The sequence below is a fragment of the Protopterus annectens genome, chromosome 8.part0 (assembly GCF_019279795.1).
Source record: "Protopterus annectens isolate FY-2018-M chromosome 8.part0, PAN1.0, whole genome shotgun sequence".
Classification (NCBI taxonomy): Eukaryota; Metazoa; Chordata; order Ceratodontiformes; family Protopteridae; genus Protopterus; species Protopterus annectens.
The window spans coordinates 1,321,602,468-1,321,674,556 of NC_056741.1; positions in this window are offsets into that span (position 1 = coordinate 1,321,602,468).

Below are 72,089 nucleotides of genomic sequence, written 5' to 3' on the forward strand. Positions count from 1 at the left end.
TGAACTTGTAGAGATCATTCTCCAGGCTTCGTTTCAGGTCACATACCTTAATATCTGCTTGTTTAGTCGAAACACAGTCAATACCAACATCAATAGCTTGCCCATCCAACAATGGATTCGATTGTCCCATCAAGCAGCTAATCAGATGACTATTTAACAGTCCTCAACCAATATTCTTCTCAGCATAGGTGGTAGATAAACCATTGCCTTCTGCCATACTCATGATGTAACAAGACTGTAAGAAAACTCAACGAAATTGTGAGCAAAACCACGAAGTACAAACACACAAAAAAACCCAGTGCAGAAGGCAATACGAAAACCAGAGGCAGTGCACCAGCAAATCTAAAATACAAGAGCTTTTATTAAAAGGTGAGTGCTTTCGTAGTGAAACCCACTGCTTCTTCAGACAACCAAACAGCACAGCAGTATACATTTAAATACTCAGATACTTCTTTCATTATCCAGTAAAAACAAGCCCTATGCAGGCACATTTAAATAGCTAATTAAAATACCTGTCTTAAAATAAAAACTACAGCAATGCACTCCTGGATATCACTTTAGTTTCTTGGCTTTAAGTGCAGGTTTCAGGGGGACACTGTCATTGAGCCCATACCCGCTATGTGAGCCCAACCACAAAATCCACTGTAGCCCTATATTCTCAGTTTTATTAATAATATCCCCCAACCTTAAGCCAGTTCCCACAACATGCAAAACCTGAACAACAAAAGTGATTGCTCCCTTCCTGAGTCGTATGCTTGGCTAAAGCACTGAAATCAAGCCCCTTCCTGGTGCAATAGAGGTGGTCTCTCATTCTCTCCCTCCACTTATGGTTGGTATATATGTGTAGAGAGAGAGAGAGAGAGAGTGAGAAAGTGTATAATTTCCCATCAAACAGTCACAATGTCAACATCTGTTTCATCAACACCATTTGGATGACAGAAACATATGGTCGACATGTGCAACAGAGTGACAATTCCTGGGTAGGGAAATATTCCCTTTTCCTGAGGATTTTGTGATCTCAGAAATAACATATATATATATATATATATATATATATATATATATATATATACATACATACATACATACATTCACCTGTTTTAAATGTTGTAAACCATAGAAATGGAGACTTACAAGTCAAATGAATAACTCTTTCCAGAAGATAATATATACCCAAACTATGTGGGGGACATATAAGTCTGGGATCGCACTACAGTGGAGAACAGGGCATATACCTTTTTAGATTAAATGATTTTCAATCAAATGAGTTTTCAGTGAAGTGAGCTTTCAGTGAATTGTGCTGTAATGGGTCAGGGTTTACTTTAGTAATTTCCCCTCAAGTGTCTGGCAGAGCCTTGCATAGATACAGGCACCCTGAGCTGATGTTTTTCCTGTAAAAGCACCATTGCAATTTCACCAATACCCACTTGCACACAGGGCAAGTAGTTTGCAGAGACAAGCACTGCCCCCAGAGTTGCAAACCAGATATTCCTGACTTTACTTTATATTCTCACCTCAACCATCTAAACAATAAAGAGGGCCTGTTGCTGTGGATATGAATTTGCCAACTAATTCTGTTACTAACTTGGTGGATATGGGCATCTTCAGGCAATGTAGAAATTGCCTCATATTTATGGACAACTAGCTAATTCTCAAACAAACTGATACCGTATGTGAGATATGTGTTTACACAATGTAACTGGAGGCAAAGCTCTGAATAAAAGCACTCCTAATGTCAATCAGGTTGTCAGTAATACATACACTGCACCCATCACACACACACAGTACGAAGCAGACACATAGAACCACATATGCTTAGCACTTAAATGTAATCTTCCTAAAGCTCATAAAATGCCTAGATGAAGTACATATAGCAAATACCCTCAGCAGTCTCAAACTCACTCTTTTAAAACAACACCCATATCAACACATACAGCCACATCTCATGGAGCCTCTACTTTTAAGTCCATAAGGCAAGTCACCACACAGTCCAACACTCTGGTCATTGGAGACTTCATTAATTGGCACACTAATGTCTGTCTCACCAGGTTAAATAAGGAGAAAGTCATAGTCAGTTACTTATCAAGGGCCAGGACCCACCATATTATGCATGCACTCAGATCCTTGGACCACAAGTACCAGTATGACTTAGTCATACTCTGTAGGTGTAAATGACCTGTGATGTACTGTCCCTAGACCATATGAAGAGAAACATCATGTAGCTCTTGGAATATGTGCCACAGGCTGGTATGAGCCTAGTTTTCAGCAACATTATACCTTCTCCAGGGATGGTGCCACAATACAAACAGACTATGACTGACTTTAATAATTGGCTTAGTTTATGGTATCACTCTAAGGGGGTGCAATATTTGTCAGAATGGAAGGAGATGGTCAACAGACCATGCTGCTTTGCCAGGGATGATTTGTATCTCTCCCTTCTATGCTTTCAAATATGTATTAGCTAAAATATTGTCCTCCCCCAAACAGCTTTTTTAGGCAATGCCAAACTGAAAATACTTCTGATCTAGCAAATCAAAACCTAGAAATCTAAAGATGTTACTGCTCAATGCAAAGAGTCTAATCTACATTCCCTACAAGCTCTCTTCACCTTAGAGAACACTGATGTCTGCACAGTAATTGAGACATGGTTTAAAGCCACTGAGGGCACCCTGGCATTGCTAGCCTATAATGCCTTCTAATCATTTAGCATAGCTACTACACAGGCTGGAAGCAAGGGTAGAGGTGTCTCGATTTACATAAAAAATAATTGTACATCAAGGCTGGTCAGACAGGATGATTCACTTGTTTATTTTATTTTATTTGTATTTGTTTTCTGGGTAGAGCTCTGATCTCCATAGACCTTTTTCAGACTCACCAGGTAGCAGTGTCTGGTTAGGTGACTTGCTCAGAGTCACACAGTTAGGCAATGGAGGGTGAGGGAATCAAACCTTGCACCACTGGACCACATGAAACATCTAATTAACAGCTTCATTACTTGAGAATTACTTGAGCTTCATTACATTCAAATCACCATAGGCAAAGTCCCATACCACTTAACTGCAAGTTACAGGTCTCCCTCTTTGGCCCAGGAAACACAAAATACATATTGAAGCTTACTGGAAACATTCATATTCCAACCCAATATCATACTCATGGGTGACTTTAATTACCCCACTATTAACTGGGAATCATATACAATACAAAACATGCAGGCACAGGGATTCTTGGATTTTTTAAACACAAACTCCCTGAACCAGACTGTCAATATGCTGACCAGGAGTGGGTAAGCACTGCACACCCTCTAGTGTAATGGCTTCTTTGGTAAGGTCAGACCATAAAATGGTCTCCTTTGAAGTAAAACTAAAACCTGGAGTCCTAGCTAATCCTGGAATATTCAGGAACTATGGCTAACTTCCTACTATTAACAGATAATCTGGAAAAATTTCAAGCCCCTCCTAAACCCTGAGAACACAGCTGACTACACAGAACTGTTCACAGAAACCCTATACAAATGTGTCAATAGCTGCATAGAGGCAGCTTTACCCATCAAGAATAAGCACAGAACTAACTCAAAAACAAGCCACCCTGATGCAATTACAACAGCAATTGGTTGTATAACAGATGGGAGAAAATCATGGTAAAAAGTAGGAGTTGCAGCACCCAGCAGGATAAAAGCACTCTCATCAAACTAAACAAACAACCTCAAAGGCATTACACAATTGTGTGCAGAGCTCTTTGTTAATGCAGCCACCTATAATAAGCCAGAAGGTATAGCAAACCTACTGTTAGACAAATTCATCTATAACTTTATCCCTCTCTCCCCCAACCTCCTCTTGGGAAATACCATCACATATAACTTCCCCTACTATCACTAAGGAGCAAGTCCTCAATGTTTTCTCTAAGGCCAAGAACACTGCATCAATGGGCACAGAGAATATCCCAGGCTGCCTTCTAAATAGCATGAAACATGACCTATCAGGGTCTCTGGAATCACTAATTAACTGCCGCCTGTAAACAGGCTTTGTGCCTCACTAATGGAGAACAGCAACCATCATCACGCTGCACACAGGCAGGCCATCTACAGACCCTGGATAATATAGACCAAATAAGCTTCACCAGTCTCATATGCAAAGCCATGGAAAGAATTATCATGGAAATTATCAGTAATGACATAGGAGATCTCTAGACATTGAACCCAACCCATTTTGGTTTCATTATGGGCAGGTCATGCCTATTCAGCTTGGTAGACTTCTTTGAAAAGGTGACCAAAGCAATGGATGAGGAAAAATTGTTCACACTGTCTATCTTGGCATGCCCAAAGCATTTGACACAATACCCAACTCAGGCATTGTTAACAAACTCAAGAGGTTAGATATAAACCCTTATGCCACCTGGTGGATAGCCAAATGACTCACAGACAGGGCTCAGAAAGTTAGAATTGGGGAGATCACCTCTACAAAGAGGCCAGTCACCAGTGGAGTACATCAGGGATCAGTCCTGGGTCCGCTCCTTTTTGGCATCTACTTATCTGAAGTCAAGACCAATGTCAACGGCCTCTGGCTGACCAAATTTATAGATGATGGCAAATTAGGAGCAGTCATAGAATCCCCACCAACACTAGCATTCTCCAGGAAGGGCTGACACAGACAAGCAACTGGTTTTAGGGCAATGGACTAAAAATGCCAATAAATGCATAATAGCATCCTTTGGGAAGACATCTACCCATGGTAACTATCATATTGAAAACAAGCCCCTAAGTCAACCCAGTAGTCAGGGACTTGGGAACACACATAGACAGTAATCTAGCATCTGACCATAATATGTCTACAGCAGTGAGGAAATCATTGGATGTTGTGCAACTTACAAACAAATGTATGGCATCTGGGTCCAAGGAGGTCATTGTTCCATTGTATTTGGCATTCATCAGAGCTATCATTGAGTGCAATGCCCACTTCAGTATGTACCTAACCAGACACATCCAGCAAATGGAATGCTCACAGAGGATCCTCTCTATTGATCTGCACATAATGGTAGCAAGTGTGATTGAGAGACATGCAAATTAGCTGATAATGAGATCATCATAGCCAACATGTCTTTGAATTGCAAAATACCAAACTGTGGCAGGAGTGCCCTGTGCAATTCACTCTAGATGCTTTCAAGAGTCCCTGGGTCAGAGATCCTAAATATACTGTGACAAAAACACATTCTTCTATAACAATGTCCTTTGATTTCTCAGCTATGTCAAAGGAGTCTCTAATATAAGATGGAAAGATTTTACCACTTCACAGGTAATATTTTCCACAAAAATTGCCAGAGATCATATCTTGGTACCACCACTAGCTACAATGGGTCTGGCTGGATCAATTACAATTTATAAATTTCTGATAAACTAAAAATAATACTAAATTGGGATTGCCATGTTTTACATATTCAACATGTCCTATATCAAATAAACACTTAACTAACCAATCTTCTATAAAAATACCAGTCATTCTATAACCTCACTAAATATCATTAAGAGACACTGCCATAGTATCTGCTTTGTACAAAAGCTGTAACATCTGGTTATTATATACTTTGTCCTCTAAAACAACATGACTGACCTATTATTCTTAAGCCATTTAAAAGATTCTGCTCTTGAGTAGATAATTTAGAAAATGTATAAGCTGAGCTTTGTATAACGCATGACAAGTGCCTTTTTGCACACTTAAGAAACTATTTAACCTAGGAAATAAGGGAACATTATATACACTAGAATTAAAAATCACTGTTGTTATAAGTAACTACAATAATTAGTGTTTATACAAACCACATTCAATTTTAGGATATATGCTTTTAAACTGGTAAGCAAGTCTGTAAATTCAACCCTGCAAGAAGGAGCAAAGGTCTAGCCCTTATTCAACAAAAATGTATCTTCAGAAGAAATTAAATGGCACAATGAATTCACAATTCATTAACAGAAGGTATACCTGGATTTAACATTTTTTTCATTATAAAGTAGGTATTCACTTTGTGAATGCTGTGGCTGCAACTTTGAAGCTGGATGGTGGCAACTTCTGTCATGTTGTCGCTTTGCTCATTTGATCTTGTCTCTGGCAGACTTCCACTCAGTTATTCTTTTTCCCCCAACCAACATGTGCTTACAAGGGTCAGTCACTGTTCCAGGAAAGCATGAAACAATCTTTTTTCCTCTACAAGCCTTGGAGTTCTTCTGCAATTCTGCGTACTGTGATCATGAAAAATTGTGTAAGTCTCATCATCATTAATGTTTTCCAAATGCCAGACTCTGAAGGTATAGTAGGATAGGCTTTTTTAAAATTTAATGGTTTTAGAATAAGCATTTCCAGTAACATAATTCTGATAATCCCTTTCAAACTTTTTAAAAATGTATGCTTCTTCACTATTTCATCTTCCTTATTGAATTTATCCTACATTGGGTTCATTTTCACCTCAAAATTTAAAACAAGTGTTTTCCTTTCAAACTGTTAAATGAAGCTTTATTTTTTCTTTTTTTTAAAATCTTTTTATTAGCAATTTTTAATAATGTAATACAAAATGGTAACAGGCAATGCACAACCAAAACAATAAAAGCAATCTTATATACAACGAATAACTATTTACAGATACACCTTATGTCCAACAAAATAGATAAGTTAACAGAGATTAAGCTAGAAGGATATCAAATAAAGTATCTCAATATTCAGTAAAGTGTGTACTAAGTCTTTGGGTGTATTTCAGATTTTTGTGGGCAAGTAAGTGTTTGGTAAGTTGTTTAAATCCATCCCAAGTGAGTAGAGATCTATTCTTCTAGTTAAGGGTGATATAAAGTTTGACAAGGGAAAAGAATGTTATTAAAATATGAGTCTGAAGTTTAGATAATCCTGTAGAGGGGATGTGTAATATTGTGAATTTCTAGGACAAAGTCGTTTTTTCATATGCTTTTTTTTCCAATTGTACCCTAAGGGAACATCAGAGTCTATAAGAGCATTTGCAGCTCCAAAAAATATGGAGCAGGTCAGCATTGTGATTGGTACAATGAGAACAGAGGGGAGAGGAGGAGGGATAGATTTTAGAAAGTATGGCAGGGGTGAGGTATGCATTGTTTAAGATCATAAGTTGGGTATAGTTATGTTTTTAAGAGGATTAAGTTTCAAGGAGAGTTGAATAGCTTGGGAGATTTGGTTAGAGGTAATGGAGGGATCTTGGTCTTTCCAGTAGTTTGAAAACATTTGATCATTTTGGTTCTAATAGAAATAATAAGTTTGTATGCATTAGAAATCATTTTCTTCTTAAGTAAGAGGAGGTTCCATATGGACTTGCAGGCTTTAATATCATTTAGATTTAGAGAGGCATCTTCTAAGGTATTACGACAGAGTTCAAGGATTTGTCTCAAGATGATTGTATAACCTTTGGATAGAGACATGTGTAGTCTTATTAGGGATGATGAATTAATTCTGAGAGGAAAGAGATCTGCTATAGTTAACTCTCTGACAAGGGGGTATTTATCCAAGTTGATCATTTTGTTGTTCAATCTGATGTTGGGGTTGAGGTGGAATGGTTGCAGGGTATTAAAAGGAATGGACGGTTTTAGAGATTTGAAAATCTCCTAAGAATCGTTATTTTATGCTTAAGGGTTGATAGTAATTTGAAGCCTTTAAGGTTTTTTTTGTATTCAGGAAGAGGAGAGTTTGGGGTTAAAGCTGAATGTTTTGATATAGTTATAGTATAATTTTAACCATGTAGGAGACCTGGTAGATGAATTGGTAGCATAATAAGATATTGTTACTATCTTGTTACAATTGATAATATCGTAATAAAGTTTGAAGTCAGGTAGACTTAAAACTACCCTTGTCTTTTGGAGAGTTAGTTTAGTATAGCTAATTCTAATTGATTTGGGGGACCATAGGAATTTGGAGAAAGATGTGTGGAGGCATCTATATGATGCTATCAAATGGACTAAATAGCGAATGCTATTTAGTCGATCCGATACTGTTGAAATGGTAAAATAGCAAAGTCACGGAACATCAAATTTTTTCCCAGGGATTTGGTGGGATGTCTTCGGGACTTTGCCATTTCCTCCACTATGGTGTGATCTCAGAGTTGGTATATTTAAGTAGGGGGGTGCCCCCCACATGGGGGGGTGGTGAAGCTCCCCGCTTAAATTTGCGTTTAAGTTTTTTTTTTTTTTACGGAACACCGCATTTTCTCCCTGGGAAAAAATATGCAGTTTCATTTGTTCGATATTTTGTTTCAATATTATCGGTACGATGAAATAGCGTTCGCTATTTACATAATACGATAATATGATATAGATGCGTGTGGAGAGTTTTAAAGTATTTGTTGTGAATTATTATGTTACATGCATTGAAAACATAAAGTAGAGGAGATAGAATGTTCATTTTGATTATAGCAGCTTTGGCAAGAAGTGAGAGGTGTAATTTTGCCCATCTGTTCAAATCTTGTTGGATGTTAGATCATAGTTTGAAGATATTATTTGAATAGCTTTGGTTGAGGTCTTGGTGAAAGGAAATACAGAGATACTGTAGAGAATCATTAAATTTGATTGGGGGGGGCAGCTAGGTAGTCAGCAAAAAGGGTTCAGGGGAAAAAATGGTTGATTTCTCTAAGTTTAGTTTATAGTTGGAGAAGTCTGAGTATTTATCTTCTGAGTCTCGTATTTTTGGAAGGCCAGAATTGGGGAGGGATTAATAGAGGTTAAGGTCATCAGCAAAGGCTGAGAATGGAATTTTAGTATTGAAGAGGGTGGGAATACAATGAAAGGTTTTTTGGGTGATTAACAGAAAAAGAGGTTCAATATAGAGGTTAAATAGTGTGACAAATTGGACACCCTTGTCTAGCTCCATTTTTAATGTCAATTCGAGAAGAAAGGTTGTTGTTGATTTGTAAGATAGTGTGAGCATTGGAGTACAGAGTTTTAATGAATTGTATGAAAGCAGGAGGAAAGTTGAACCTAGGGAGAATAGATAGGAGGAATTATACATTCAATCTCTCAAAGGCTTTAGCGGTATCAATATCCAGAGTATATATAAGGTTGTGATTAGTGGTAGAAAGGGTTAAGAGGGCATCAAGGAGAAGAGTGTGGTCAAATGTTTGTCTATTCTGAGTGAACCCTGATTGTTCAGTGGAGATAATGGTAGAGACAATAGGTTTAATTCTGTTAGCTAGGACAGAAGCATAGATCTTCATGCTGAGGTTAATAAGAGTGATGAGCCTATAATTCCAAGGGATTTTAAGATCCAAATTGGAATTAGGGATGAAAATCGTTTTGGAGGCGTTTAAGTGTAAATCTTTTATTCCATTATGAATAATGCAGGTAAATAGGTAGAGAAGGAAAATAGATATTTTTGACTAAAAGCTTTGTAGAATTCTGCAGTAGAGCTAACCGGGCCTGAGGTTTTATTGGGCTTAAGCTTGTTGATTGCTGTGACAATTTCTTGTTGGGTAATGGGAAATGATAGGGTGGTTTGTTGTTCAGGGTTAAGTTTAGGGAAAGCTAGTTGGTTCAAGAAAGTTTCTATATCTGATTTATTTGAATGAAAGTCAGAGAAACTATATGAACCTCTATAGATTTGTTCAAAAAGGTAAATTATATCTTAGTTTTTATGGTAGCTCTTATCTTGGCAGGTTATTTCCATCATACTTGAGGAGAGTTTGTTTTGGTTGATTAATCTAGCAAGGAATTTTGAGGGTAGGTGAGACCACTCCGAGTAGTTTGTTAGAGTCCTTATTTCATAAAAAGGTAAGATTTTATTGTTGAGGTCCAAAAGCTTTTTCTGTAGATGGATTAATTGTTTTTCAGATAAAGGATTGAAAGTTGATTGAAGTTGTGTCTCAAGCTTATTAATTTTATTTTTGATAGATGATTCTTAGGAGAAATCTCCTTTTTTATAATAAGATGCTTTACTGATGAGAGTGCCTATGATCATTGATTTAATGGAGGCCCAATAAATGTCAAACGGTAGCTTGTTGTGTTCAACAGAGGTCAAGGCTTGGTCGAGGGTACCTTCAACTTCCTATAGAATCTCTTTGTTGTTTAAAAAGATAGGGTTAAGTGCCCAACTGTGGCCACTATTTTTAATAGATGAGTCTTTGGACCAGTCATTATTTAGAGCAATCTTAGAGTGGTCAAAGAAGAACCTAGGTTCAATATGAAATCGAATGTTATAATTGAGGAGGATATTGGAGACAAGGAAAAAAATCCAACCTGGAACACATCTTATGGCAGTGTGAGTAAAAAGTGAATTTATTATTGGGGGTGTTATTGGACTTAGAGGTACAGGGATCAAATAAATAGAAGTCATTCCTGAGTTCCATTATGGCTAAAGAAGCATGGTTGTTATGCTTGGTTTTAGTGTTTGTTCTGTCAATTAGTGGATCTTGAATAGCATTCCAGTCTCCAGCTAGAATACAGTAGTGGTTAGGGAAGGATGAGAGGATTTTGTAAATAGTCATGATAAATTCATGTTGTTTGGTGCAAGGGGAGTATACGTTTAATAAGAGAATATGTTTGTCTAAGTGTGGACAGCAGAATGTTATGTAACACCATCTGCCTTCAGAGTCTGTGTCATAGCTTTTGATTTCCTGGGGGAAGTTCTCTTTCACTATGATAGCTACCCCTGAGCTATTAATATTCTTGCCAGAGGCTATGATAGACCAAATCCATTTTTTTCTTGAGCGCAGAATTCCATTGTTCTGGTAATAAATGTGCTTCCTGCACTAGAGTTAAGTTGGGTTTAGATTTAAAGACCAAGTGAAAAAATAATTTTCTTTTCTTTTCTATCTGAATCCCCTTAATATTCCATGAATCAATTATCCCCATGGAGCTGGATTATTTTTGGTTACATTAATAAGGAGAAAGGGGGGAAATATGGCAGTAGATACCTTAGTTTGTAGGGACATAGGCATAAGTCTCTTCCTGCAATTACCTTGTGCCTAATCACAAACCTACATAGCCTGGAAGAGATAGGGAATGCAAGTAGTAGAGATCTAACTTTATAAATATTGAGATGGTTAGTGGGCATGCAATCTCTAATAGTATGTAATCCCAAAGTTAAAAAATAATACAGAGTAGAGATAGCATAACTTTCTAAAAATGTAACTGCAAATCCGTAGGTCTTAGTGTGTTAGGTGGGGTAAGGTAGCGAGTAGGGACTGGACGTGATTATGGTGGGTCTTGCATAAGGTGTAATGGATATTTAAGTATGGCACAAAAGATGTCACAACCCATGTTGAATTGTGTGAAAGTAATTTGAGTAAAGACTTCTATTCCATTTAGTTGAGACACTTCTCCATGTATAAACAAGATAAACAGTATAATATAACCATAAAGATTCAACATGAAATTAAACTAAGAAATAGGTATAGTTGTTAACATTTCACAACTGTTAGTATCTGGCAGATCATGCAGAGAAAGACTGTAAACATTTTGCAAATATACCAGAGAAATTACAGATTTATCATCTATTCAGTTCAAATTTCCAATTAATACTAATTATACTATAGAAACTAAGTTAATATCAAGCATCAAGCAGAAAACATATGGAAGGTAATAACAACAGGTATAATTCTGGCAGTGACCCAGTTCATTTAGAGAAGAACTGTTATATGTATCCTTTTAGTGTAAGTGGGTGAGTCTTCATGAACATAGACTGTATGATTGTTCTGCAACATATTCATGGGCCATGCCCAAAAGCAGGAAGGAAACATCATTTTAATAAGATAGGTGTATTATATCTGTGCTTAGCATCTTCTTGCAGTATGAAGGCCCTATGATATGAATATGTTAAGGGCTGTGAGTACGTCTTGCCCATGATATTGTATCCTCTGTATGGAAAAGGTTGAGAGCCACTGATCAACATATAATAATACAAAAGCCATGTGTTTGTAGGAAAGGCAGTGCATTTAACCGTGGACTGCCTTGTGAGTAAAGGTATGAGAACTGACTTAGTTTAACATAAGTGGAATCAGTGGTAACAGTAGTATAAGGATATGTACAAAAACTGAGAGGGTTAAGCCATGTTAAATATAATACAGCAGTATAACTTAACATCCTGGATGTAGCCTGTAAAAGCTACAGAAAACTGGCAACAAACCACATAGTATGTACTTAGCTGTAGGGTTGCATACAGAGTAGGTATGAAGTCCTGTGTATAAGCATCAGCAGTATTGATTCTAAAGCAAGTAAAACAACAGCAATAGTCCAAGGATGCTGGAAAAAAAACACAGAATCAATTATTCTTGAGGAGATTTCCTCACTAAAATCTCATTTGAGGGTGATTCATTAATTAGAAGTGAGGCAGGAGCCAGAAAAAAACTATAGGTTTCATTCCGTAGACCATGTTTTTAAGGCTGGAGCCCTTTAAGAGAGTGTTGCAGACTAGGTAAGGAGGTCAGAGTTTAAACTAAGTGTTTTTGGGCCTACCCAGGGCTGTAGAATTATGGAGATCTAGTATGGAGCAGATCAGCAGTTCCCACATGGAAATAAGCACTTCAGACGTCAATAAAGCTGCTGTTTTGCCATGGTAAGTGCTAGAATATAGCAATAACCCACGCCTGGGTGTGGGTAATGCTAAATTTACCCACGGTTGGCGTGGTTTGGTCCCGAAGCCCGAGGACCAAACAGCCAACCGTGGGTAAATTTAGCATTACCACACCCAGAAGTGGTTATTGCTATTATATGACATTATTTAAGAAAAGAAACTGTTACTTTTCTTAAATAATGGCATAGTATAATGCCTGTTTACTGCCCTTCCGCAGATGTCTGGCATCCGCGGCAGTTCTGATGTACCGGCGCCTGCGCAGTACATCAGAGTTGCGGAGAAAGCAAGATCTCCGTTGCTTTCAGTCTCGCTATGTTAAATGAGTTTAACATAGCGAGACAGTAAAATAAGCAACGGACATCTCCGTTGCTTATTTTAAACTGTCTCGCTATGTTAAACTCATTTAACATAGCGAGCAACGGAGATCTTGCTTTCTCCGTTGCTTTTTAAACACTGCTATGTTAAATGGGTTTAACATGCAGACAGCTAAAATAAGCAACGGAGATCTCCGTTGCTTATTTTAGCTGTCTCGCTATGTTACACCCATTTAACATAGCAGACAGTGTTTAAAAAGAGTTATACTAATGGAAAAGTCCGGCGGACCTTTTCCATTAGTATAACTCGATTTACAACGGGCACGCTGGCCAATCAGCGTGCACGTTTTGGGGGGATCATGGTATAATGAATATTTAAGCATTAAAATCACTGATTATAAAGTCAGAATGCAGTGATTCATGCCTCTGAAATATGTAGGTAACAAGCAGTTATTAAATTCAGCGTTTTGGTGTATTAGCTTCAGGAACAGTTTTAAATATGTTGAGAAAGGTTGACTTAGCTTCTTTTACACTGGAGATTATATATTTGGAGCCTTGGTGTTCAGAGAGAAAGGGTGTAAGGATATTTCATCTGAAACCTGACTTGATTCTGTATCAGATACGCAGAGAAGGGGGATAGTTTCTGCCTTTCTTGTTTAATTTGTAGTGGCAAGTCTTGATTTAAAAAAGCTTTTAGCTCCATTCCAGGTAACTGATTTCTTTCTTTTTGCCAAAGCAAGTATTTTGCTAACATCTTCTTAGTAATTAAAAAGTTTGACATAGACTAGTCATTGTCTGGTAGAATCCAAAGGGGGGCAAAGAGCTCTGTGGGCACTCAATGATTATTTGCCTAGCTTCAGCTGTGCTATCTAGCAGTATGGCAAAAATGTTGAAAATTGTATTTAACAAGCTAGACTGATCCATGTTTTCCGGCAAACCCTTTAAGATAATGTTTTTATGTCTGAATATTGCTTCCAGGTCCAGTATTTTTTGCTGTAGTTCCTGTATGTATTTTGTATTTGAAGAAGATTCTTTCTGTAGTGTTTCAATTTTGATTTCATTGTCCAGTACTTTAGCTTCTGTTTTTTCATCCCTGGTTATAATCTGGTTGATAGATTCTCAGAAGTTTTTTAACTGGTCTGAAAAGTTTTGAACAGCTAGTTGTAAAGGCTGTAGTAGTGCTATATTAAGTTCCTCTAGGTTTGAAAGTTCAGTTTTGTTCTTACTGGGCATTTTACTGGATTCTTGCTGCTTACTCGTTCTGGGTCTTTTGGGTAAAGGGTCTTTTTCTGGTGAAGCAATCAGTGAAAATTTAGTTTTAGAAGTTTATGTGCCCATAGAGTCATCAGTCAGCATTTTTGTCTTCTTATTTTAGGCTGAAGAATGTAGCAGCAGCAAGCACATGGCAGAGAGCATGCAGAGCACATGTGCTGAAGAGCTCGCAGGATCCGAAGTAACCTGCTTATTTTCAAAGTACTACTTCCAATCTCAAGTAGTTGAATAGCTTGCATGCATAGAGTAAGTTATCAAGTTGGTAATTATGAGCTGAAAAATGATTTCTCTACCTTAGAAGTTAGAGATTAATATTAGCTTTGAGAGAGCTTAGAAACAGCAGTGTCTATAGGACGGTGACCTTCTTTCCCCAGGCTTTAATTTTTCTGATGTGACATCTCTAATTAGATGCTTTCATAATATACCAACAAATTTATGCAGGTAAAACATGTCATGTTTAAAATACTTTCATTTTTCTAAGACGCAGTTTGGATAAGCAGAGCCCATTAGTAGCCTAAGGACTCCAGGTTATTGTTTTCCTTTTTTTATGGCAGTTGTTTACAAGCAGTGGGATTTCAATTGAAAATGAAACCTATCAGAAAAGAAACCATTAAAAAATCAGTGACACAGCCTATCCAAAATAGAACCATTGTTAAGCTGGCATTCAGAAGAATGCACATTGTCATCATACATAGAACAGGATATTATAGTCTTCAGTTCCCAGTACCTCACTGTAATCACAGTCTGAGCCTTAACAGGATGAGGAAGTACACAGACTGCAGTCTGTATGCATGTTAATGCCGTGACATCTGCAAAACGTTACTAAAGGTCATGTGCCAAACATCACCTTATATACTTAATTCAGTGTGCAAATAATAACATTTGCAGGTAAAACAATTACATATTTGGGAGCTCATCCTCCCACACTGCCAACCAATTAGCACATAAAACAGTCTCAGTATAACTTAATACTGGAAGGCTCTGTCTTCACACTCTCCAGACCTTACAATGAACATATCGCTTCACAGGAAAACAAACACTGTCAACTACTAAAGCTGAAATTAGTATGGTTTTGACAAATATTTACAAGTCAACAAAATAAGCAGTTGAAAATGTGCAGAGGAAATATATATGCACATACAGCATAAAACAACCTTATTACAAAGGATTTTGCATAAAATGGTAATTCTGCTCTTTATGGTTTGGAAGTTTGGAAGTTTCAAAACATTGCTCCAGTCCTCTTATTACAGACATGCAGTACAAAAGGCAATGTGCAACACACTGCTATGAAAGCACAAAAAGTGTTATCAAGGAGTGCTAACAGTTAATGTTCATTCTTTTACTATTTTCTCTACAAATGCAGACCATGAAAAAGCCTTGCTGAAACTGTCCTTTACCTAAACATGTATTACAGGGGAGCTGCTCATGTGTATTGTCTGAGTACTGGGGAGGGTATTTTCTTTTTTTACTCAGTGTGCAAAAGCTGCTAAGAGAAGTTTGAGTTTAGGAAACTAGACTCGCAAAGAGGGAACAAAGAAGAGAGGAAGTTGAGATAGCAATAAACAAAAAGTAGTAAAAGAGAGTGAAGATACTAATGACAATAGCAGAGGATAGCTGTAAGATAAAGAAAGAGGGAAGGGGCAAAAGCTAACAACCCAAAATTAATACACACACACACACACACACACACACACATATATATATATATATATATATATATATATATATATATATATATATAAGACAGATAGATAGATATAGATGTATAGATATATAGATATAGATATGTAGATATAGATATATGAAGAGTAGAAATATAAATTAGCATTGAGGCAAGTAGAATCATATGTCAGAGGATTATAGTAACAGTAATATTACATTTCAAATACTCCACAGGTTATATATTGTATGCTTGCTATCTTATATCTTGTACTTGTCTTTTTGTGAGTATACATTAGCTGCCAAAAATCTTAGAAAAGTCCCGCTGTAAAGTATAAGATAGTTGCAATAACATTTACCACCCAAACATCAGCATGATCCACAGTAGGCAAACCCTTTACAATAGCACAGAAGTCAAAATCAGTATTTATTTAATAGCAGATCACCCACTGCCACACATCTGGAGAAAGAAGTGAGGGGAGATCAGACATAACTAACAGTGGTGAAGAGGTTATGATAATGTGTGTTTCACACTTATTGTAGAAATACAGTAAAGATAGCCTCCTACTTCCATCATGTATTGCTATTTGCACTATAAAGGACTTGGCAAGTGTAAGCAGTGTGTGTGTGTGTGTGTGTGTGTGTGTGTGTGTGTGTGTGTGTATATATATATATATATATATATATATATATATATATATATAGAGAGAGAGAGAGTGAGTATAAGCAAATTTTCTAGCTATTATATATATATATATATATATATATATATAGAGAGAGAGAGAGAGAGAGGGGGGTATAATTAAATGTTCTAGCTGTTTAACAAGTGTTATCAGAAACATTTAAAACATTGTTTCTGTTTTATTTTAGGGTGATGATGATAGACTTATAATGAAATTAAAATATGTGCTTAAACTATAATGTAGATTGCTCAAGTTTGATACCTACCATCTTCACATAAACATTGTGTGACTCTAACGACTCTTAACTAGATGCATTTTCTAAAGTTACCCCTGAAAGGTGGTCTTTATGCATAGCAGATGACACTTGATTAAAAAAGAAAATATATTTAGATGATTAAGTAATCTGTCTCTTTCTTCATCTTTTATGGTGAAGATGTAAAAGAGCCACCAATAACAGTAAAAGTTTTACTTCAGCTAAGTGAATAAAATGAGTACATTGAAGAAGTGAGGTTAATATAACTGGCAAAAAACGAACAGTCAAGAAAGAAAGTCTGTAGAAATGACTGGTACTTATGTGATAAATAAAACAACTAAGTAAGTCTGGAACATTTCTCCCCAGGCCTCCACTGAAAATGGGCTCTGTCCCAAATAAGTATAAATTTGAAAAATAGTAACATATTTTAATAACCATGATTCAAATGCAAGAAGTATTTAAGAATATTTCAAATTTAGCACTTGCCTTTGTTGTTTTATTTATTGTTACAGTTCTGTCTTTGGCCATTTATGCATGCATATATGTGTAGGTGTTTGTATGGGTTTCAATGCATGTTATAGTCTTGCACAAGTGGAATCGGTTTTACTCGTCAAAATAATTTTTTGTTGCATTATTGTAAATATTTATAATCAAAATCCATCCAGTTTATACTGACAGCAGTATGGGGATCAAGGGTGGGTGGTTCACAAAACACCAGGGATTACTCCTAATTATGAGTTCCATAATGGCACCAACAGCACTATGAGGATGGGGGAGGGGGCACTACACACCAGGGATTACTCCTAATTGTGAGTTTCATAATGGGCACCAACAGCAGTTTGGGGATTGGGGGGCACTAGGCACCAGGGATTACTGTGATTGTAAGTGCCACAGTTGCACCTAGAGCAGTAAAGGAACCAGGGATGGGGGATTCACTAGACACCAGGAAAGTATACTTAAGTGCCGTAACAGCACCAACATCACTACAGGGATCGCACGCCATACTAGATATGTGCCATAATGGCCCTTCAACTATTACAGAAGTTGGAAGGCAGACAGGTCAAGGGCTGTGGGTCATGTGTGTGTTTTCATAGGTTCATAGGTAGGTACTAGGCTATTGGCCCTAGGGTCTATACAAGCCTAGCCAAAAAGGTACCCTGACTTTCGCCACCCAAGAAAATTATTTTCCTGTGCCCCCATCAAGCAGAACCAATCATCAAGATTTGTCTTGAATAGTGTTAATGAGGAGCTCTGTTTGACAAAGATAGGTAGTCTGTTCCAGAGTATGGGAAGTCTCTGGGACAGGAATCTATCTATCCAACATGTTCTGTTTATTGTGGTGACAAGGTTTAGGTCCCTAGAGCATGTAGCTAGGAGGGATTGGAATTTCTTTAAGTGGAGCATGTCCAACAGCTCTGGGTTTGACATAGCCTTGTATGTTAGGCAGAGATCGCCTCTGAGTAGGTGATATGCGACGGAGTAAAGCTGGAGTTTTTTGAGATGGTCTGCGTAAGGCATCTGTTTGAGGCCAGTAATCCTCTTTGTGAGATATTTTTGCGGCCTTTCCAGTTGTTGTAGATGTCTTGTGAGGTACATACCAAAAGGGGCGTTGTACTCTATAATGGGTCTAATGAGTGATGAGTAGAGGGGAACAATGACCTCTTTTTTTCTGGATGAGAAACCTTTTGTGATGAGGTGTGCCACATAGAAGGATTTCCTGACCACTGTGGCGATGTGATTATCAAAGGAGAGACTACTGTCCACCTGTGTCCCAAGGTCTCTTATCACACTTTCGGTGTTAAGTAGACTACCACCTATGTGGTAGTTCATGGGTACAGAGTTTTTGCCAAAGGGGATGACAAAGCACTTTTTGGCATTGAGCTTGAGACCATGCCTTTGACACCAGGCATCTGTCTCAGTGAGGCCCTTTTGTTGGATGTCCACATCATTAGGAGTTTCAATTATGTCTCCTAGTTTGCAGTCATCTGTGAATTTAGTTAGCCAAAGACCTTCTGTGTTAGCCTGTACTTCAGAGAAGTAGATACCAAACAGGAGAGGACCCAGAACTAAACCCTGTGGTACTCCACTTGTCACTGGTCTGAAGTCTGATTTGGAGTCTGCTACTTTCACGGTGTGGATTCTGTCGGTAAGCCAGTTGGCAGCCCATCTTGTGACATAGGGATTTATACCTAGTTTAATGAGTTTATCTATAATTCCAGATTGGGAGATGGTGTTGAACACCTTGGCGAGATCTAGATAGGCTGTGTGAACCACCTTACCCTCATCTATGGCGTTGGTGACTACTTCAAAGAAGTCTATCAGGTTTAGGAGACATGATCTGCCTTTTACAAACCCAAACTGTGTGGGGTCCAGAGTTTGGAGATCTCCAATGTCTTTATTTATGAGTTCCATGATGATACGTTCCATGGTCTTGCAGACAAGGCTCATCAGGCTAATGGGGCAGTAGTTCCTGGGGTCTGTTGTGGCCCCCCCTTTGCGGAGTGGGATAACTGTCATGGTGCGCCATTCAATGGGCACAAAGCTTTAGGTGAGGCTATGATTGAACATGGTACTTAGGTGGGGTGCCATTTCATTCTGTAGTTCATGTAGAAGGCAGCCTGGGATGTTGTCAGGTCCCATGGATGCTGTGTTCTTGGCTTTTGAGAGTGAAGTTTTTACCTGTGCAACCGTGATTACAGGAACTTTGCATTCTTCTGGTATAAAGATGGACCCTTTAGGGGGTGAGAGGGGGGTAAAGTTAGCACTGAACCTATCTGCCAGGATGTTGACAATATCAGTTGGTTCTGTATATTTAGTGTCATTGTGCTGTAACTCAGAGCAGATCTGAGTGTTGCCATTGAGATTTTTGACATAGCTATAGAATGCTTTGTGGTTGTCTTTAGAATCAGTGGCAATTTTGTTTTCATAACTAGGTTTGGAGGATTTTATGAGGGACCTCAACTTCTTACTGAGGCTGACCAGGGAGTTCCTCCAATCATGGGATTTTACTCTTTTTTGCAACAGTTTCTTTCTTCTGTTGTAGAGTTTGTTTATGGCAGAAGACCACCAGATTGGCTTCCTTTATTTGGAGGATAGCATCTTGGTTCTGTTAGGGATAGCATGATCCATGCACTCATGTAAGTGCTTATAAAGTGCATTTGTGTAGGATTCAGCAGTCGTACCTCTATTGTCCATCTGCATGGGTGTTGTGAAGTTTGCCACTTCTGTCTTAAGAAGCGTGAAGTTGGCTTTGGAGAAATTTTTTACGGTTGTTTTCCTAATGGGGATGGGCGCGGGATGTGGATGTCTAGGGTGATTAGCTTGTGGTCGGATCTGACCAACGAGGAGCTGACCTCTGGTGTGGAACACCGGTCTCCCATGTTGGTGATGCCCAGGTCTAGGATATTGCTGCCCCTGGTGGGGGTGTGGATAAGTTGATCCAAAGCATTGGAACTGATGATTTCCAGAAAACATTGAGCAAAAGAGTTGGTACATGAGTAGTTTTCCCAGTTAATGGTAGGGTAGTTGAAATCACCCATTATTAGAGTGTTGGGTTGTACCTTAATATTTTCCAGTGTATCAAGAAAAGAGGAGTGAGAATCCTGGGGCATGGTGGCGGGTCTGTAGCAAGCTACAATCTGGATTGCGGTTTTGCCCAGAGTTAGTTGAACTTGGATAATTTCAGATGCATTATGCTGAGCAACTAGCTTGGAGGTGTGGATATCCTTAATGAATATGGACACGCCTCCGCATTTAGTGTTTCAGTCTGGATTTGGTGGCCGAAAGGTGTGGTATGAACTATACCTGGTAATGCAGGGGTGCTCTCTGGAGCTTTGAACTAGGTCTCTGTCACTGCACAGATGTCAATGTTCTCCATTTTAAGGAGTGCCTCAAGTGAGTGCATTTTGAGGTTTAGACTTCTAGCATTGAGTAGCATTACCCTCAGATTTTGCTTGCTTGTACCTGTTATGGTGGTGAATTTGTCATTTGAACCTTGCCTAAAAAAGGCACTATAGGGGTGGCAAGAGCCTTTGCCAGTATCCGGAATCCCAAGGGTGACAGGTGCAGGCCATCTCTGGCAAAGAAGCATGGTCTGTCGATCATGTCATCCCAGACAGACAGACACTGGATTCCCTTAGACTGACACCAGAAGCTTAGCCAATTGTTAAAGTCAATCATTTTGTCCTTGTACTGTGGTGTCATTCTGGGTGATGGCAGGATGCTACTCAGGGCTAGGGTCATACCTGCCTGGGCTACAAGATCAGAGAGCTCTCCTCCATGTCTCTTTTCATGTAGTCCAGGGAGGTACGTCTCAGGTCACTCACACCAACATGAACAATGACAGAGTCATGTTTGTACATGTTGTGGAGTGACCTCAGTGCGTGCGTTATGTGGCGGATCCTGGCACCTGACAGGCAGCTGACAGTAACTTTTTCCTTGTTTAACCTGGTGAGTGGAACATCAGTGTGCCTGACTATAGAGTCACCTATGACTAGAGTGTTGGTTACGTTATGCTTATGGGCTGTAGTTGAGTGGCACACTGAGTGTGTGGGCTATGTGTCATTTGGGTTGTGTTGGGGGGTGGACAAAACATTTTACAAAGGGAAAATACAGGTAATTTTCAAACAAGCTTCTAATAACATTCTAACAACATATATACACTATATACATGCATGCTTCCATATTTTCCATAACTGTGGAAATAAAAATTCTTTTCCCCAGGTGTGTTATTTTGCAGTAATACAATTCCAGGTACAATTATATTATATAATATGAACAATGAAGATATAGTTCACACTGCATGTTTTAAGCTAATATAATATTGAAAATGTGTTCCCATAGTTTCAAATTACCAGGGTTTTTATTTTGATTATTAATTACATATTTGTGGGCTAAAATGTGTTTAATCGCTAAGGTCCTAAAATTCTCCCATGGTGTTTGAGATGGAGTCAACCAGTTGGTAGCTATATAAAGTTTCATTAAAATAAAAATATTTATAAGTATGATCATTTGGGATCTAGATAGGTTATTTGGAGGGATATGCAAGATCATGAATTCCCAAGAAAGTGTGAATTTTGGTATCCCATCTTTTGCAGTTGTAATTTTAAGGAGTTCCAAAGTTTATATATAGATTTACAGCTCCGGAACATATGCAAGAGGTCAGCCGTTTCATCTTTACAATACGGGCACTTAGGGGAATTTTTAGAATTAAATTTATGCAAGCTAAGACGTGTATAGTATGCATTATTATAAATCATGAGTTGAGTAAAAGTTAACTTTTGAAGGGAGATGGATTTTGTGGTTACGCTGATTGCTTTTATTATTTCTCTTTCATCAACCAATGGCAGTTTTTCTTTCCAATATTTTGATAAGAGAATTTGGTCTTGATATTTGATGTCTTTTATCAATTTATATCAACATGATATAAATTTGTTACTTTGTAAAAGGGCTTGCCATAATGAAACACAATTTGTTAAGTCTTCTTTATTAATGGTTACCTTTTTGAAGTAACTTACTGCTACTTCTTTAATCTGTCTCAAAATCGATAAATATGATTTGGGTAGACCCATTTCTTGTCTTATTTTATTAGCAGAGTAAGTCAGATAAAGGTAAATATTCTGGAGAGTTAAATTAATTATCAGTGGGAAACTTTTTAAATCTGTTAACTGATTATTAATTTTCAGATTAGGATTTCTATGGAAGGGTTGTAAACTCATCATACAATGAAGTAGATTTAATGAGTCAAGAGATTTTGTGATAATGACATATAGTTTTTTATGTAATTCATTAGATCATAGAGTTTTATATTTTCTGTATTTAAAAAGGGTAATGATTTAGGGTTTATATTCAGATTCTCTGTATATTTGTAACTTAGTCTTACCCAGTCTGGAGACCAGTTATTGCTTCGTGCATTATAATTTGCAATTCTTAAAATCCTATTAGCATTTATAATTAGGAAATAGATTTCAACATTGGGTAAATCTAGACCACCTCTATTTTTCGGGGTAATCAATTTATCATATGATATTCTAGTTTTCTTTGGGTTCCATACAAATTTAGCCAATTCAGAGTGAATTTTTTAAAAAAATTTCTTAGGTATTGTCAACTGTGTAGACCTGAAGATATATAATAGTCTGGACAAGACATTTGTTTTAATAATAGAGACCTTTGCTAATGGTGGTAGTTTCAAATTTTCCCATCTTTTTAGATCAGACAAAATGTGATGTTTGGGCAGATTTGTACTGAGAGCCTCCACGAATGTAGGTGTGTGTTTTGTGGTTCTGTGTGTGTGTTTTGGTGGTGTAGGTTTTGAGGGACTATGTGATGAGTGTGGTGCAATGCAAGTATTTACCTTCTCCTCTTGACTGTCTAGGCCAGTCTTTGGTGAAGAGAGCTTTGCTTCCAGTTTGGCTATATAAGTGCATCTCTCACAGGTCATAGTGTTGGGTGGTAGGAGGAGAGGGTTGTCTGTGTACATGAGGCAATTGCTGCATTATCCTAAGATGCAAAGATTCATCAGGTAGACAGGAGAAAACACCGGGAGCTGACCTTTAGACATGCCTGAATAGGTGCTTATTTATTAAGTACTAAAAACTGTTTTCCTCTAGACAAGTGAGGAAAGTTGAGTGCTGTAGTAATTTGTAACTTATTTAGTGCTTACAATGAGTTCTGAACAAGTGTGTGTTTGTGTTTTGTATACTTGTGGGTGTTTGTGGGAGAATGATGGGGAGGGACAATGCCACTGCCTACATGAGCTACAGTTTAATAATGTGATGTGCACATCAGCAATGACATGCACTTTGTGGTATTAAATGCAATTCAGAGACATACAAATTAGTGGATGATGAGGTCTTACCTCATCATGGCTAACATAGCTCTGAATTGCAAATTGGCAGATTGTAGGAGTAGGGCCTTTTTAGCACGAGCCATATGGCTCATGTTTGGCCCCTTAATGAATCCCTGGGTTGATCTTTTAAGAAACCATAAGAATTTCAAAAGCATATTGTTAAAGTTAATATATAAACCAACAAAGTGGCACTGAGTAAAGAGCCTTCCACCAGTGTACAAAATCCAATAGTCCAAGAACAGAAGAGGCTCAACACTACCAATTGAAGATGATAAAAACCTTTAATACTGCAGCAAGTAAGCACTTTCACGTTTCAAGAACGCTTCATCAGACTTAAATAACTGCCATAAAATCTGACCATTTAAATACTATACAAAAAACATGTTCAACCAATCAGGAGTGTGAATTAATTAATATAATACTAAATCAGTATTCATTAAAAAAGCACTTATAAATGCATCTCTATAAAATTATTACAACACATATAAATATTATGTAAAAAGCACATTATAAAATAACTAAACATCACACTTATATTTTCTATATTATATTAAGAACTCAATGTACATATGAACGTGCTGCCAAAAAAGGCTTAAGTGTCACACGTTCATTCAAACCATGCCCTTTATGTCCTTGTAACCTTAAAATCCATTTGTTTTCCTTTTCTTCAGTGTAATTTCTGATGTTACCTAGCCTATTAGATTTCCTTATTAATTCTAACACTGTGAAACTAAATTTATGTGATGTACCTTGCTATAGAATATGATTAGCTAGAGCATTAGATTCATTTTCTTTGTGTATCGCATATACATGTTCTCTAATGTGTTCCCTCAGACTTCTGTTTGTCATGCCCACATAAAAGCATGAACAAGTCTGACACACAGCAATGTATATGATATCCCTCGATTTACAATCGGCATAAAAATTAATACAGTAAATCTTTCCAGTGTCAAGATGTGTAAAGATGTTATTACCAGATATAAAAGTACATTGGTTACAACTCCTATATGGAAAAGTTCCTATTCTCACAGAATCAATAGGTTTAAAGCCCTCACTCTCATAACATAACAACCTTTTTAAGTGACTTCATGTTCTTATGTGCAAAATGGGTCTATCACCCACTATCTCTGTTATTTTATCATCTGTTGTTAAAATGTTCCAATTTCTCCTGATTACTTCTTTTATCTTCGTGTCTAGATTGCAATAGGGAATGATTAATCTCTTATAACTTTGCATGCACCTATTGTTACTTCTCGAATCATTATCTCTTTTCTGTCTGTATAAATAGGGTTTCCCTCTACTGTCTCTCTTTGATTCTACAGACACTAAAGCTTACTTCACCTCAAGTGTAACATATCCTCTTGTTTTAAAATTCTCAATTAACACTTGTTGTGTCTTATTAAAAGTTTTCTCATCCATGGTAAGTCGAGAGACTCTCATACTCTGTCCTGTAACTATATTGGAAAAGACATGTTTAGGATGCATGCTGGTGCGGTGTAGGATGTTATTTCTCCAGCATGACTTCCTATACATCTCTGAGTGTACATCACCTTCACTTTTCCATATTTGTACATCCAAGAACTCCATGTTAGATGTAGAGCTTTTGCATTCGAAACTTAAAAAGGTCGTTGTTCCATTTATATAATGGACAAATTCATTGAGCTCTCTTTCAGTACCTATCCAAACCAAAAAAACGTCATCTACAAAACGTTTATAGTATCTTATATTCCTATAAAAATACTAATTTCTTAATATATAAGTGTTCTCCCAATAGGCCAACACTAGGTTGGCATAGGAATTTGCACAAGGGGTGACCATAGCCACCCCTTTCGTTTGTAGATAGTAGTTTTCTTTGTACACAAAAGCATTGTTATTTAATATTAGGTCAAGAAGTGCTAAAACCCTAAAGATCAAATGCCTGGGTACATCTTTCTCAATCAAAAACAACCTCAAATACTCCATTCCAATCCCATTAGGAATGGATGTGAATAACGAAACCACATCTAGGGTTACCAGTAACTCTTTTTCCATAACATTCCTAGTTCCTAATGTAGCTAAATAGTCACCATAGCTTTCAAGAAAATCCTTTGTATCTCTTAATATTGTATTTGTATCATTTACAATAGGTCTCAATTGTTGTTCCAAGTAAATAGAGGCTGGTTCTAATACCCAACCCCTACCTGAGACTATGGGTCTCATAGGAGAGTTGTCCAAAGCTTTATGTATTTTCGGTAACCCCCTAAATATGGGTATAGTGGGTTGTTCTACTAATAAAAACTTATATAAATCCTCATCAATTGTACCACAAAGCAGCATGTCATATAGCTTAGCATGTACGTTCCTTATCAATTCATTTAAAGCCAAAACATTTAAAGTACCATAAGTTTCAGTATCACTTAACATCAAATTCATACTTTTGTCATACATTAGTGCATCTAGTATAACAATTGCACCCCCTTTATCTGCTTGTCTGATAACTATTTCTGAGTTATTCTGCAAATTCTTTATACTCAAAAACTCATCATAACTTAAGTTATAGAACTGTGGTTTATTGCCACTTTTATATAGCTCAAACAGATCTCTTTCACATGCCTTCTCAAAGGCATCTAAAATAGGATGACCTAGAGGCATAAAGGCGGATGGTTTTACAAAGGCATTCCTTTTTCCTTCTGCATTATTACCAAACATTAAACTAAGGCCAATTCGTCTCATAAACATTTTTAAATCAACTACGTCTGTCACATCAGCAGTTTTTGATGGAATGAATGGCAGGCCACGATTTAACAATGACCTTTCTTGTTTGGTTAATACATAGTTAGAAATATTTATTACTAAATCTTCATTGTAGATTTCAGTACCTTTTTCTGAAATTCGCACTTCTGCTCGGTCATCTTTCGCTTCCTTGTCACACCTTGTGGAGACTAGTTCATTTGCGATGGCTTCCGTATGGGTAACGGAAAAGAAAAAGAACTCCTTCCAGCAGGTAAGTTGACTTTGAGACCAGCCAACTTGCTCCTAGTTCCTAAATCCTTAAACGCATGGCCACTGGTGCATGGCACTTCTGCTATAGCAGATGTTATAGCATTGATGCAAACTGGAATGCCATGACCAGCTTCACCATGTGTATCTACATCTTCTTGCACCACTCTACGTTCTGACGTCATGGTCGTGGGTGTGTCCTCAGTTCCCAGATTTATAGGATTCATTTTTAAAGCGATAGTATCTATATTGTCGTTCCTCTGGCTAAAAGCAGTCTTAGTAACTTTTGCATAGCTGTTGGTATTATTTTTATTATCGATTTTCGGACAAGAAAACACCTGGCCTTTTTGAAAATCGATTAGGTCTCTCTCTAATTTTTTCTTTTTATCAAGTAATAATTTATTATCTAATAAAGCAATTCTGGAGGAAACATCAGCAGAGAGCCATTCTTTTTCAGCTATACTCACTAATTTCATTAGTTCGTTCTCTACAGACACTATTTCTTGTCTATAGGATGACTCAATTTCCTTATACTGCTCAATCAACAGTCTAATATAGGCAAAGCTTGTCTCCAGATTCAGCTTTTGCCACTTAGTGAGTAAATCAGGGTATACAGTACCAAAGGTGGGCATTTTGAGTATTCTTAGTCCTCTAGGTATTACCTTAAAGGACAGACACGCCTCCATGTGTTGCCTCTGCCATTGAATACCCCTCAGTTTCTGTAGGATATTTTCTAACTTGCGAGTTTGCTGGATTATTTCAATACTCTTGCACGTATCAATACCATTAGAGTCAGCACATATTAATTCATTCTCAGTATATTTCAGCAACGGATTCTCCAACATCTCCATAACTCCTTGAAAGGCACTAATAAAAACATTAGTACCTTTAAAATCAAATGAATTTCTTGTATCTGCCATGTCTCAGAGCCACAAAGATAAAACAAGTCAATATATAAACCAACAAAGCGGCACTGAGTAAAGAGCCTTCCACCAGTGTATAAAATCCAATAGTCCAAGAACAGAAGAGGCTCAACACGACCAATTGAAGATGATAAAAACCTTTAATACTGCAGTAAGTAAGCGCTTTCATGTTTCAAGAATGCTTCATCAGACTTAAATAACTGCCATAAAATCTGACCATTTAAATACTATACAAAAAACATGTTCAACCGATCAGGAATGTGAATTAATTTGCAGCCAAAAAAGGCTTAAGTGTCACACTTTCATTCAAACCATGCCCTTTATGTCCTTGTAACCTTAAAATCCATTTGTTTTCCTTTTCTTCTTCTTTACATAAAGGATATGGTTTGAATGAACGTGTGACACTTAAGCCTTTTTTGGCAGCACGTTCATATGTACATTGAGTTCTTAATATAATATAGAAAATATAAGTGTGATGTTTAGTTATTTTATAATGTGCTTTTTACATAATATTTATATGTGTTGTAATAATTTTATAGAGATGCATTTACAGGTGCTTTTTTAATGAATACTGATTTAGTATTATATTAATTAATTCACATTCCTGATTGGTTGAACATGTTTTTTGTATAGTATTTAAATGGTCAGATTTTATGGCAGTTATTTAAGTCTGATGAAGCGGTCTTGAAACGTGAAAGCGTTTACTTGCTGCAGTATTAAAGGTTTTTATCATCTTCAATTGGTCATGTTGAGCCTCTTCTGTTCTTGGACTATTGTATATTGTTAAAGTTTTTAAAGTGCTATTAGGCTAACATTAAGTGCTGTTGTTTGTACTACATATAACACTGGTGTAAAATTACCATTTTAATAAGCTTTAATATTTCATTACAATCAAACAATTGCTTATTTTGGATGTTAAAGAAGGTATTCATCTTACCTACTATATTCCAGGTATTCTAGCTTTTGTGATTCTCCCACTAATGTATTTTCTTCCACTGATTCATAATCTCAACTTTTATTCAGTAGAATGGAATTTATTTTATTATTAAAATGGATAGCTGAAATAATTTCAAAGTTTTTTTAATTTGTATATTTCTTTTAATGATGAATTCAGCTCAGTAACTGTCAACATTCTGTCATCTGCATACAGCATTCTTTTCAAGTCGTAAGTAAATCCAACTCTTGTTCTGAGGATATACATATTCTCTTATTATTAAAGCTAATATTTCTGTTACCAAGGCAAACAACAGTGGGGATGGAGGACATCCTTGTTTATGCCCTTTTTAACATCTATATAGCCAGATGTAAATGCAGCTAAGTTTACATACACTTTATTATCCTGATAAATATTTTTGATTAGAACTGAATCCACTCAGAAAACCAAATAAATATAAGGTTTTAAAAAGAAATTCCCATTTGACAGAATCATATTACTATATTATTAATATTAGCTATGAGTACTAGAGTTATAATTCTACTACTATTACACTGCACATCATTATTAATTATCTGTGGCAAATAAGGTTTCAATCTATCCATAAGTATGGATGTGAATATTTTGTAATCAACAGTTGGTACGGCGATTGCTCTATATGAGGAGCATAACATAAGATCTTTGTTTTCATTTATTATTGGAGAGATTAATGGAGATTCCTATGCTGGAGGTGGAGCTATATTGATTTGTATGCCCACTAACACTTCAAGAAAAAAATCAAACACTCCGTGGTATTAATTTAAACATTTCAGGAATGATCTCATCCATACCAGGGGTATTATTATTTATTTTTTTGTTTCTTTATTTTATCAATAACTTCTTTTAAACTGATAGTTTTAATTACATTTCCTTTGGCTTCTGTAATTTTCTTATTATTTATATTATGCATGAAATTTCTGAATAAGGAATCATTAAACACTCACTGTACAATTGCTCTCTCAGGATCAACTTTGAATTATAAATAGGATTTCTGTTCTAGAAATATGAAATAATTAACTCTGAATTTCTTGTTAACACAACTCAACTTGTATCACAGCACTATTGTAATTCAAGATATAATTAGTACTGTACAACATTTCATTTGAACTGAAATAAAATTATAGCAATATATGTTACTTTTCAAGTACCAATGACACAAGTACAAATAGTTTGGGCTCACAGGGGGATTGACAGTGGGAGTGGGTGTGCATCAGGGTTCAGCTCTGAACCCACTGCTGTTCATACTGGTGATGGACTACATTAGCAAACTGGACATAAGAGGACAGATGAACACAGCTGCTGTATGGTGATGATGTGGTATTACAAGCAGACTCTGAGCAGGAATTTCAGCAAGTGATAAGGGAATGAAATGCAAAACAGAAGGCACATGGGATGAATCTAAGTACAGACCAGACAAATGTCATGGCTGCAAATGGAAGAAATCAGAAAAAAACTCAAAAATGAAATTGAGATATTAGGGAAAATAGTGGAACAGGTTAACAGCTTCAAGTATCTGGAAAAGATGATTGACGAAAAGTGAAATCTGGGTGGGGGAGGCAAATCTGGAATCAAATAGGGCTGCAGCCAACTCTCATAAAGTGTTAAGGGTAGTTTGTGACAGAAGAATGCTGAAAAAAGTACTTTGTGTGGTATAGAAACCTGGGCAGTGAAGGCAGAGTAGTTGAGGAAGCTAGAGGTGATGGAAATGAAGTGTCTGAGATAGGTGGTGGGATGCACACTGTGGGACATCTGAAGAAATAAGTCATAAGAGCAGAAGCCAAAGTAACTTCAATTGTAGAAAAGGTCAAAGAACAGATTACAGTGGTTCGGGCACATCTGCAGAAAAGCAGACGATAATCTAGTGAAGAAGATTTGGGACAGACAGGAAGAAGGCAAGAGGAAACAAGAGCATCCAGCAAAGAGGTGCATTAATTATGTGAGAGAAGATCTGTGACAGTCAGGCATAAATGTTGTTGAAGGTGGGACAGTGGTGCTGTATCGAGAGAAATGATAATTGATGAGATACCACAACCACATACAGAAAATAGGAAATGGGGTTGATGATGATATGTTATTTTCCAAGTCTATTTAGAGCCAAAAATAACTGAATTTCCATACAGGAAAATATTGTGACATTCTCATAAACATTAATTCACTGACTACAGCACTCCATGTTAAGTAAAATATAATGTTATGAGTGATGCAATACTAAATTATACAGATCATGTCTTGAGGAAAACATTGGCATAGAACATCAAAACTGCTTGCCATTGGCCAGATTATAGAAGAAGGAATGATTCCCACAACTGATAAAAATGACTGGAAACAAGATAACATTTTGTGAGGTTTTTAAGCTCTGTATTACATTTTTGTTAGGAAATAAGGTCTTTATGTGAGTAAACCATAACAAACATGGCACTGGGCACTCAATGTGTACAATGTGGTTATAAAATAAGTGTAGACCATATATTAAGCACAGATCTAATGTACCATGTCATACCAAATTTTTACATTTTTAATTTTGATATGTGGCCATTCAAGTCTCAAAAGCTTTGTGGTAATTTGTATTCTAATATTTAAATTACAGCTACTGCAAACTGTCTGAGTAGTTTCTATTCTGTTGTGATTCTTAGGAAGTGAAAAGGCTTGAGGGCAAATAATTTAGAAATTAAATCCCATGAGACAAAAAGTGATACTAATAGACAAGTCTATGTATTCATTAGTATGATAACTCCTATGTGCAATCGTAGAATCCCATTTTAAATGAAATGTTGTACCAGATTCCAAAATACTTACTCTCAGTGTAAGCAATTTACTCTGGTATAAGTCCTGTCTATAAGGCAAACCTTCACTGTAGTAAGTCGCTTGCTCTGAGAGCAAGTCTTTTGGAACTGGGTTCCTTAAAATACAAGCTTTAGAGCTATCCTTGCAATTAATTCCCAGACTGTTACTATGGATAAAAATAAAGTAAAATGGCTTTAAAAATGTACACTCTTTGAAAAGCTGCTGACACTTTCATCTCTCCAGTATCTGATTTGTACATATCAACACTATGTAATCATGGAATGCTCCTATCTTTTGCAAAGTGCCAAATTACAGATTGAAATTTCACCCTTTTCTCCCCAGAGTGAATTGTTTGCATGTGTTCATATGTACAATTTTTTTTATTTTTTATCAAGATCATGTCAATATCATAGCACTTGTATTCACTCACAACTGATACCATATATATCTCTTAATAACCTCCTAACCCCCACACAACATGGATTCCGTCCTGGCCATAGTACCATCACTGCACTCCTTTCCTTTCTCATGTCCATTAACCATGCTTGTGACTCTGGCAAAATCACATCTACCCTGTTCCTAGACCACTCCAAAGCCTTTGACACCATCTCCCACCCTAATCTCTTATCTCAACTCTCCTCCCTTAATCTCTCCCCTTCCATCATAGCTTGGTTCACTAGTTACCTCTCTGAAAGACAACAAGCTGTTAAATGGAAACATTCCACCTCATCTTTCCTATACACCGCTACGGGGCACCCCAAGCTTCTGTTCTTGGCCCTTTACTTTTCAATATATTCATCAATAACTTCCACCATTCCATCTCTGATACCCCACTAATCCAGTATGCTGATGATTCGACAATCATCTCCTCAGCCAACACCCCCTCCAACCGCCTGCAGAAAACTTGGTCACCTTTCTCAAATACTGATACCTGGATGCAAAACAACCACCTCTCCCTAAACACCAACAAAACCAAATTAATGATTTTTCTCCATTTAAAAACTTCCCCATTAATAAAAACTCCTTCAAAATAATAAGCCAGAGTAACACCCCCATTGAAATTGTCCCACACACCACACTGCTCAGTGTCATCATTGATGAACATCTAAAATTCAATATCCACATCCAAACTAACATAAAAAAAAAACACACCAAAAATTAGGTCTCCTATAAAGGTATAACCGTTACCTTACCCCATCCACCAGAAGGACCCTTGCCTCCACATTCCTTCTCCCCTCCCTAATGTACGTCACTCCTCTGTTCTCTAATCTTCAGCTCAGCCTTGAAACTACATTAGAAGCCTGTTAGAATAAAATCTGCAAATTCGCCAGCAACTCTAGGAACTCATCCCATCACTGCATCTCCCTCCATTCACTACAATATCTTGAGCTTCCCAACTATCTGAACCTCCTTAAACTCAATGCTGCCCATAAGCTCATATTTAAGCCATCCTCCTGCCCCTCTCTCTCTACCACCTTAATCCCCTATATTCCTAATCGCTCACTTAGCTCAGAAAAACAAAACCTGCTCAAAATCTACAAACCTTTATGGCCACCTGGGTACCTTCTGCTGTCCTGCTCCTTAGCTAAACTATGGAACTCACTTCCTCCTTCCCTTCAAAATACTCAAAATCACTCCAACTTTAAATCCCTCTTCCATTCCTACCTATCATCACAGTGGGAATGCCATGCTCCTTCCTAACATAGGTCCCTCTAATATCAAAACCTAGCTTCTAACTCTGCATCATCTCTGCACTCACATCCTCTGCCCTCCAACTTGTCCTTAAAACTTGCTCCAAACTTTAATATTTTATTTCCAACAATTTCTTTTATTTGTTTAAATGTTATTCACTGTTAATGACTCTCAGACTGTACAGTTGCTAGATTTTTATTCAGTAATTGACTTTTATTATTGTAGAATGCTACACAAAGCTGACGACTTCTTTGTTTTGTATGTTTATATGGTTATAAGTTTGTCATTGTTATTGGAGCTTTTACTCCCTGGGCTTCCACTAAAAATGGTCTCTTTAGACAAAGTGGACTTCCCCAGTCATCAAACTGAAATAAATAAATAAAAGTCTTAATACTAACCTATTGTATGATACATTTACCCCAACCTGATATTCTTTTCAATAATTATTTGCTTTTCTACTCATTGCCCTGTATTTGCTTTTCATCTTCACATTTGTTCTTTAGGCAAATATTTTCTACATCTGTTTAAAATATTCACATATTTTTGTGATGTAATAAAAAAACTTGATTTGGACACCCTTTTGTGATTTTGTTTCAGTGCATTTTACAGCCTATGGTACCTTAGTAGTACAGATCCCAATGGGTCATGGCATTATTGATGTACAGTTGCTTTGAACTTCTGAGTACAACTGCATATAGATCAAGTTATAGTACAGTTTCCCTACAAATAGTTAGTGTTACTTAACCCATTCCTTAAATCCCTGACTATAATTCCTCAGTGTTATCTTTCCCCAACTATTTTTTCCATTCAATGACTGAGCTTGTGGGTTTACAATTAGTGAGTACAATGTGTTTAGGGTGTTTCCTTCTTTCCCATGGTTGAGTGTACCCAGATCCCTGACTGATCCCTGACCACAGGGTCAACTCTTAGGGGAGTATTATCAACATGATAATTAGCCGGGATGGTTGCCTTCCCAAAAGGCACAATTATGCATTTCTTTGCATTGAGTTTAAGACCATGGCTTTGGCACCATTTGTTAGTCAGAGAGAGACCTTTTTGAAGAATGCTAGTGCCTGCAGGGGAGTCGATGACAACCCCCAGCTTGCAATCATCTGTAAATTTAGTAAGCCATAAACCATCAGCATTTGCTTCCATTTCAGAGAAGCAGATGCCAAAAATAAACAGGCCCAGTATAGAACCCTGGGGGACTCTGCTAGACTGGCCTCTTAGTGGAGGTGGCCTCACCTATTTTGACCTCCTAGAGGTGCTATCACTCAGCCAGTTTGCTATCCAGTGGGTGATAAAGGGTTTATACCTAAATTAGTGAGCTTGTTTATAATGCCTGAGTGGGGTTTTTATATCAAAGTCTTGGCCAGGTCTAGATAAGCTTTGTGCACAGTATTACCTTCATCTAATGCTTTTGTGACCCTCTCCGAAAAGTTCACCAGATTTAATAGGCATGACTTTCCTTTAACAAAGTTGAACTGTGATGGGTTCAGCATTTGCAGGTTACCTATGTCCTCTTTTATCATGTCCATGGTGATTCTTTCCATGGCCTTACATACAAGGTTGATAAGACCTATGGGCTTGTAGTTACCAGGATCAGTGGTTGGACCTCCTTTGTGCAGGAGAATGGCTGTAGCCATCTTCCACTCCCTAGGCACAAAACCCGACTGAAGACTCCAGTTGAAAAGTGATCCAAGTGAACCAGACAGGTCATATTTCATACTATTTATTAAACATCCCGGGATGTTATCGGGGCCCACCGATGCAGTGTTTTTGTCCTCAGAATCTTGCCCTTTGAAAGTAAGAAAGTACAGTTGTGTAAGTTAAACTTACCATAACAGTAGATGTTTAAATTACCACTGCTGTAGTAGCCTTAACTATATGGGTTATATCATGCCAAGGAAATAACAGCCAGCCAGCATTCAAAGCTTTAGGGCACCTTACATGTGCCCAGAAAGTCAGGCAGATTGATCTGAGTTGTTTGCAAGATAAGTTTGAGTATGAAGCCCTTCAGAGCTTTACTGTCACTGAAGAGTTCACTCCTTTGAGGCTTTTGAGGATCAGCAGTCAGCTTGTGCTTTCCATTGCTAGGCAGATAAGTTCCCTTTCTAATTTTGTAGTTGTTTTATTACTTTCTCACTTTCATCCAGCCATCTGGTAAGATTAATTTGTACCAGCTTAATTTTTTTTCTGCACTGTTTTTGCAACTTTTGTTCTGATACTTTTGCTTTTCAATGAACTTCTCTATTGTTCACAATTGTAAGTTTTTATGTTGTTTTTATCTTCTTTTACCATTTTTGTCTGCCTTTTCAGTCACTTATTTATATCATGTCAGCATTCTTTTATATATTTTATACTCTAGTAACTTTTCTCCCAAGAGCTGGTATTGTTTTGTCTCTCTCTGCTTGGTCATTTGCATCAGCCGTACTTGCTAGCTGTTTTGTGAGAGTGACTGTATGCTTTGGCTGGCTGTTGGCTTTGGGACGTTTCACATACTTTTAGTATCAGAAGCCAAGGTGGATTAATCTTTCCCGGTTTTTGTGATAGGCCGTGGTGCTTCCCCTTCATTTGGATTAGTTTCTACCAGTTTGTTGAGTACATTGGGTGTAATTCTTGCCTGATGGTGGATCGATGGTATTATGGCATGGTTTCGAGTGGTGAAATGTGGGTTTTCATCTTTGGAAGTGCGACGTATCAGGCGTATGTGGGCTCTCAATTTTTCCAGTATGAACAGTAAAGTGTTTGGCTAAATCTAGTGAACTGTGAGGTGAAGGGCAGTCGTTGGTGTCAAGTAATGTTACGTGGGCCGTCGTGTTCTGCAGGGCGAACGGTGAGGCGAAGGACAGGTTTTGTATGGAAAGACCAGGATTTGTTCTTTGGCATTTTGGGGATATAGTTAAGGACTGTTTCCCTTGTTACATACTGAACAGGATTAAAGGAAAGTCTTGCCTTCATTGTAGGCCATTTATGGGTGAACACATAGGTTGTGATTTACAGATATATGAGTGGTGAGATAACGAAGATCAACAAAACAGAGACTATATTATATATTAGGACTTGGAACTGTTTATGAACTGTACCTTTACCTCTGCAGTTTATCTAAGCAATTTTTAACATGTATCTGCATTTTGTTACAGCTTTATTGTGATTCTAATTTGGATTGCATAGGTTGGGTGCTTGTAGTATTATGACCTTTTTTATTTTATGAACATCACAAATATAACTGCGTACGAGATTGTCTCTAGAAAAGTACATTGCTTTTGAACTTTTAATATCTAATGAGCCACAGTCAAAATATTGAAAGGTCTTGTTGATTTGAATATAATTGTACTAAGGGCATTATTTATTAATGTCAAACTACTAGTGTGCTACTTATTTAAATATTTATGAAGACCTGTGGTGGGGGTAAAGGCCTATGCTTTTGTTTATCAAGAGCAATTTGTGCTAGCGAATAGTTCTTTTGAGTGATTGATGTTAGTGCTTAACAACTGGGAACATTTTTTGTCATACGAAGTAGCATACTAACAACAGGTAACATTATAGCAACAAGCTATTGGGTTAACTATGGAAGGCCATTCATAACTTATGGGATATTGGTTTGCCTCATTTGTGAAATGGTATAATATTTATTGCGAACAACAAATGAATGTATGGGGAACATCTTGAACAGTTTTCTGTTACCTAGGATTATTGAGTGGCAGCCATCTTGGCCATACATATATATGTTTTTTAGGATTTAAACAAAAATAAATTTTGGAGACATATCCTGTTATGATTCATGGTAAGCTACACAAATATTTGGATGTCAGGTTTGGATGCTGATGCTCCTAAGGTTGGTTGAAAATTTGAAAAATATCTAGTTAGGCATTTTTTTGGTGTGGACATAATTTCTATGGTGAAGATTTATATTTTTGTAACTTATTTCATGATGCACCACCATTTGTGGCTTTTCCTCTCACAAGTTTATATTGATTAAGGGTATAACATATTTCATATATAACCTTAAGATTTGGTTATGAATCAATGAGGGCTTATGAGTTCATTAACAGGTTAAAACATTTAACCTTTGTTAGTGGGAGAATGTATTTTGTTCTTTTTGGGCATCTCATTTCGTGTAATGAATAGGTTTTGGACATGGAGACCACTTATTTTACCCTCTTTGCCTTAGATTTATAGTATTGTCACTTCTTCTGGGGCTTATAGGGCCTATTTCCCTTTGGGGATGCTTTCCATTTGTGCAACATTTTGGTTATGGTTTTTAAGTTTAAATCCGTGGATCTTGTTGGGGGGCTGGTGTGTGTGGCTTGCCCCTAAATTACCTTTTGTGTTGTGCCATTTCCACACTAATTTGTTGTGAGGACCAATTTGTGGTATTGTGTTGTGTGAGTTGGGGGCTCATTGCCATAGATCTGAATAACATACTGCAGGGCTTTTGTGCTGATCATGATGATATTAAGGTATTTGGCTTGAAAATAAGAAATGATGGCATAACTGAGGAAGGTCACATGGATCCAATTGACGGCTGCAACTTGCTATTCAGCAAACTGGGTAAAAATATGAAAATATTGCAAACACATATTTAGCACTTGAAATTGTTCAAGGCATATCAGAATAAAAATATTAGCCGAGAGGGCTCAGAGTCAAAGTCCAGCCTTTGGTGGGCAAATTAGATGACATTCTTGTCAGGGAGTGGAATGTGGCACAGCAAAAGGCATCAATGGCCTTTGTAAATATTTTGACATCCTATTATGAAAGGATTATAGAGAACATCAGTGATGTTAAACGGATATGTGAAGAAGTGAAGGTTTTTGAGAGACAGCCACATTATCCCGACAATCTGAGCAAGCTTTCCAGGGAACTTTTAACCTTTGAGAATCAAACAAAGGAAAAAAAGTTGCACAAATTTACTAGGGATGTGAAAGACTATGACAGTGGTAGGCCCTTTGAGTCCCACAAGAGTGTCAGATTTTCTGAGGGAAATAGATATAGGGTTAATACATGCAGGAAGAGGCCCTGGTCCATTCTTAAAAAATCAGGACAGGGACTCAGCACTTCGGGGGATGAGTCCTCGGTTACTGCTATTGAAAATATGACTCTCCAGATCCAAAAAAGATACGCAGTCAATATCATCCTTTAGGGGTAGGAGACACAGAGAGGGGCACAAGCACAAGGGCAAACACAATAGAAAACCTATTGCAATCACTAGTGAGTTGAATATTGAATGTGGGCAATGTGCATAACATTTCCAAGTATATGTTGTCCACTGACCAGAAACAATTGTTAAATAAAGGTCTCAACTACATACCAGGCTTTTTTGTTGATGAAAATTTTTTTGTCACTGATATCATAGCCTTCTGTAGGAAATTGAATTTAAAACAATTTTTTGGTCCACAGGATGACCTTCAAAGATCTACGGAGTTTCGTTTCCATAAGTCTAATTTTACCCCTCCTATGAACAAACATGTGGCTATATTCCAGCAGGTGGTTCTGAAAGATCTACATTTTAGGTTATGCTCCTCTCAGGTGTTGGGACATAACCTATCTAAAGGTGAACAACAAGCACTTAGGGAACTTCAAGACAACACTGATATTACCATTCTACCGGCAGATAAGGGTGGGGCGGTCGTCATGGATTCCAGTTATTACTGGGCTGATGGAAATAGGCAACTTACTAACCCCCAGCATTACATGAGTATGTCGATTGATCCCACCCCCAATTTCAAACAGGAGATTGATTCATTTTTAGGGAAAGCGGTAGATGAAGGTATAATTAGTGAAACAGTCAGACAACACCTTACGGTAAAGGAGCCTGGCAAGCAATATTTATATCTCCTTCCTAAGATTCATAAAGATTTGAACCAGCCTCCTGGAAGACCTATTGTGTCAGGAAATGGGTCTGTCACAGAGCCTTTATCAGTGTTTCTCACTCAGTATCTACAACCCTTACTGCCATATATCAGGGCCAGAATTAAAGATAACACCGAATTTTTGCAGAATGTGTCTGAATCACAATTGGAGCCCAACTGGTTGATGTGTACTTTGGATGTTACGTCTCTATATACCAGTATTCCTCATTGGGCAGGTTTGCAAGCCCTGGAATATTGGTTAGATAGGGCAGGACTTTATTTTCCGGGGTTTAACACATTACTTATATGCTTGGCTGAACACGTCCTGACCAAGAATATCTTTTACTTTAAAGGAGAGTGTTATTGGCAAACCCAAGGTACGGTTATGGGAGCATCTTTTGCCCCAATATATGATGACTTATTCATGGATTTTATAGATGAACAAATCATTTATAATGACTCTCATAATATCTTCTTTCCTGAAATTGATATATGGAGACGATTCCAGGATGACTGCTGGTTGGTATGGCGAGGGAGCATTGATTATTTATTGGAATTTATCCAATATATCAATGAGAATAAGTGGGGTATTGAATTTACCCTTACTTATAGTCAGGAGGAAATTAATTATTTGGACATTAAGATTTTGCATCAACAGGATCATACGTTGTGCACATTAGTTTATAGGAAATATCCGCAATACAATAATCTGTTGTATGTGTCCAGCCTCCATCCCAGCCATACTGTCAGGAATATTCCAAAAATCTCAATTTTTGAGAATTAGAAGAATTTGTTCATCTGATGAAGACTTCAATACATGCAAACAAGATCTTACATGTAGATTTCTAGATACAGACAGGGGGATGTGTTCGGAGCAGGAGAATGGGCCGCTAATCAACCGAGATCTGACTTACTACAATATAAATCTAAACACAATCAGGATGGGTCAGAAACTATCAGAATGGTCACTACATATGGTAGAAATGTAAATCTATTCAGGGATATGATTCGGAAACAATGGAACATTCTTACAACTAATGATGAATTGGGTTTAATTTTGCCTGAGAGATGCCAACTCTCTATTCGTAGAGGGAAAACTTTGGGCTTGTATTTTGCACATTATAAGAAAGTCAACAGGGGTGATCAGATGGGCCATCAGTTAACAATTACAGGAGACAGACTTGTTGGATCTTTTCCTTGTGGACATTGTACATTTTGTTAGTACATGTACAAGACTAAACAGTTTACTAGTAAAAATACAGGTCAGGTTTTTGATATACATTTTCATGGTAATTGTGGGTCAGATTGGGTGATATATATGGCCAGTTGCACTTGTTCTGCCTTCTGTGTGGGGCAGACTTCAAGGTCATTGTGGTGTCGGATGTCTGAGTACCTTAGTGACATACGCAATAAAAGAATTACTAACGCACTATATAGACATTGTCAATCCCACACTTCTGCCAGGTTCACGTTTACAGTGATTGACAAAATTATGGGTAACAGACTATTTAAAACAGGATGGCATTCCATTTTGAATTTTAAAGAAAGAAAATGGATTATTAAATTAGGAGGACTTTTTGCACCAGGTCTCAATGACAAAATGTAATTAAGTATTAATAAAGTCATGAATTTTGTCTTGTTGGGAAGTGATGTCACAGGAAATGATTGGGTTTCAATGGTATTTAAAGCAATTGTTTATCAGTATGGTTATCACTGATGAAGGCTATATGTCGAAACCGGTCTGATTTGTGATATTTCAATAAATTTTTGATCTTTATTTACGTCCTTGTGGTGCTGACCTTTCTTTTGGAATTGTTTTGTCTGCCTTCACTTACCAACTTATTACTCTCTAGCTCAACAGTTTTCTAATGGTGATCAGGTAAAGGCCTAGGCCTGTTTCAGGAGAGGCATAAACAAGCATAAAAATGTTCTGCACATAAGTTGAAAGAATAGTTATTCCCATTCCAAAGTCTTGATTTTTTAAAATGTGCTTCCTGTGCCTGTAAGGCACACAATAGTTAATTTCTATGTTCAACTTTTTTCCTCCTAATACATTGTAAAAATGTAATCTATTTTGTTGTATGTATCTCCTCTAGATTGCATATTTAAATGCTGCATTGATTGTACGTGAAAATACTTTATTGATTGTAATAATTCTTGCTGTAATTTGGAGCTGTTCTCCTCGGGTCTCTGCTGAAAAAGGGCACCTGCCCATCCAGACCAACCCGGTTAACAAAAGGCAAATAAATAATAAATAAATAAATAAATAAATAATATTTATTATAACATTAGATTCCGTCATTCCTGTCCATCTGATATGCCTGAAGGGTCTTCAGACTGCTTATCTGATCCTATCCAGCAAAATAGTGCTTGAGCCTCAAGCTCTACTTACTTTTCTCTCCCACAGTACATCTGTGCTCACCAGGCAGTTTCTCTCAGATCAAGTTTATTGCCCATAAATTGACATAACAAAAAAGACTCCAAAATTCCTTAATAGAAAATTATGTATTGAGGAAGGAGGGAGGGTTGTCATATCAGATGAGCAGGAATGAAAGAATTTAATGTTATGGTAACTACAGAACTATTCTATCCTATTCATTCCAACTGTCCAATCCAACTGATGGCTCAGAATCCCCAGCTATGGAAGCACTTGGGTGGCATCATGACAAGAAACCCTCGAGGATAGAAGCCCCAAAGGAGGTTATAGACTTCGATATTAAATCCAGTTTGTAATGCTTTGAAAACATATGCACTGTAGACCAAGTTGCTGCTGCAAAAATGTCATCAATGGACGAGTTCTTGAAAAAGGCAGCAGACGTAGCCATCGAGCAAGTAGAATGAGCCTTAAGTAGATACCACAAAAGACAAAGTCGATATAACCCACAACGAAGAATGGTCAGTGAAATAAAATAATTTAATAAGTACACGCACAAGATAAAACTCTCGGTACACCAAACTCAGCTCAAGCACAAAATGTAAAACTCTCTAGCGCCTTGGCTTAACAGCCTTCCAGGAGATGATACACACAAAAATTACAAGAGCCTTATATACTCTACTTAATTAATTCAATTATTTAATTAAAAAACTATTACCTAATAATTAACTATAAATACTTAAATAAGAAACTTCCAGTTGCATTCTCTATTTAAACCAGCAGGTGTCATGGTATTATACTTTAAAATAAAAACTTTTTCTTTATACAGCAGTACATTTTTTAAAAGGATTTCATTTTCCGCTTTTACTTGCTCCAAAATACAACCTTTAAGTTCTGTATAATCCCCCTTATGAAATTCATTAAAATGGCAAGCTAACGGACTTTCTACTTTATTATTTTTAATGTCTCTAATATTTTCCTGCAACCGCGTCTTAAAAATTCTTTTAGTCTCACCTATATAAAATAGGTTGTAGGAACAGCATATACCACTCCCACAGTACTGCAGGTGTATCTAGCCATAGAAGTATATTTAACTCCATTTATAACATTAAAAGACTTAACTATGTGGGGGCATATGGAACAGTCTCCACAAGTCCAAGTACCATAAAGCTGTATATCAACAACATTTTTTGTTTTGGATACTATAAAATTATTATGAACTAACATGTCACTTATACTTCTACCCCTCCTATAGGATATAAGGGGGTACCCCATAAATTATCTAATCTATGTGTACCATTCACAAGAAAAGACCAATAATATTATAACATCTTCACTATCACAGGGTTTAACAAATTAAATGTAGTTACAAAATATATTTTTTTATCTCCCCCATTGTTATAATTATTCCTTAATTGACATCTGTTCCATAACTATTATCCCCGTCCAACTAACCTTTGTAAAGCCTGACTGATTATTTTCGTACTATAACCTTTCTGTTTAAACATGACACAAGTATTAACTATTTATTTTTCTAAAACTGACTGATCATTACATAGCCTGCTTATTCTTAACATCTATCCATATGGAATGGTGTCCAAAGTATGTGGAGGATGGCAACTACTGGCATCTAAAAAGTGCCCTCTATTTTCAAATTTTCTATGAACTCTAGTTCTAATCGTACCATCCTTGGACCCTTCCAACACCACATCCAAAAAATGAACAACTTTACCCTTCTGTATACTGTCAAATTTAAACCCAAAGTTATTCTCATGTTGATCACTAATAAAATTATATAACTTGGATATACCCCCCTTACACACACAAAAAAACCCAAAAACAAATAATCTATAAACCGATAATAAAGTATAACATGTTCTTGAAAAAATTTTAACTTATGGAAAAAATTTAACTTATGCAAAAAAATCTATCTAAAAAAATCCCATCACCAGATTAGCATACATGGGAGCAAAAGGAGCTCCCATTGCCATACCCTGAATTTGTTGATAAATAACTTGATTAAATTCAAAAATATTATTAGAATGAGCCTTAAATTTGCTTACTAACTATTTATTATAGTTTGAATATTTAAAAAAGATACAGTTGGAAATCTACCTGAATAATGTTATTTTGGATACCTTTCTGCTCAGTCTGTCAGAAACAAAAGAGACAAACAATTACGTATCCTTCCTAAATGGCATAGTACGGAACAAACAGAAATGCAATTGCCTGTGTAATTTCAGTGTGTTAAGAGTATACTCTCCCCTGTTACAATCCATCCATCCATCATCCATCCTCAAACCCTTTTCCCATTTTTGCATATGGGGTTGGGTGTCACTTCAACAGTGACAATCATCTAGCGGCACCATTTACACCACCGGATGGCTAGCCTGCCACAGTAGTTCATCTGTACTACACACCAATGATTAGGAAATAAACATGGCAACCATATGAAATGTTGGGACCAGCTACAGTGAGTCCCAAAACATGGAAACTGAATGGCCAAAAAATGTTCTTACAGATACAAAGCCCAAGATGGCCATTTCCCAGAATATTCCCATTTCTCCAAGGTATGGCAATCTCAGAGTTGGTATATATAAGTTTGGGTGTCTTCTTCCTCTGCAAAAAGAAGTTTAAAGGAGAAGAGCGATGTTCAAGAGTCTCTCTTCTCCTGGAATTGTGGGATTTTTTTCAGTGCACTAGAAATTGGCATTTTGAGTACTGGCATTTCAATAAGGAGCCAAAAAACACTGGGGGATGAATTGTTTGATTAAGGCTGGTTTCTAAAGTAACTTTGAGAAAGAAAGAAAGAAAGAAAGAAAGAAAGAAAGAAAGAAAGAAAGATGGATTAATCATAAATGAAACTCTATCCTTCTAAAAAATTAACAATGGCTGTGAAGGAGAGAGGGTATGGAATTTGGATACCCTTCTAGTAGACATTACTGCCACAAAGAAAAGGGTTTTCCATGAGAGAAATTTTAGCTCCACCAAAGTGGCTGGCTCAGAGGATGGTTTTGTTAGAACCTTCAAAACAAAATTTAGATTGCAAGGAGGAATAGGTTATCTAATTGGAGTACAAAGCAGATAAACACCTCAGAAAAAGGTCTGCTTAATCTAACAGAGGCCAAGGGACTTGAGTCAGTGCTTGGAAGATAGCAAGAAAAAATGGCCAAATGAACTTCAGTTGTAGAAAAACTAGCTCCTGCATCAAATAACATAGACAGAAAATGCAGAAAATAGGGAACTGAAGTATAGAATGGGTCAATTTCAAGAGAGCAAGGTCAGAATGCAAAATGCTTCCATTTGCTGGGATAACCCTTTCATGTAGAATCCTTTTGGGAAGTAGAAAAGATCCAGATATCTTCTTCAAAATGCAAGATCCTTGGTCATCACTGAAACTGAAGAAATCAAGTGGTTAATTTCAGATTTTGATGATCAGGGTAAGGCTTCCCAGATGGATGAGATAAACTGATCCACTCATGGATCCAAGAGCCAGGGAGACTCCCTGAGGTGAGGCACTAACACAGGGAACCAAATCTGTCAGAGCCAGTATGAGGCAATGAGGGTTATCATTGCTCTTTACCATTTTGCCTTCTGTATGAAGTTGGGTATGACTGGCATAAGGGATAAGCATAAAGGATCCTGGAAGTCCAGTGCTTGACTGGGGCACCAGGATGGTTCTGCTGAGCCTGTCCACCAGGCAGCTGGATTTTCTGGAATGTGCATTGCTACCAGAAACTAATGTAAATGCATTCCCCACTGCACACTCTAAATGTTTGTTATCATAAGGGATAGGGCCTGATTCTTACCTATTTGTTGCTATTCCATACCACTGTCACAATATCAGTATGTATGGAAAGAACACCTAATGGAAGGTGATCTTGAAGCTCCTCCAATACAAGGAAGACCCCTTTATCTCTAGGATGTTGATGTGAAGATTTGCCTCAAAGGAATTCCAAACATCTTGGTCTAGCTTCCCTTGAAAATGCCTCCCCCACCCCAGGGTCCATAGTGACTGTGGCTGCATAGGTGGAAGCAAAAGGGTGTGCCAGAATGCAGGTGTGGAGAAGAAATCTTCCATTGCAAATGTCTGCATTTGCTCATCAGAATGATGGGAGAGGAGAGATGATCCATAAGATGCACCCTCTGAACTCTCAGCAACCACTGTAGAAAGTACAGTTGTATAAGTAAACTTACTGTAACAGTAGATGTTTAAAGGATCACTGCTGCAGTAGCCTTAGCTATATGGGTTATAGCCCCCATATGATATAACAGCCAGCCAGCCAGCTCCCAAAGCTTCAGAGCAACTTCCATGTACCCAAAAAATAAGTTTGGGTGCCAAGCCCTTTCAGAGCTTCTATGTCAACTGAAACAGGGAGCCTGAGCCCTGAAAGGACATTGGTAGGAATAACAAAAATCAAATGTCCACACCCTGGTATAAAAAAACAAAACACACAACAAAACAAGGGAAATGAAAGGAGGCAGTGGCTACTGCAGCAGTGATCATTCAAACATCTACTGTTATAATACATTTAATTACACAGCTGTACTATGTTCATCATATTATTGATCACTGCTGTGGTAGCCTTAGCCTTAGCTAAATGGGTAGATTACCATAGCTTAGTACAATTGCAAGACAGAAGGGGAAGGGTCCAGGAGCCTCTAAAGGGTCCTCTAAAGGGTCCTAGCAAAGTATGACCTAGACCTGGAGATGGAATCTAGGTTGCAGTTTTTTTTGTATAAGTATGTACAGAGGATACTTCCAGAGTCTAGCCCTTTCCAAAAAACATAGATGGATCCAAATCCCTAGTAGAAGTAGTCATGGAATCCCAGCCTACATAGGAGACCTATCATTCTCTCAGGTGAGAGATTTCAGACACTTTGAAAAAAACTCTGCAAAGATAAGCAAGTTTTCTAAACGTGGAAAATGTGGATACCCTGTAGCCTGCAGTGAGCTATAACAGGAGCTAGACACTTTGTGAAAACTCTTGAAGCACTGGATAGTCAAAAGGGTAAGGCAGACAACTGATAATGTGATACAGACACAAAAAAACATAAAAAACATCTGAAGTTGGGATTTTTTTTTTTATTTGACATTTGTTTACCAGGAAAGCCCAACTGGGCCAAAAAGTGTCAATTTTCAGCATAGGCCCTAGGGAAAAAACTCCACAATCACAATCTTTCAAAAATCAATTACTGATATTTTAATTCCAAAGAATCATGTAACACTACAAAACATAGGAGTGAAAACAATGTTGTAATGAAAAAAACAGAGAACATATGTTTCATAGTAGAGTGCAATGAAAAACAATAACATGAGCTGGGGAAAGTATGTAAGGAAAAACGCAGTCATATTATTTGTTACATAGCTTAGTATGCAATAAATGAGATCTGAAACAATTCTAATAAGATATTTAAAAGAGATATTTGAGATGACACGATTAGAGACAGTGGGGGAATTGAGTTATGTCTTAGTATGACAGAGGGTGTTCATATTATTGTTATAGAAGGAAGATGAATGGAGAGAAGGAGACAAGAAGACTGCAAGGTAGATTGTCTTCGGGTTGCTTAGGTGAGTAGGGAGGAAAGAGAACAATGTAGAGGAAAGGTCTACAGAGAAAATGTGGAAAAGGTGAGATTGTGAGAAAAACAGAAGAAAGGAGTGGAGTAGGAGGTTGGAGAGGGTTGTTAGATATCACTTAAGTTAATGGGAGGGGGGGGTGAGTGAAGTATGGTGAGTAAGTTCAATCAGGATTGGCACAAGAGCAGGCCCATGATTTTGTAAAGCTTTTTTTAATGGGCATTTTCAATATGGGTAGGTTTGAAATTGTTCTGATGGTTAGAGGTAGGAAGTTTCATTTTTATTTTTGCTACTGAGTACAAGTATAGGCTTTGTCCATAGCATTTATTTGGTTTATTTATGGTGAGAAGTTGTTTATCTTCTGATCTGAGTGCTCTTTTAGGGAATATATGTGATTAAAGTGATAAGACCTGGGCAGGCTAATGTTTTTGTATGATTTTATGTATTGTAAGATGAATGTAGGAGAGGTGGATGGGGAGTTCCAGCCAGCTAAGGGCATGCAGGAGCTTTACAGTGGTGGGTAAAGGAAGATGAATTAGTGGCAAACTTGGCAATTTTGTTGCAGCAGCTTTCAAGTTTGTTTTTATGGATGATTGTAAATTGGTTAGAATTGGGGCTTCATAGAGTAGGGAGGGCAGAAGGTAGGTTTTAACTAGAATCATTTTTGTTGTATGCTTAGAAAATGTTTCTGTATTGCATGTCTAGTATTTGATGGATTTTCTTGATATTGCTTTGGATGTGGAGGTCAAATTTAAGATTAACATCTATTATGACTCCTAATACTTTGTTATGGTAAACTAATTTAACTTCAGAGTCATTTGCTGAAAATAATTTTAAAAGATGCTTTGTTAGGGGTGTGAGATTTTGGGGTAAAGAGGAGTTCATTTTTGAGGAGTTCAGTAAGATTTGGGCTATTGTAAGCCAGGTTTCAGTGGAGATGACGGCTTATTGAGTGATTTATTGGAGTGAGTTAAGGTGTTTGAAGACCAGATGATGATAGTCATCTGCATACTGAATCAGGGTGCCTCTACAAGATGAGTGTTGGTTATTGTCAAAAATATTGAATAGGACCAAGGCTGCACCTGTGGAAATGTGAAGGCATACAGAGATAGACCCATGCCATTTTACAGCTTGTTGTAGTATGCAACTAAAAAAATAAAGAAAGCCAAATATAACAACAAAAAACAGGATCCACCACAAATTTATTGGATAGTCTCTCTAGCGCTTCGGCTTACACCTTCCAAGGAGAATGAGAATTTTACAGCTTGTTGCCTGTTGGCAAGGTAGCTAGAGAACCATTGAATAGGTGGAGATGATAGACCCTGGAAAGTTGACTGAGGAGTTTGGTGTGAGAGACTATGCCAAAGGCTTTTGATAGATCTAGAAATACTGCAGATACAAGTTTATTACAATTGTGAGCTTTTTTGACAGTGTCTGCAAATGATAGTAATGCAGTGCAGGTGGTGTGATCTGGCCAAACTCAATGTTGCATATTGGCGATTAGCTTATTTTGTAAGATATAGCAGAGAAATTGTTGTATACATCTTTCAAGGACTAGAGTGGGGAGACAGGATGGCTATGGATGAAAATTTGTAATGGTGGTGGAATTACCTCCTTTATATAAGGGGATGATTGAGTATGTTATTGCATCTGTAGCTAGATTTAGGTATTCCAGGGAAAAGTTATCAGTTGAGGAGGAACAAGGTTTTAGTTTATGTAAAAACTTTTTTATAAGAGTTCTAGAAACTAGTTGAAAGGTGGAGTGGGTGGAGCTGTCTATGTGTGCATCAGAGAGGTTGCAGTTAGGTGAGCTTTGTGAAGAAGATGTGCCAGGTTCAAAGGTTGGGGACATTAGCTGCATGGAAGGGGGTATGTTAGGTAAGTCTGAGGTTAAGTTGGCTATGCATTCTATGAAGTATGTGTTGAAATAGGTAGTTGTCTGAAGGGGGGGGGGTGTTGTCTGGGTATGTGTTGGGATCATTTTTTATACCTGGGTTGATGAGAGAGGATATGAAAGACCAGAATGTTTTAGGACTGGATGAATAGGAATGTAATGATAAGTATCCTTTAAATTTCAGGTCACCAAAAACTTAAATGAGGAAGAAGGGGTAACACTTTGTGAAGTGAAGCATTTGGAACATGAGCACTATCACATACAGATTTAGGAAAGAAAGGTCCAGAATTGGTCTCCAGGCATTTTCTTTTTTTGGCAACAGAAACATTCTTGAAGGAAAAAAAAACTTTTTCCATCTGGGAAAGAGAAAGTCTTTCTATTATCCATTGAGATAGCATGTGCTGTATGACAAGAGAAAACAGAGGGGTTTGGTCTGGTAGATGTGGAGTAATTCCCTTGAAAGGATGAATTTATTCCCACTGCTATCTGTAACCCTGCTGAATCAGTCTCAAAACCCATGCGCCTGAAACAATCTGTTGCCAAGGAGAGAAATGGAGATATAGACTTTCTGAAAGGTAAAAGGGGCTGTCAGGGAGGGAGGGAGAGTGGAACAAGGGTCTTTACATAGTAATTCTGACTTGCTTGACTGTCCTTTATTCTGGTGTGTTCCTGCTTTCTAATTGGAACCTCCTTTCCACTTTTTTTTAAAAATCTGCTTACCAGCATTTTCCTGAGACTGTATTTTGCTTCTTGCAAAAAATGGATGAGGGAGCAGAAAATCTCCTGAAAAATATGGAAAAGGAGAGCTGAAAAATCTGAGAGATTCCGGGTATCATCTTACCACTCTGACGACATTTTATAATAACCTCTGCAGCACATGGTCCAAAAACTTAATCTCTATCCAAAGGTTAATTTGAAATCTCATTTTTACATCTTCTGGGAGTTCTGAAAATGCAGCCAGGAAAACCTCCTCAACACAGTACCACTGGCAATAGCCCTGGATCTAGTATCTACAGAGTCATATGTATGCTTTAATCAATGAGAAGAGACCTGAAACACTGCAGAAGGGAACTCCAGATAAAACACCCCTCATATATTCACAATTAGAATAAACTTTAACATATGAGCCTGATAATTCAAAATGCTAACACTTAAAGTTGGACAAGCATACAATTTTTCCGAAACTTATCAATTGCTGTAATATCCTTGTCAGAAGGGGAAGTATTAGAATTAAAAAATGCTCAGCAGCAGCTGGGTTAACTAACGTTATAGCTGCTGCTTCAAATCTGAGATGAGTGTATGAAAATTTAAAAGACTAAGGAACTTTGTACACTCTACCTTCTTTCTTAGGTGCAGCAGCCTGGCTGTCAGGCAAATCACAGGCTGTGACAAATACATTCGTCAATGCTAACAAAACTTGTGGATGGGAGGAGGTTCTTTGAATTCTACTTGTAACAGCTCATAGCATTTTCTGAGGAACTGAGAAACCTCAGTGTTCTCCCTCTGAAAACACCAGCACATTCTGGAAATAATCTCAGAGAAAGAGAAACCTTGACGGAGAGATTCAGATAACATACTCTCCCCTGAATCAGAAATCTGAGAAGAAAATTCTACATCTGTCCCATCACATTTCTCTCCAGATACAATTTTTTGAATCTCTTCTAGAATAGAGGAGTCCCTTCTTCTTTTACCAGAAGCCACCAGATAAGAAGGGTGAATAGCCTGCACAAGATCCTGGGCCAAACTAAATAAACTACTCTTGTCCAGTGAAACTGGTGCAGGAGAAGATACATGTTTAGCTTTCTGTTTCTTTTTTAACAGGAAAGTTGGGACAGATTGGATTATTAATGGCAACAACAATTCCTCAGGGTTGGGCACAACTTTTTGGCTAAGCAGGTGCATCTTCCTGCCTCTTCTCCTAAAAACGACAAAAATGACTCTCCCTTTCCCACTGAGAGGACCCCAACAGCCACAGATGATGTGGCTAATCCCTGGTATATAGTGGTTGGATGTACAACACCAGAGGGATCCGGGGGGGAAAATGAGTGGTCTGAGGAACCAGCTTTGGACACATCAAAGTCACCCACTTGTGGCTGAGGGGAAATTGCTAGCCTGCTTTGGTGGCAAAGGTTGTTTAGTTAACTTTTTTTTTTCGTGGCTAGAAAGGACTATGCATGGGACTAGTAGTTTGTTTCACGGTCAAGCCAAATATGGTTCTTTCTCAGGGAAACTAAACAGGATAAACAGATACATTTAAAAAAGTAGCAGAAAGTTACTTCTCAGTTAAAAACACTAATACTCTTTCCATGTCCCCCAAAGTAATTTAAACACAGTTTCTCCACAGAGAAAAAAAAAAAGTTTTAGAATGTTTAAACTAACTTTTAAATTGTCAAAACCAAAAGTGTGTTCCTGTTGAAAAGTACAGTAAAGTCACACGACAGTCAATAAAACCACATATTCCTAGCTTAAAATATACTTTCCTGAACAGGAAAATAAGTTCAAACATCAAAAATAATATGCAAAAGGTTTTGCTTCAAAGGAAACTTATTTGCCCAGCAATGGAACAGCACAAAGCCTGCAGAAGAGCACTCTCTTTGGAAAACTCTGGAAGCATTTAGTGCCCAAACCTGTCTTTTGACAGCAATGCTTGAACTGTCTGATGATTTGGGCACATGGAATGTGCCCTGAAGTTTTGGAAGCTGGCCAGCTGTTGTATACTATGCATGTGATAATCCATATAGCTTAGGCTACTGCAGCAGTGATCAATAAGGTGAACATCTCGTGTGATTATGAGCAAATTGCAGCATAAGAAAGAAGCCATGAGACCAAGTACTCAAAGTACTAATACTGCAGGAGACCTGATGTGTAGAAGGAGGCTTTGAAAATAGTTGAGAAGAACTTGGATCCTTATTCCTTGCCTTCCTTGCCTTTGTTAATGATTTTAACAAGAGACAATGGTTCAAGTACAGGAACACTCTAATTCCCTGTAGGCAAAGGTGAGCCATGACTACTGCAATGCACTTGGTGAACTCTCGAGGGCTGCAGTGAATTCAAAAGGCAGGGCTCTTAATTGATAATGACTGACTCCCTATTTGGAATTGAAGAAATCTGATGGATGCTGTGGCAGTTTTGATGGTTAGGTAAGTGTCCTGCAGACTCACTGATCACATTCAGTCATTTACCTGCAAATATGGCAGAAGAGACTGCAGTATGACCATCCTGAACTGAATCCCTCTCACATACTAGTTCATTTGACTTGGGTACAAGACGGGCCTGACATCCTTGCTTTTCTTCAGAATGAAAAAGAATCTCTAATAAAATCTTGACCCTCTCTGATCTGGTTGGACCTCTTTTTTGCAGCAAGAAAGAGACTTCCATTTCAGCCATCTGGGGTGGAGTGGCATATCCAGTTGTGATTGAGAGATATGAGGTGGATGCAGAAAAAATGGAACTGAATAACTCTGGATATTATCTGCCTTACCCAGGTATCTTGAGAGACAGCCATCCATCCCAAGCAGTAGAGAGAGAGAGAGAGACAACTCCTGACTGCCTCCATAGGGGAACAGTCAGGAGCTCTTCAGGGATGAGTCTGCTGTCTGTCTGAAAATGGCTCATGATATCCCTGGTTCTGTGAATTTCAACAACCTCAGGGTCTGCAAACATTAAAGAGGCTGCCACTGCATCAGTCACCCCTTTCAGAAGTGGAATCATGGAACTGATGCTTGGACTTTCAGAACCATAATGACTTGGGCCCCTTTTGGTTCCAATTGTAAGATCTCTGGGAACTCTCATATTGGATTTTTGTAGAAGGACATCTCACCATCCTGCTCACACTTCTACATGTGCTTCTTAGAGGGCAGCATAGACTTTCTTTGTATTGATAGGACATCACCAAAGTACTTTTCTGGCATCTGGAGGGGCTCAAAGATTTTTCTGTAAATGTGGCAGACTCATTGTGACAAATTTAAGAACATATAGCCTCTCTAATCTTTATACTTGATTTATATATGCATGATTTATATGAAAAAAAAAACTTTGTTTAAGGCCTCAGTTCCCATATAGCCCATAGTCACTGAGATAGTCCTTCAGCTTCTGGAAGTATTATACTTACCTTTATGCTAATCTCTACATCAAATAATACTTTATTTTGTAGCTATCAGGGGTCCTACCATGACTTTTTATTTTTCTTTAGACTTTTGAGGAAATACTAACATTATTCATCTTGTGGTTGGTTCTGTTTGTAATGATTAGTCCTCCTTGTACTGTTTCCAGTGCTTTGTTTCCAGGGATTATTCTGCTGTCTGTCTGAAAATGGCTCATGATATCCCTGGTTCTGTGGAACTCAACAACTCAGGGTCTGCAAACATTAAAGGGGCTACCACTGTAGCAGTCACCCCTTTCAGAAGTGGAATCGTGAAACTGATGCTTGGACTTTCAGAACCATAATGACTTGGTACCCTTTTGGTTCCAGTTGTAAGATCTCTGGGGACTCTTCCAATGCTGTTACCAACACTGTTGCTTTAAAAGCCACTCCCACTTCTGCTTCTTGTTCTTTCCTGTGTGTCATACATGTTCACTGTATCGGTCCGATATGTCAGTTTCACATCTTTGCCTTTTACCTTGCCTTTTTCTTTTTTCTGGAAATATTTCTAATTGCTGATTACTGACTGCTCATATTGATGTTGCTTATTTTATATATCTACACTGGCAGCTGATACATACCGTGATGATACGTATGAGGTATCTACAATGCAGTTACCTTAATCAGCACTTGAATTGTGTATCACTTGATTTATAGTTGGATTTTAGGGTTTCAATAATTTGCAGTACTGTGAATGTATAATTCAATAAATATTTTTATTCCATTATTAGTGAGGTTGTATCATTTGGAGGTGCTCTGTGGAATAACTGTTTGTTGTTTATTTTTATGTCCATCTTGCCCCTCATTAGGTTCTCTGTTTAATTTTACTGCTTTGCACTGATCAGCAAGGCAGCATAATAAACACTGCAGTGAACAAAGTAACTCCAGTGCATAGTTTTTTTGTTTAAGACAATGTTAAATCATATATTATGTGAGAAAAAAATACAATGCAGCATTTATGTTCATAGGTTCATAGGTGTGTACTAGGCTAATGGCACTGGAGCCTTTACAAGCCTAGCCCATAGAAGTGCCCTGGCATCGTGCTGCCCAACGTTAGATCCCAGTCCCTCCATCAAGTAGAGCCACTGGAGTGATCCCCAGGGTGAACTTTCTATTACTCATCCACTCATCAAGATTTCTCTTGAAGAGGATCAGCAAGGTGCTCTGCTTGACATGTATGAGAAGTCTATTCCAGAGCATGGGCAGTCTCTGGGTGAGGAATATGTCCCTCCAGCATGTTTTGCTGATTGTGGTAATGAGGTTGAGGTCTCTGGACTATGTGGTGTGGAGGGATTGGGATTTCTTTAGATTTAGCATTTCTAACAGAGCTGGGTCAGACATGGCTTTATAAGTCAAGCAGAGATCGCTTCTAAGTAGGCAATATGAGACAGAGAATAGCTGGAGTCTTTTGAGTCTATCCTTGTAGGACATGTGTTTAATGCCTAGGATCCTCTTCATGAGGTACTTCTGTGGCCTCTCTAGCTGTTGCAGGTGTCTAGTGAGGTATATGCCAAATGAGGCATTATACTTGATTGGTTTAACGAGGGAAGAGTAGAGAGAGATGATGACCTCTTTCTTCCCGGATGCAAATCCCTTGGTAATGAGATGTGCCACATAGAAGGAATTTCTGACCACAGTGGCAATGTGGTGTTTGAAGGAGAGGTTGCTATCAACCTGCATCCCCAGATCTTTTATAGCGCCTTCCGTGTTCGGTGGGCTCTCATCGATGTGGTAATTAGTGGGAACTGAGTTTTTACCAAAGGGGATGATGATGCATTTTTTGGCGTTAAGGTTAAGGCCATGGTTTTGACACCAGTCATTGGTCTCAGTGAGGCCTTTCTGTAGGATGTCTGCATCACTTGGGGAGTTAATAATGGCTCTCAGCTTGCAGTCATCTGCGAATGTGGTCAGCCAGAGTCCCTTTGTGTTGGCCTGGACTTCTGAAAAGTAGATGCTGAACAAGAGAGGACCCAGGACCGATCCCTGTGGGACTCCACTCGTGACTGGTCGGCAGTCTGACTTGGAGTCTACTACTTTCACACTGTGTGTTCTATCTGTGAGCCAGTTTGCAACCCACATAGTGATATAGGAGTTGATGCCTAGTTTGGTGAGTTTATCAATAATTCCTGAGTGAGGAATGGTATCAAAAGCCTTGGCTAGATCAAGGTAGGCTGTATGCACTGCCTTACCTTCATCCTCAGCCCTGGTGACTGACTCAAAGAAGTCAACTAGGTTGAACAGGCATGATCTCCCTTTCACAAAGCCAAATTGCATGGGGTCTAGAATTTGGAGATTTCCTATATCTTTGTTAGTCAGGTCCATGATGATGCACTCCATAGCTTTACATATCAGACTCATCAGGCTAATGGGGTGATAATTCCCAGGGTCTGTATCCGCTCCCCCTTTATTGAGAGGGATGACTGTAGCAGTGCACCATTCAGTAGGGACAAAGCCTGAGGTGAGGATGTGACTGAACAGGCCACACAGATGTGGTGCCAGTTTGCTTTGTAGTTCATGTAGAACACAGCCAGGGATATTATCGGGTCCCATAAAAGCTGTATTTATGGCCTTGGACAATGCAGCTTTAATCTGTGCTGCAGTAATGCTGGGTGCCCAGCATTCTTCCGGTATTGTGATTGGTCCTTTGGGGGGGGGTGAAGATGGCACTGAATCTGTCAGCCAGTATGTTGGCAATATATGTTGGCTCAGTATAGGATGTACCATTGTGCAGTAATTCAGAGCAAATCTGGGTATTGCCATGGAGGTTCTTGATATAACTATAGAAGGCTTTGTGATTGTTCTTAGTGTCTGCCGCAATTCTGCCTTCATAGCTGGCTTTGGAGGATTTGATGAGGGATCTCGACTTTTTGTTAAGACTAATAAGGGAGTTTTTCCCGTCTTGGGACTTCACATTTTTCTGCAACAGTTTCTTCCTTCTGTTGTAGAGTTTATTAATGGCAGGGGACCACCAGATTGGCTTCTTTTTTTTGGAGGAGAGCTTCTGTGCTGAAAATTATAATGCTATTTTATATCCCATTCCTTATAGTAAACAGTGTCACATAGAACATTATCAAAGAAAGTAATGTACACCTGCAGCCCACATTTCTCCATGTAAAGGGTACAGCGATAACTGCAATTTGCATATTGAGAAACTCATAATTCAGTAGTAATCAAGAGGTATAAATGCAGAACTCTACCTTTAAACAAGGCGAAGAGGGTGGAGAGCATGCTGATGATGAAGGACCCACGAAGAAACAGGGAGGGACAGTAAGAAGAAAAAGAAGAAGAGCAGGAAGAGACAAAACAAAGAGCTGAAAATGTGCTGAGGTGTCAGAAGCACAGTGAAGGAAACAGGACAGCTACAAATGCTAATGCTTGAATGCAAGATAGATACAACAGGAATTACTAATAGTCTGACAAGCCATAACTAGGACCGGAATAGTGTTATCCAGTAATATCCCCCTATCAGGGTAACATCCTGTAATATCCCCCACTCAGGGGTAACAAGCAGGAGATAACAGGTGGAAGAGCAGCAGTAAGTAGCAGGCATGTTATTAGCTGTGAGCTAATACAACGGGTACACTGCTAACAGAAGTACAGCGGGTAATGCAACACAATGTAAATACTCTGGATATCGGACTAAGGAGGAGGAAAGGAGAGGGCTGGAGGTTAAATGCAGCTATTTAACAAGAAGGCATATGACAGGTGGCAGAAAGAACAGCATCTCGCAGGCCATAGTATGATGCCAGCAGGATTGGAAAGGCAGTATTGTTTGACAGATGTGTTATTTTCTGCCATCACACACACAGTGCAATGTGACACACACTCAGCTCCCAGGACATTATTAAGAATCTAGATATAAAAAGAAAGCACATTAATGATTTTTTGAAATTGTATAATAACAAATATAAATAATGACCATTTAAAGTCAATATTTCTCACTCGCCTTAATCCTTACCTCCCTATCTCTCTCTTCTCTAACATGTTCTCTTTAAGTCACCACTCTTCCCAAGCCCCCTAGCTCCTTCTTCTCCTCCTAATTCCCTTACATCAAGCTACCTCTTATTCCCCCCATACCTGCCTAATACTTCCAACAAAAACTACCTCCATACACACTCTCCCCTACCCTCATTTTGCCTTTCATTTCCACTCTATCTCACCTTCCCTCATTCAAACAAATCCTCTGCTCCTATTCCATCCTAAAATCTTCTCCTGTAAAGCCAAGATAGTGTCTCCTACTCTAATATATAACCTTCCCAAACCTGCACCTTTCAAACCTAAATGCCAAAAGGATGTCTCCCTCTACATACTAATGCTAGCAGGTGACATCCATCCTAATCCTGGCCACATTACATGTAACAACTCCAATAATCCCTCAACCCTTTCCACCCTACATAATACCCTAAGGTTCTTTACAATTAATGCTCAAAGTCTTAGTAATAAATCTCACTTATTCCACTCCTGGCTAAGCCATAACCAACCTGACATCCTAGCTATATCTGAAACCTGGCTCAAACCTTCCATCTCTGATTCAGAAATCCTGCCCCAAGGTTTTCTTATTCTCAGAAATGACAGAATTAATAAAAAAGGTGGTGGCTCTGCCCTAGTCTACTCTAATCTTCTCACCTTAATCCCTCTCCAGATTCCAATCCCACAATTCCAGAACACTAAACTAACCGCAGGACTACTAAAATTAAACAAGCACAAAAATATTTGCTTCATTGCCCTCTATATCTCCCCTGGAAATAATATATCAATACTTGAAGAAATTCTCCTATGGGCTTCCACAAAAATCAGCTGAGACTTACATCTTAAGAGATGTAAATATTGATTGGAACAAACTCAACTGCCCCTCCCGCTCCCTATCCATCAATATCTACAATTTCACTCAGACAATCCTCACTATCACCCGACCTAAAAAAACTAATCCCCCGGGATCCACCTTAGACTGGATTCTTGTCTCTAACCCTAACAGAATAACCAACTCTGGCACAATTCCTGATATCATTAGTGACCATCTCCCTGCCTTTATCCATCGCTCTACTAGCTCTTCCCCATACCAGCATCAATTTATCCAAACTTGCAACCTTAACTTCAACCCCATTACCTTCTCTAATTTATTCAAACAAATGAGCTGTCATATGCTGAACACCCTATCCCTTGATAAAGCTATAGACCATTTCAACACTGTCTTCCTTGATACTTTAAACTCCATAACCCTCCCCCCAAGAAATAAAAGGATCAAAAATAACACAGCTCCATGGCTTACCAAAGAGACCAAACAAATTATGCACCAAAGGGACAAACTATGGAAACCTCACCAAAAAACAATCTGCCCAACACATTACTCCAATACAAACAGCTCTGTAACCTTTCTAAACAGCTAATCAACAAAGACAAAAAAATCTACTACACTAAGCTCCAGTCTAACAACCGTAATAATCCTAAACAATTCTGGAAGTCTATAAACTCACTTTTCCACCCAGGCTCAAAAACAAATCCCTGCCCCAACCCAAGCAAAACTGACCTTGAACTAGGCTCTGAATTTAATTCTTTCTTCATCAAAACCATTTTCGCCCTCACTAAATCCTTTCCCAACAATAACCCAACTAATCCTCCCCCTCCCCCGCCAATCTCTCCAAACAACCATCCTCCTCTATTTGAGCTCAAACCTGTCTCTACATCTCTCATAAAAAACTCCTATCCAAACTCAAGCCATGCTCTAATGCAACCAACAACATCCCTTCATCCTATCTAAAACTTGCCGCAGATGGTATTGCTCACCCAATCAGTATAAATAGATCAATAAAAGAATCCTACGTCCGCAAACTCTTGTGCTCAGCCTTCATTCTCCCTCTTCACAAGGGAGGAAAAAAATACCTGCGTCTCAAACTTCCACCCTATTGCCTTACTCTCCCCTATGTCTAAAATCCTTGAAAAGTGCATGCACGTCCAACTTATGCCATTCCTGACCCAAAATAACCTCCTCACACCCACCCAGCATGGTTTCTGCCCTGGCCACAGCACCAATACATCCATAATCTCTTTCTTAGATACTGTTAATAAAGCCCGAGACTCAGGGCAGCTAGTTTCTACTGTTCTACTTGATCTGTCCAAGGCTTTTGACACCATCTCCCACAACCACCTTCTTTATCATCTCTTTAACCTTCACATCTCACCTAAAACTCTTTCCTGGTTCTCCAGCTACCTATCAGACAGATTTCAGGCTGTCAAATGGAAAAACACCATCTCTTCCTTCTTATCCACTCCCACTGGTTTCCCACAGGGATCCATCCTCGGTCCTATGCTATTTAACATCTTCATCAATAACTTTCACACTGCTTTTCCTGACACCAAAATCATTCAATATATGGATGACTGAATCCTAGTCTGCTCTGCCTCAAATCTCCCTGAACTGCTGTGAAAAACCCAAACTGCCTTCTCAAAAACTGAAAACTGGATGCCCCAAAACCACCTCTCTCTTAATGCTAGCAAATCCAAAATTCTTCTATTCTCACCCTCTAAGAACTACTCCTTCAATAAAAGCGACATCAAAATCCTCAGCCAAACAAACACACCTATAGAAGTCATCCTTTCCGCTAAACTTCTTGGCGTAATTGTTGATGAACAACTAAAGTTCAATATACATGTACAACAAAACATAAAAAAAACAAAAAAATAAAACACCAAAAGCTAGGTATGCTGTATAGGAACAACCACTTTCTCTCAAACACAACTAGGCACACTCTGGCCTCTATTTTTCTCCTTCCTTTCTTCCTATATGGTGTACCTCTCCTAACCAACCTGTCTTCCTCTACCACTTCTAAACTCGAAAGCTGCTACAATAAAATCGCTAAATTTGCCTCCAAATCCAAAAACTCCACTCACCACCGCCTCACCCTACAATCCCTGAACTGGCTAGAACTACCAAACTACTTAGATTACCTACAACTCTCCATAGCACACTCACTCATATTTTATCCTACAAAATGCCCCACTCTAACTAATATCCTTCCATCTTATATTTCCAACAGAGCCCTTAGATCTGAGCATAAGAACTTAATTTCTATCCACAAACCTAAACATCCTGCCAGCCAGCTGCTCCTCTCCTATGCCTTGGGCAAAAAATGGAACTCCCTTCCTTCCCCACTAAGAACCACCCCAAACACCGCAAATTTCAAGGCCTTACTTTTCAAACACCTGTCTACTAAATGGAAATGCCCCTGCCTCCTCCCTACTTAATCTTGGACCGCTTCTAGTATGAGTCTCTTCATTCTGTCACATTTGCCCTATCCTCCTCCTATAGACATATTCCTACAACTATATCAATCTCTCCCTGCAATCTTCTGCAGCTTTATCCCTCTACTTAACTACTTCTACCCCTAGAGCTAGATTTGCTCAACAAAATGGTAAATACTACCTAATCCTTCTACTCCTACAGCTATACTTGCTGAACAAAACTTGTAAATACTAGACAATCCTTCAACTCCTAGAACTATATTTGCTCAACAAAACGTGTAAATATTGTAAATATTGAGCACTAATTTCTATCTCTAATACATGCACTCAAAGCACCACAGCTATTTCTCCATGCCTGGATATCTTCACTACAGGCAAATTCTATAGATCCTTAACTCTCAGTTTAGGAATATCAAAGAATTACTGATTTCCTATGTAAATGTAATAAGTATAACTTTAATGTAAAAAGCAAAATTTTAATCAATTTTAATATGAATTGTACTCTCATACTGTCTTGTATTCCTTGCAATCGTATTTTGTAAACTGTTTAATGCTTTCTAAAATCTTGATTGTGTTGAAATCCTGTATGTAATATATTTTTAATGCATTCTCGGTGCTTTTCTCCCTGGACCTCCACTGAAAAGGGGCCATGTTGACCCAGTGGACTTCCCCGGTAATCAAAGTGGAATAAATAAATAAATAATATAAATAAATAAGCAGGAATTCTGCTGTAGTTAGGGATTTAAAAGCAGAAATTGTCAAAAATCCTAAAAAAGAAGTTTTATTTTTACTATTAAAAATCAGTCCAACTACAGATTAAACAATATGAAATTCTGTCTCTTCTGAATGATCAGAATTTAACCACATATAGCAGAAGTTACTAATAAGTTTTTCTCCTAAAATACAGTGAGGAAACAGTAACATGTCCGTTTAATTGCTAGTAATTTAGTGGCAGTTAATATTAACAGCCAGAAGTGTGTTGTTAAGACAAACTATCTCAGTATATGATTGGGCATTACAAACGTATAATAAGTGACAAATGAATCACTTAAAATAAAGTCTATGGAGGGACATTTTTGAGTTAAATACTTCTCTGTACAGAAGCAAATAAATAATTGAATGATCAGAATTTAAGGTAAAATGTGAATTCATAGTATGAATACAGTTGCCGCTAATAAAAGATTGGGCACAGCCACAAAGGAGGATGAGGTCTCCTTTAAGCTACATACCTGGTGTTGTTGAATTTTTTTACAAGGGCATTTTCTCCAATGAAAGTATTATCAAATGTTGCAACATGCTCCAAAATGAAGTAAATACCCAGCACTTCTTGATATTCTGACAAAAGAGATCGCATATAACAAAAGCCCCATACAGTAGCATAAATGTCTCGCTATCTGTCACGGTTTACAAGTTGAAAAGAGTGTGTCATGATGTTCACGTATATGGAGCTTTTTAATTCTCTATCCTGCTAATTATAGGTTACCATAGGTCACAATCTATGCACTTTATTTCTTACATGTCAATCACAGATGTGCTACACAGGCTAAGTATGAATCAAGGTAGCATACATATATGGATTCTAAAATCAAATGACCTTTCTTTAAAAGGAGAAATATACATTTTCAAGTATGTCCAACTCCCTTGCCTTATATTACACTATTTTCCTTTTTTCATTAAGCAGATGGACACGTATTATTTTATTGTAATTTGATTCTGTAGCATGACATTTGCATTGCTGTTTTTATTAGGAAGATCAAAAGATGACAAATTAAAGTCTTTAAAATTTGCTCTCTGGTCTCTCTCTCTCTCTCTCTCTCTCTCTCTCTCTCTCTCTCTCTCTCTCACACACACACACACACACACACACACACACACACACACACACACACACACACACACACACACACACATTCACACTTACAACAGTTGTGCTTATACATGTCAAAGTATCATTTAAATGTCTGCCATTCTGAAGGTTCATGTTCATTTAGAAGGTTTATATTGACATGATCTGATTTTTATTGTGAAAAGAATGAGTGGGTTTTGCTTTTTCCCTTGAAAGCAATTCTATTTTATTTGGAAACATGATTCTGATTTACTGCAAAAGAAAAAGGAGTGGGAGAATAGATGGTGTAGAAGGTGATCAATTAAGAAATTAAGCATTTTGTAACACATGGACGCATCTGCATTTCATTCTAATAACAAGGCCATCAGCTCATTTTCAGGGGGTTGTTGCCTACTTCAGATTGGTCCTCAGATCAAAGAGAAAATGCCTGCCTGCATTTTCTAATCAGAAAAAGGATACTAATTTAGACTCCTTAATGTGTGGTGGTAAGAGACTCCAATTAAATGAATTCTATAGCCAGGAAAATAAAAGGATGCAGAGATTCAGGCTGGAAAGGCAGAAGTTCTCATTAAATCAAAAGGCCCTGTATTCATTACATCATGCATCTGAGGCTAAACACTAAAAATTGAGAGCATCAAAGGGGGCTGTGATGGGTTAAATTGAGAATATAATCTAATTAAAATATTAGATGCAAGTAAATAGCTCTTTGATATTTATCTAAAGGTTTCATTAAAAAATAGGTGCTTGAGAACTGTATTATAAGGATTATCACTTTTAAGTAGACAACAAGTTTGAGGCTTCATCAGAATCGCATCAAAGTGTCATCATTTTGTGATCAGTGTGATGCACTAATGTGACGAATAAAAAAATATGCAGTTACACAATACCTGATATTATTAAAAGGCTCATATATAATAAATGTTTCAGGTGCAAGCACAACAAATAAGTTGGTAAATAACATTCTGTAGTAGTATTTAACTGTACTGTGCATGATGGATCCTTTATTAAGAGGCAGTGTTATACCAAGTCATTTCTAAGTGTCTTAGCTTAAAATATATACCATCTTGTACACAGAAAGATTACCAAACACCAGTCACTGGCAGAATCTCAGTAAAGAAGTGAGATGGCAGGCAGTTGTCATCATTTGACTCCAAGTGCTTGGCATACCACTGGCATTGTATTATTATATACTTGTTTAGGTAGTTGGTGACAGAAAGGAAAAGATGGAAGCTATACTGGGAACAAGAACTGAGTTAATACAGAGCTGAAATGGAAGAAAATTTCCTAGCACCATACAGTTTTACATAAATCAGGCAGTCTCCACTTGTACCACGGAGCTCACATTGCTATCTTGAGTAAGTTAATACTGAAAGGCTATTGCTGTATACAAGGAGTAATTCTGAGAAATGGATTGTGGGAACAAGCCAGCTGCTGAACATCATGGAGGGCTTGCAACAAATGGTGATGTGAACAGTGCAAAGAAGCACTTTTTAACACAATTTAAAAAGCAAATGGAATATAAAACTGAAAACACAGCATGCCAAATTTATTTCAGTCTGAAAAACATGACATGGCTGCTATAGAAAAAGTGCTTTCTTTGTTTCTCAGACAATAATTTGAAGAACTTCTTAAAGTAAAATGCAGGGAAATCTACTTGTAATTTACAGGTGCTGCTTACAACACACAGCTCCTCCATCCGTTTGCCTACTCATTGCTTTCCTCATATATGTTTAACCTCAGACACTGTTGGTGGAACAAAGCTATATTACAGACGTTCTGGGAAGAAATCACAAAATGTTGTAGACAATTGCTTTGACTTGGACCCTTTTGCTGGAGGTTCTCTATACCTTATCAATCTTTGGCCATACTACGGGATAGTGGCCAATACTACAGCCGTATGACCTTAAAAATAAAGTTCAGTAGGGAGAATTATGAATTAATTCCATGTGTTAAGCTGCTGTAATTACTAGACAGCTACCTGTTGTTGTTGTGTCTTTTGGCTTTTTCCCGGTTAAGGGTCGCCACAGCGGAACTCCGGTCTGCTAATGATTGGTAGTTGATTTTTACATGCCGAGTTACCAGCCCTGATGCACAACCTTCAACGAAGGTACGCCCATTCACGCATGTCTCCACGCAGAAGACGCTCTAGCTGAGAGTCGAACCGGACAGCGTCTTACTGTGAGGTGACAACGCTACCGCAGCACCACCACCGCGGGTAGCTACCTGTAAACAACTGAATTTCAAATTAATTGTGTCAAGTTATGATTATTAAACTGTAGTAGTTCCTTATTCTAAAGTACCTGTATTGTTTAGTATGTAGCTAATGAGTTAGTCTGTACTGTTGTATTATATTAAAATTATTGTTACAGATTGTATTAAGTAATGATTCTGAGCACAACTGTCTTCATAATCTGTGGCAAATATTTTTGATCCTTAGCACAGAGGTTTAGCAGTTTCTCCTCAACTAAGCCAAGCATTCATACTGCAATACCATTAAATCATTGCTAGTAGATAGACTGATAGACAGACAGATAAATAGACAGACTAGATAGCTATACACAAATAATGTGTGTAATCTATATATGTGTGTGTGTGCGTGTGTGCTTAATGTCTATATGTATCAGTCTCTGTGTAAATGTATGTGTATATCTATATCTATATCTATATATATATATATATATATATATATATATATGTGTGTATGTGTGTGTGTGTGTTTGTAGATATATTATTTATATATATATATATATATATATATATATATATATATATATATGGGTCTACTTTACATGGTCGACATTTCATAAAGTCGAAGACTATATGGCCGAGGCCATATGACTGACTTTTGAAATGTCGACCATGTAAAAAAAAAAAAAAAAAAACACAACAATCGCTTACCTTCACATTGCTAGCAGGGGGGCAAGCCCCCCTGCACATCCTATCGGGGGCTTCACCCCCCCACACCCCCGGAACTTAAATATAACAACTCCAAGATCGCACTACAGTGTGGAAGATAGAAGTCTTTCAATTCCGCACTGTAGGACATGCCCGTTCTGCACGGTCGATGTTTCAAAAGTCGATCATATGGTCTCGACCATATGGGCTTCGACTTTATGACACATCAGCCATGTGAAGGGGACCCATATATATATATATATATATATATATATATATATATATATATATATATATATATATATATATATATATATATATACATAGTTTGAGTGCATATTGTCTTCTAGAGAGAGTTACTCATTGGTGTTGCAGCTATGCATGTCTATTGTTTTAAATGTATTGTTTTGAAGTTTTCAGTAAAATACAATATAAAACAAACAAACAAGGTGGGAGGATATGCCTCCCACACCCCCCAACTATATATACTAACTCCAGGGTTGCACTACTGTAGGGAAAAGGGCATATACCTTTTACTTGCCTTACAGTACTCTACACAGTACTATATATACTAAGCTCAGTTCAGTGAAATGAGATTCACTGAAATGAGTTTTCAGTAATTTGTGTTTTGAAGTGGTCAGGGTGAAATGAAATTCACTGAAATGAGATTCAACGAAACAAAGTAGACAAAGATGTGTGTGTGTGTGTGTGTGTGTGTGTGTGTGTGTGTGTGTGTGTGTGTGTGTGTGTGTGTGTATGTATATATATATATATATATATATATATATATATATATATACATAAGTCTACTTCATAGTATCAAAAACTCACTTATGCGAAAACTGACATGATCAAGATGACAGTAGTGAAACAGCAGTTCATCGACTCTTCACATCACCAACAGTTTACCGAGTGAAAGGAAGCAGTCAGGCAACATTCAAAACAAACCACAGCGAAACATTACAAACCCACGGGCCCCCCCCCCCACACCCCCTAACTAAATAATACCAGCTCTGAGTTCGGACTATAGTGGTAAAAAGAGCAAACTTATGACTGTTGGCTGACTGCCTCCTTTCCCTCAGTAAACTGTTAGTGATGTGAGGAGTCGATAAACTGCTGTTTCGCTGTTGTTGTCTCAATCACAACAGTTTTCTCATAAGTGGGTTTTTGATACTATGAAGTAGACCCATATATATATATATATATATATATATATATATATATATATATAGATATATATATATAGATATATATACCACTTTCAGAAGATCAATTTTTCAGAAAGTCAAACTTCATCTGGTTGAGACTATATTTCTGAAATGTCATAGTATTTCTGTGGAGATCATGGTACAGTGAGGAACAGGGAATTTACCATTTTCCCTATGGTAGTGTAATCTTGGAGTTGGAATAAATAATTAGCAGGGCATGTGGGGGATACAGGTTGGCTTCCCCTCTGCAAAAATGCAGATTTGTTGGTGGTTGTTTGATTTTCAAGATTACAGAACCTAGATCATATGGTCTTGACCATATGAAGTTCGATTTAATGTTAATGTTATGATAGGGATCCATATAGACATGCACACACACACACACACACACACACACACACACACACACACACACACACACACACACACACACACACACACACACACACACACACACACACACACACACACACACACACACACACACACACACACACACTCTAATAACTTATGCTCTTTTAGTTACATGTTTAACATTATAGACATTAACCCTTGTTAGGCTTTGTTCCTAAATGTTATATCCCTCATCCTCCTCAATTAGTGACATACTCCATATGAACTGTGGATGGCTGTTGAAATTCTGGGGACACTCCTGGAACTACAAGTGATAGGAAGTAATATAGAATGGGGTAAATATAGGTTATTTCTAAGGTTGTGGTATGTCAGAGTATTCTCTGTTTTTGAGGTACAGTGATCTTGGAGTTAATATACATAAGCAGCAGGGGTGTTAAGGACACAGATTCCCATATTAGGGGTAGAAGAAGGCTAACCCCCTTGTAAGAATACTTTCATGGTGTAATGGTGATTTATGACATTTCAGTTTTCATTGTTTTAGGCATTTTCAGGTCTCTTAGTTGTGACAGATAGCAATGACATTTACAGTCACTTCACTGCTACTGTAATAACACATTTCTTTTAGCTGATCTCATCTTAAAACACAGAGGTGTGTGGACCATGCTAATTAAGGTGGAATGCATCATTGTACTTGCAGAAAAGAAGTACATCACACACTAACAGGGGAAGGATTTTGGAGTTAGAGAAAAAATCCAAAGCATGTTTGTTTCTATACTTCTGCCTCATTTCACAGGTAGTTACTAGAGATTTTGCCCAGGAGACCATTGAACAGCCTAGCTCAGTTTCCCAATTACCCCCGAGCACTGTCTGATTAATTTACTTAGTCAGTGTGACACATTATGCAACTGGAGGCTGAGGGAATCACACACTTCACTACAGGAAGCAGTTCATTAAAAGTTCATCTTCTTAATTCTCTGTGCTAACTGACAGATTTTGAAAGATGCACTGAAACTACTTTGACCAGGAAGTAAGCCTGAGCCTTGTTGGTCAGACTACCAAGTCCTAGCCACTATGTCACCAGGTGCTCCAAAAAAAAAACTATGTGGACTTAGGAAATATATGCAGACTAAACACAAAAGGCACCCCATCTAGGGGGAGTCCAGGGAATGTGAGGTAGTAATGCTAACCACTACACCACTTATTGCCTTTATCTTTAGTTTGTAAGAAGAAATGAACATACCACAAAGCAGCCTATGTGATACAAAGTTTAATTACTGCTGATGCTGTTAAAGTTTTCCAGAAATGTACGCTTATATCTTTTGCTGCTGTACTAAACATTTGTCACAAAATAACCATCTTGAAAAGGAATTCTAAGTACTACCATTGCAATACCCAGCCTAGTAGGGTATACTTTTTAAGAGGAAAATATTGCACAGTGTCAACATCAAAGCTCTGTCATACATTTTATTATTTTTATTGTTTCAACCAAAGTTGTTAAAAATCAGACAGGAACAACATTTCAATTAAGTAAGTCCACATTCAATTTGCAACAGCAAAAAGTAATTATCAAACAAAGACAGATATTCTTTGATGAAAATATTTCCCTTCTCAGCATACACTGTATATAAACTTTTAGCAATTTTACTAATCATGAAAAGTTCATGAGAAGTGTTTCCCGGATGGTACATTGAAAATTCAAGCCCAAGTAATTAAACATAGCAGAACTTATTGGCCATATGGCCTAGATGGATGAAAGCCTTGACTTTATCCCAGTCAACACAGATTTGATTAGTGCTGGAGGTGTCAGAATGGGAAAGTAAAGGACTGGTAAGACAATGCCTGCTTCCATCTTCCATGGGACAGGATGTGCTGGAAGCATGGTCATTGTTGGTATCAGCTGGGACTGGGAGCTAGAATGAGCAAGTAATGACTGGTTAATACAGAGCTCAGGGGCTTTGAATACTACTTCAGTGTGTAGGAAGACACACCTCAATCTTAATGCCTACTGCATTCATACCATGACCACGTCACTGAGCATGGCCAAAGGGGTTATGACCTAATTAAAGACAACCAGTACATCAGATGGCTACTGTTTGATCACTCCCCCACACACACTATAGCTATTCTTCTTGGTGAGGTACACTTCATAGCCCAATAAATGTGATATTTTCTTAAACGGTAAGGTATGCCACATCAGTCTGTGCCCACTCTGTGGTGACTCTGTAAAGAAAGCACAGCTGTGTAAGTAAACTTACCATAACAGCACATGTTTGAATGATCACTGTTGCAGTATCCTTAGCTATATGAATTATAATTTCCCAAGGATATAACAGTTGGTCAGCTTCCAAAGCTTCCGGGCACCTTCCACGTGCCCAAAACATTAGTCAGCTTGAGCTGATCTGACTAAAAAGACGGGTTTAAGCACAAAGTCATTCAGAACTTTTATGCCAACAGAGAGAGGGAGGTTGAGCCTTGTAGGGACAACGCTAGAAACAACAAAAGATAAAAGTCCACAACCTCGCAAAAGCAACACACCAAGAAACAAAGGGAATGGAGGGAGGGAGTAACTACCGGAGCAGTAATTATTCAAGCATCTCCTGTTATGGTAAGTTTACTTACACAACTGTACTATATTCTTCATAGTGAGCAAGCTACAGTAGCCTTAGCTATATGGGTACATTACCATAGCTTACAACTTTTGGGAAGTGGAAAGTGAAGGAGCCCCTAGAGAATGGTCCTAGCAAAGCCTGATCTAGACTTAGAGAAAGAATCAACCTTAAAGTGCTTTGTAAAACTATGCACAGAGAACTAAGTTACTGCTTCTAGAATACTTCTAGAATCGAACCCTTCCAAATAGCCACAGATGAAGCCAAGGCCCTGGTAGAGTGGGTATTGACCTTGCCTGGAACAGTTTTGTTGTGCTGACTATAACAAAATGTAGTAGCCTAAGACAGCCATTTGGAAATAGTCTGCTTTGAATCAGTTTTTCCCATCTTCTTACCTTCACAAGAAATGAAAAACTGATCCAAAGATCTAAAAGATTTAGTTCTGTCAAGAGAGTATTTGAATTGTATGTGGACATCCAAGGTAGGGAGCATCCTTTCTCCCTCATTTTTAGGTTCAAGAAAGAAAACAGGGGATGGATAGTTTGGCTTAAAGTAAACTTGGATATCATTTTAGGCATAAAAGATGGATTAGTTCTGAAAGAAACTTGTCCCAGTGGAAAATGAGGTAGGGTTGATTCATCATGAGAGCTTTCAACTCAGATACCCTTCTTGCAAAGGTTAGAGCAATCAGTAAACCTGTTTTCCATGTTAAAAACCTCAAGTCAGTCAGGTTAGCTATCAAATGGAACAAGTGATGGCTTCTCTAAAACAAAATTAAGATCCCAAGGAGGGGCTATGGGTTTTCAAGGAGGCATCTTATGCAAACCCCCTTTCAAAAACATTTTAACATGAGAATGCATTGCCTTCTGTGCATAGTCTGCATGTCATCTCTTTAATCGCGTGGGTTTCATCCAGGTGCTCTGGTTTCCACCCACAGTCCAAAGACATGCAGTAGGTGAATTGTACTTTCTAAACTGACTATAGGTGTAAGTATTCATGCAAGTGTGTGGTAAGGAAGAACAAGTGCTGCAGGGATAGCCACCCAGTAGTGTGGACCTTAGCTCTAGGTGATTGTCACTGTGGAAGTGACACCCCTACCCCATGTAAAAAAATGGGAAAAGGAGTCGTGTATGGATGGATGGATGGATATGTGTCTAAAATTTAGAGTTAGTAGGAAACTTGAATGAGGAAAAAGAGGTAACAGGGCATGATGTGGTAACATTTTGAACTTGGTCACTATCACAAAGATCAATAAATAAGACATCTATTAAATTTCTTATACCTATGACTAAAATGTATAATACAATTGACTCATCGTGTCTATCCACCTGTCAAGAAGAAAAGATATCCCTGATATCAATTTATAGAACCTGGAATATATATTTTCAAATTGTTTATTTTGGTTGGACTTGAACTTTGAAAGCATCTTGAAAAACATGCATTCCACTTCCCTTAAAAATACATAGTAACTTAGCCCTGACTGCCACTATTAGCAGTTTAGCTAGTTACTTTCGGTGTACCACCCTATCTCAGTAAACCTTACCTTTTGTTACACTCACTCTGTTTAATTAAATAATGTATTAGAAATGATCCATATCTAATATATGAGGCTTTTCTTTTATAGTCTTTTCTTGATATCCAGAACTGATGTCCCCAACCTCACAATCTCCTGCAAGGCATTTACTGTTAAAACAGAAAGGAAAAACAGAGATTTCCATATCCTGTCACAGGGCACCAGTGAAAAAATCTGCTTGACCACTATAAAACTCAGGACAAAGTTTGATCTTTTCCTAGAACACTGCTTTCTTATTCTCTTGTTCAATCACAATTTAATCCTAATGGTTGGCCTATCTTATTAGGTACAGAACAGCAGTTATAAAACTCATTTTGTTTTTGGCTAAAGTGTAGTAAGATGTTTTAGCATACAATAGGCATATACCCTTGCTTTATAAAAGAACAGATCAGATTAAACATTATTGGTTATACATGGACTTGCAGATTTATGCCCTTATTACCCCCAAGCAAAACAGTTAAATATTTATTGTCCCTATACTACCATATTGTTTCCTTAATGGATTTTGTTTTATTGTTTATAAAGATACTCTTTGGTACCTCATAAGTTGTCCACAATTTCTTGTAATGGTTGAATATGTTCCTCCCCTCTTCTTACAGTATCTTGGAACAGACATCTTGTGAAAGCACTCAACTGTGTACTCTGTGCTTAATTCTGTATACAGACTTGGGTAACTAACAATTTATTTGGTTTACTGATCCAGTCCCAGCAGCAGTACCTAAATAACACAGATTACTATATTCACTGCTAGAAGTGTTTCAAACAAATGTAACCAGAGGATGGAAAACTACACAACCCACTATTGTTTCTGAAATGTAAGAACTCCATGTGAGATTTATGCAGCAGTCAAATGTTTAGAGTGCCATTCAAAACAGTGAAGAAAACAAGATAATCACAATACGACCGTGCTGTCAAGAACAGATTTGAATGAAGTATCAAGTAAATGTTCAGAACGCATGCTGCATTTTTAAAAGCTATCATCTTGTGTGGTGCAGTCATGTAGAGTTCAGCCATGTGTTTTATATATGCAGTAGTATTCTTCTTGTTTATAAAGTTTATAGTAAACATAGCATGGTTTATGCCCCCACACATTTTTTTCATCCATCACCAAGCTTTCCCCTACCTGTAGTTATCATTTCTATACATGTAGTTTTGGGTGAGTGGTCCACAGTGGATATTAGCAGTACTTTCAATTTATGGTGAAGCTGCTTGAAAGGCATTGTGGAAACCTAAATCTGTAAGAGCAGTTTTATTTGTTTAACAGATCTGCATCACCTTTTCACTGCATTTGCATTACCACATTTTATTACCAACACTGAGGGTCTGGTCCAGCAGCAACAATGATGCTAGTAATTACAGTGGGGTCTATTCCTTTGCTGGACAGAGAAGTTCCCTTTGGGGAAAAAAACTTCCTTTTTAAGTAATTGTTTATTTTATAACATTTGCCTTTTCAGGAAAATTATTTTAAAGCTAGGAGTTATAAAGACTGTCATGAGACTGTACTGTAATTTTAAACAGGAATGCTTTTTTTTCTTGTCAGTTTTAAAGTCATTTAAGGCATTTAAAAACTTTTGTCCTGTGGAGAGG